This window comes from Podarcis liolepis (assembly GCF_965112155.1).
Source record: "Podarcis liolepis genome assembly, chromosome: 13".
In the NCBI taxonomy this organism is placed as follows: Eukaryota; Metazoa; Chordata; class Lepidosauria; order Squamata; family Lacertidae; genus Podarcis; species Podarcis liolepis.
Genome location: NC_139573.1, coordinates 30,776,731 through 30,848,129, shown reverse-complemented (window position 1 = coordinate 30,848,129; position 71,399 = coordinate 30,776,731). Strand labels below are relative to the sequence as shown.

General features: G+C 44.6%; 3 protein-coding genes and 1 long non-coding RNA gene across 4 annotated transcripts in view; 3 read left to right on the top strand and 1 right to left on the bottom strand.

Moving 5' to 3' along the window:
- Window positions 1-64, top strand: part of LOC310690725 (keratin, type I cytoskeletal 19-like) — an 11,730-nt gene extending 11,666 nt beyond the window's left edge. The window contains exon 8 of the mRNA XM_083470244.1: window positions 1-64. This exon is cut by the window's left edge and continues 183 nt beyond it. The gene's annotated coding sequence lies outside the window, so the exon portion shown is untranslated.
- Window positions 65-12,083: 12,019 nt separating this feature from the next.
- Window positions 12,084-22,277, top strand: LOC310690624 (keratin, type I cytoskeletal 19-like). The gene is made up of 8 exons (XM_083469975.1): window positions 12,084-12,871; window positions 16,172-16,254; window positions 16,528-16,684; window positions 17,409-17,570; window positions 18,041-18,166; window positions 18,504-18,724; window positions 20,204-20,226; window positions 21,888-22,277. Exons 1-8 carry the CDS (start codon window positions 12,311-12,313, stop codon window positions 22,022-22,024), a joined length of 1,470 nt encoding a protein of 489 aa, XP_083326101.1. The 5' UTR covers window positions 12,084-12,310; the 3' UTR covers window positions 22,025-22,277.
- Window positions 21,996-23,476, bottom strand: LOC310690920. Its single transcript, XR_014518286.1, has 2 exons — window positions 23,332-23,476; window positions 21,996-23,211 (listed from the first exon to the last, which is right to left on the bottom strand). It is a non-coding gene; the product is annotated as an uncharacterized lncRNA (long non-coding RNA).
- A 471-nt stretch (window positions 23,477-23,947) lies between these two features.
- On the top strand, window positions 23,948-53,903 carry LOC310692556 (uncharacterized protein). The gene is made up of 15 exons (XM_083473504.1): window positions 23,948-25,595; window positions 28,273-29,068; window positions 30,117-30,199; window positions 30,731-30,887; window positions 32,075-32,236; window positions 32,347-32,472; window positions 34,235-34,455; window positions 36,289-36,436; window positions 46,573-47,100; window positions 49,244-49,326; window positions 50,647-50,803; window positions 51,481-51,642; window positions 51,759-51,884; window positions 52,387-52,607; window positions 53,342-53,903. The coding sequence occupies exons 2-15, from the start codon at window positions 28,652-28,654 to the stop codon at window positions 53,652-53,654; spliced, it is 2,904 nt and encodes a 967-aa protein (XP_083329630.1). The 5' UTR covers window positions 23,948-25,595; window positions 28,273-28,651; the 3' UTR covers window positions 53,655-53,903.
- Window positions 53,904-71,399: the final 17,496 nt, after the last annotated feature.

The window sequence follows — 71,399 nt, the reverse complement described above, 5'->3', positions numbered from 1 at the left end:
TAACCTTTCTGTATGGTGTTTCTTCTGCCTAATAAAGTTCCTTTTGGGCTTCTGCAAACTGAAACCGATTCTCATTGCTAAGAGAGAAATTGACTGCCTGTTAATCACTGCAAGTTCTGATGAGTATATGACAAAGGGTTGTATTGCATATAGCATTAAGGTGAACGTTCCGTCAGTATAACAATTTCAGCATTTACAACTAAACATTCTCCTCTCTCATCTCCCTGTGCCCTGCCAAGTTTATTCTGGGTTTCTCCCGACCCTTCAGAGCAGATTTGGGGGTGGTACAGGGCATGAGTGTGGGGGGAAATCCTATAGTGCTAGTGCAAGAATTTAGACAAATAGTTGAATATATTTTATCAAAGCTGGTGAGGAGGTAATTTCCCTCACCAAAATCTAACCCCTTTTCCTGCCATATGGAAAAAATTTGATGCCACAAAAAAAAAGATACCACAATTAATTGATTTGGAATAATCCTCCACCACTCCAATTCCATTATCACAATCATCAAATACATTAGAATCCCCATGTAGCACATAAACACACACTGGAAAGATCAAACCCCCTTTTTAATGCTTCCATGGCTGTCCCAACCATTAGACGGAGTGAGACAGCTGCCTCAGGTGGCAGGTGCCAGTGGATGGCAGCAGTTTTCCTCTTCAACTTTTTCCCTCAATCCCCCAAACTAGCTTGACTTTGCACAATCTAAGCTAGCCTGCTAGACTTCAGGCACGGGAGGATGTTGTCCCCTTGCCAGGGTTGTCAAAATTGAGTACACTTCCATTTGGATTCTGTACATGGAATGGGGACATGCTCTGGTTCTTTGCCTCAGGCAACAAAATTACTTGCACTGGCCCTGAACTCTCTTCAGCCACCCTGACTGTAGAACCATAGGAGGAATGCAGATTATGAATAACCAGCTAGTAACCATGGTGTATATGTAACTGCTTGGAGGATGACTGGTCTGTGTTATTGTCCCATTTATAGAGGCAACTTTTGCTAGATGTCCATAATCCATTCTGAAATCTGGGGAGTCAGGGCTGCACTAGAATCATCTTCATCAACTGACATGACAATAAACATGCCTGGCTTCCCAAGTGGTTACATGCATGTTGTGTTTCCACCCAAACTACATGTTATATGTAGCTGTGTGATTCTTCTTCCACAATGGGGATTCTCCCCACCCATTCCTGCTTCAAGAAAAGGAAGCTACAGGGATGTAGAATCTCCTCTGAAGGACTAGCTTGACCTTTTTTTCCTTCCTGCCATTTGTCCCTCAAACTGGCCCACTTCCTTTCTAGCTCATGTCTGTACAGGTGGCGACCATTTTGTGCGGGACTTCTGTTCCTGGTTCCCAAACATGTCGGCAGAATGTGCATAAGCCTGCCCCATTACCACCACCACCCATTGCACTCCACCACCATTACATCCCATAATGCCTTATGCTGCCCTGTTCTGCCACCATTCTGCCCTCTTCCAGATCCAAAAGAACCCACACGTTGGTGGTCACACATCAGTTGAACACATGCAAAATGGCCACCACCTGTATATGTGAGTGTGAGATACAGATTTACCCTGCAGGAAGAAAAACAGTGTGGAGACCAGAGGTGGAGCAAGATGGGTGTGGGCCGCCCTGGGTGTTATCCCTGAGAGGGGTGACATTGCCACCCCACCCACCGGGATGTTCACGGCGGGCGGCACACCCCCTGGGACGCTCACCACGCCCCCCCCTGGGATGCTAGCCCTGCCTCCTGGGACACTAGCCCCACCCCTGTGGGCAGCTAGCCCCGCCTTTGGTGGGGACTTTTTAAAAAATGCAAAGAACTGGTTGAGAAAGAGTAAAACCGCTTCTCCCTCTTCACCCACTGGTCCTGCATTCAAGAGTCCACATTCCAACAACTTGGATGGTTTCAAAAGAGTTGGGACGTCTTGTTCATGCAGTGCTTCATGCAACGTCACACACCTTCAATCGGCCTCACAAGCTGGCGCCTCTGTTGTTTCCTTATCCATAGCTGAGTACTGTGAACACAAAAAGGAGGGTTATGCGACTATGGGCCTGTGCCCAAGCCTGGCATTTCTTGTTCTCCTCTCGAGTGGTCATATCTGCTTTCCTGAGCAATTAATGGTTTGGGACTGTTGGAAGTGACTTGCTGTACCAGCAGTTGGACTGGAGCGTTCTTCTGATACACCAGTTACAGACTGGAGCGTTCTTCTGATACACCCTACAGGCAAAGGAATGTTAACACTTATTAACTGCTGGAACACAATGGTCCATGTGATTTGGGCTGGGCTTTGTTTAGGGAGCATCCCTGACATGCGCAGCGTACAGACTGCAGCCCTTTTGCAGCTGCAGCGCTGGGAAGCTGCCTTCTTCAAACGTGGGTCCCCAGATGTTGTTGGACTACAACGCCCTTGATCCTTGACCACTGGCTGAACTGGCTGGGGATCATGGGGACTGTAGTACAGCAACATCGGGGGACTCAGGGTTGGAGCACAGGGTGTGTGGGAGATCGGGACGTAATCTTACATGAAGGTTTTAGGATGAAACAACGAATATGCAAGCTACGTGCTATATTTTCCAAGACTTTCCCTCTCACACTTGAACAAGATAAAATATTAAATCCTGTCTCCACAGACAGGAATTGGATCTTCCACTGGGATTTGAGAATTACCAGTCTCCCCTGACTTCAGCATACTTGAAGACTAAGGACCTTCAGGATAGCCATGATTCACATGCAGCTGTGAGGTTTCCTGTTGGCTGTCCTTGAATTCCACAGCTGAGTTTAGGGATGAGCAAATCAGTCCATTTTGGTTTCTTTATGTTCCTAATTTTTCTAACCAAGTTCAGTTCTCCAAATTTCCATGTCACTTTGTGATTTTGTTTATAGTTTTATTGGGAAAGTGTCCGCATTTTAGTGCAAATTTCTCCTAATAGGCACTGCTTTGAATGCAATTTTACTTAATTCATACATTTTTGCAAGCCATTTCCCCTAATATAATGTGTCTTGTATGTTACTTTCAAAAATGTATGGAGTTCGTTCAATGCAGTTTTATTCAGAATAGACCCACTGAAATGAATGAACTTGACTAAGTTAGGTCCAATAATTTGAACAGGTCTGTTCTGAGTAAAATGTAATTTAATACTATCCATGCATTTTGTGCACACGGTATATACATTTTTGTAGACACTACTTGGCTGGAGAAGCGCATTGCAGAATTCAGAGAAGTGCAAATGTGAGAGAATGACTGCCTTTTGGTTTACTTGCTGAATTAGGCAGATTCACCTTCAAATGTGAACCTAATCATATCACTGCCCCAACAATCCCTAGCTAAGTTCTTTTCTCTTAATTGAAAACAAGCCTCTTCAAATCCCAATGTGAAATTCGTTGTAATACACAAGCGCTAGCAGTATATGTTGTAATGCAGCTATGATAATAGAGTGTGTCAGAAAGTTTAGCAAGCACAGACAATTCCCATTGGGGCCTGGCCATAGAACCGCTGGTTGAATTCACAAAGCCTATTCTGTGAGTTTTAATCCTCCCTTGTACCAAGTGGGGAATCCTCAAGGGAAACAGCTAGATGCTTTGGAAGGCAAAGAAATGATGGTTCACTGTTCCATATCTTGACATTTGTGGGGGGACCTTTCTGTGAGGAACTGAAATCTGTGTGCGTATGAAGCAATCAGGTGTCTGGTTCTCACGGTCTGAGAACTCAATATAAATTATCACAAATCCTAATATTTGCTAGGATCAAAAGATTAGGCACCGACTTCCTGGCGACTTTGCTCCACAGACAGACACACAAACAGTAACTAAGGCAGTGAACTTACCTGTGCATCTATTAATGGTGAACCGTTGCTCCTTGTTTTTCACTAATTGTGGCATCCGTGCTATAAAATGAGCCAACGTCTAAGTATTTCCATCCCCATAATAGCTTAATTCACTGGAGGTAGGCATGGAGATCTCCCAGAGTGATTCAACACAGTGGCGTAGCGTGGGGGGTGCAGGGGGGGGCGGCCGGACTAGGCGCCACATCTGGGGGTTAGGGTTAGGGGGCGCAAATCCACGGGTTAGGGGGCGCAAATCCATGGGTTAGGGGGCGCAAATCCATGGGTTAGGGGGCGCAAATTACTTGCCTTGCCCCGGGTGCTGACAACCCACCCTATGCCACTGATTTAACAGTCAATCCCTCTTCCCATGGAACTCTGGGAATTGTATTTGGGAGAGGAATAGGGGTCTCTCAGCACCCTTAACAAACTAAAGCTCCCAGAATTCTTTGGGGGGAAGCAATGACTGCATAAAGTGGTATGATCCTGCTTTCAATGTATAGTGCAGGTGGAGCCTTGGCCTAAGAATTCAACATGGGGCTAGATCTCGGTTCCTCATTTCCTTGGAAGAAGTTTCTTTTCCACAGGGCAAATTAATCCACAGTCTGAAGATATTCTGAGCCATTTGTAAGACCAGTTCAGCCTGCCTACATCTGCTTTAAAAATCTACGCGTGTTAAGCATTGTCCCGTGAATAATGGTTTCATGTCCAGATAGAAAAAAAGAGACTGTCTAGATCGCAAAGAACAGTTTGAGTGTTTTTCTTTCTTTCTCCCAGGACCCGGTGAATCACAAGCTAGTCATAGGCAGAACTATTATTCACAGGAACGGTTTCCTCGGTGCACAAATTCATTTAATGGGGCGAAGGGCGGGGGTACACACACCTGAATCAATCACATTTGTAATGACTTTTCCAACATGTAAAAACGGTCCTGAGGTTCAGCCCATTGTTTAAGGGATTATTGAAAAATGCAATGACTGAACGTGATTCAACAAAAGCTTGGATAAGTTCGTGAAAGCAGTTGGGGTTTCCGCGGTGGAATTCCAAACGGGAGGTGGTGTCTGAGCCGGGGATTGCAACCTAAGCCTAGAAGGATATTTGAACGCGTTGCCCAGACACAGCCAAGGAGCACTCAGGATCAAGAGGGATGGGTGTACTGCCGATGAGGAATGCAGAAGGAAAGACCAAGCTTTTCTCTTGAACAATGCTCCTTTGTTTGGAGTTGGCTGTGTTGCCAGGGACACGTATATATACACACACACACAGAGAGAGAGTATCAAGCTCAAAGAGGTTCTTCACTTATTAAAAGTTTCTGATTTTCTTTCCAACAGGCAGTTATCAACTTGATCCAGCTCCTCATTGAGCCGAGTATTTATCTGAACATTCCTTTCAGGGAGATTAAAATAAATGGAAGCAGCACACCTAGCAGAGGTCTTGCCAATTGTGTCTGTTCCAGAAGGATGTGTTTTCCCCCCTGTCAGTATAGAATCCAAAGGGGATTCTCACAAGTTTTGTAGATGACATGGTGGTAGTGGGAGAGAGAACTGAGTACAAGGTCTGAAGTTCTGCATTTCTTTTTTGAAAAAAAGTACTGCCCGCACAACTTTGTATCTGGCGCTGGGGTGGGCATCAGCAAGATAGGAAGGTTTGAGACGAAATGGAGACAGAGTAACATGTATTCCTTGAGAACATAAAAAAATATTTGTCGAATGGCCCATGCCCCCATGAGTACTGAAATGCCAACAGATAAACTTCTCTGGAAAACTTACTGATTGAGATGGCGCCATCACACTCCAAACGAAGAAATGAGACCCAGGATTGGGTGTGTGTGTTAAAAATAAACAGCTATTTTGTTGAACTTTTTGGGGCTTCTGCAATGGTCTGTCTTTTAATGCAACACAAAGATACCCTCTCCTGTATATTGCTATTATTACAGGACGTGGGTGGTGCTGTGGGTTAAACCACAGAGCCTAGGACTTGCCGATCAGAAGGTCGGCGGTTTGAATCCCTGTGACGGGGTGAGCTCCTGTTGTTCGGTCCCAGCTCCTGCCAACCTAGCAGTTCGAAAGCACATCAAAGTGCATGTAGATAAATAGGTACCGCTCTGGCGGGAAGGTAAACGGCGTTTCCATGCGCTGCTCTGGCTCGCCAGAAGCAGCTTAGTCATGCTGGCCACATGACCCAGAAGCTGTATGCCGGCTCCCTCGGCCAGTAAAGCGAGATGAGCGCCACAACCCCAGAGTCGGTCACGACTGGACCTAATGGTCAGGGGTCCCTTTACCTTTTTACCCTGCATTTCTCTCCAAGGAGCTCACACTTCTCCCCCTCTCCATTTTACCCCCCACAACAACCTTGTAAGTTAGATTAGGCTGAGAGGCAGTGGCTAGCCCAGGGTCACCCACGGAGTGCTTCGTGGCCGAGTGGGGATTTGAACCCTGGTCTTCCAGGTGCCAGTGCAGCACTCTGACCACTGCACCACACTGGCAAGCTAACATCAGTGCTACAGAGGGCTGAGGGTGGAAGGGGACAGAAACCCTGGAGGGAGGGAGAATGGAGTGGGTGGTTGCAATCCTGAACAGGGAGCGCTGCACCCTGCAACATTTTGTTGCAATCCCCTAGTTTGCAATAGACATCTGGCCAAGTTGTGATGCTCCTTATTCCATCTGAGTCCCATTTCCCACCCATAGCTCTTCTCAGGCTTAGCATGATGAGATCCTGGACGTGGGTAGTCTGGACATAGGGTTGTTAGAGCGTTGGACTAATGCCTCTGGGAGAGCTGGGTTCGAATTTCCGCTGAAAAGCACGCTGGGTGACCTTGGGCCCAGCCACCTACTGCCAGGCTGATCCAGGCTTTTTCTTTTTCAGCTGGAACTCACTGGAACTCAGTTCCAGCACCTCTCAGGCCATTGTAAGAGAACAAGGGAAGCGTTCACGGTGAATTCCGGCACCTCTTTTTCTAGAAAAACAGCATTGAGCTGATCTACTTCACAGGGTTGTCATGAAGATAAAATGGAGGAGGGGTGGGAACCTTGAGACCACCTTGAGATCTTTGCAGGAAAAGCTGGATATAAATGTAATAGATTAATTAAATGAACCAGAAAAGAACTGGAGGCGTGGAAAGAGAAGAGTTTTCTCTGAGAGAGATCAAAATGTCCAAATCCATTATGGAGGCGATTGGGTGGAAGCTTTCCTTTCCTTTCTCTTTGACCTGAACCCTGGCAGTGAAAAAAGATTCCAGGCAAGATTTCTTAGTTAATGTTGGACTCTGGGCTTAATGACCTTACTGACGGCAGGAGGGGAGGAAGAGGTCTTTAGATGGAGATATATATATATATAAACTTCACTTCCTTGCTGCATTTGAAGTCCCTCCTGCTCATTGTGTTGAGTGAGGACTCTCGGCATCTGCCATGAAATCCAGCCCTGAAGGCACTTCTGGTTGTGAGGGTGAAACTAGACACAGATGCCTGCCCCCAAAGTCCTGTCCTGAGCGCACCACCAGTTCCAGGGCTCAACCGCGGTACTAGCCAATCCCTCCTGAGCCTCACCGCTTCGGCCTTTGCAAAACTCTGCCTGTCAAAGCTGCGGTTTCGATACAACTCTGCTGAACAGAAGGCTGGGTGGGCAACCGCGCAAAGAACCCACCCTGAACGAAATCATGAACGATGCTTTATGGCTTCGTGAGAGACGTCAAGACCAGCTTAGTAGGTGCCGTCCTTTTGAGGAAACCATGACAATGGCACTGTTTCCAGAGCAAATCTATGGGAACATGCCACGGCACACCCTGTCTGCCAAATGAATGACAAGCCGGAAAGCATCGACCTGAGACACATCCCGGTCCTCTGTGATTTGAACAAAGATGTGATTGTACAGCGTTCAGGGCTAAATGGAGCATGACCTGAAGACACTCAGAAAACCATCACAGGAGAGGGATGGTTAAACTGCTTAGGGATCATGCTTAGGTTGCCAACTTTGCTGATGCTTTCCGGGAATGCCTCTTGAAGACATCTCAGGGCTATGCCCACTAGGCAGGCTTGTCTGTGGGTTTCCCAGGGGGCTCCCCTCCAGACTGGTGGTTTTTTGCAAGGATATTCTGCATCATGTTATTGCCTAAGATGCCATTGCAAGGGCTTAGCTAATCAAGATGTCGAGTGCACCTTTGCAATTAATGCTCAGACCTTTTCAAAGTGCAAATTGCACCAGCTAGGGAAGGGGAACCAATCATTAACGTGGTAATAGCAGGCACAGATGGGGGTCCTGACTGTTTCCTCTTGTGCTGGGGCTCTGAGGAAAAGTTTCCCCCTGAAACTAGTTTTGGCGTTGGGAGGAAATCCCCCACTGACATCAGTGGGGGAATTTCCCACAAAGCAAGCAGCAGTTTCAGAGGAAAGACTTTATTCAAGATCACAGCAAGCAAGGAAAGGCCTAAACCCACCCACTAACCTACTGAAATCCCAATCACAATCAGCTCCCTACCAGCCATGCTATTTTCATTTTTTAAAAATTCCCATATATTAAATGCAAAAATTGCACTTAGCTTCATTTTTAGTTTGGCTCTAAATAACTGCACTGATGAAGCTTTCTTGGTGCTCCATCAAAGACATACCTATCTCCACCCCCATAGTTCAGCCCGGACATTGAGATCCAGCGCCGAGGGCCTTCTGGCGGTTCCCTCACTGCGAGATGTGAGCTTACAGGGAACCGGGCAGAGGGCCTTCTCAGTAGTGGCAACTGCCTGTGGAATGTCCTCCCATCAGATGTCAAGGAAATAAGCATCTATCCTGCTTTTAAAAGACATCTGAAGGCAGCCCTGTTTAGGGAAGCTTTTTAATATTTAATGCTGTATTGAGTTTTTAATATTCGATTGGGAGCTGCCCAAAGGGGCTGGGGAATCCCAGCCAGATGGGTGTGGTATAAATAAATTCTGATTCTGATTCTGATTCTGATTCTGATGATGATTCTGATGATGATGATGATGATGATGATCTACAGGAGCACAGGAAGCAGCCTTATACCAAATTAGACAACTGCTCCATCTAGCTCAGTGTTGCTGACTCTGGCTGACAGCAGCTTTACGGGACTTCAAGTTGGAGTCCTTTCCAGGCTTACTTGGAGACATTAGGGATTGAACTTGGGGAAGAGGGGGTTGCAAGCAAACCAGGTGATCTACCACTGATCTATGACCCTTCCCTAAATCTGGAGCACAGGGCTCTTAATCTCAAGCTTGCCCTAAGCTAGGCAAAAAGATTCCTGAATTGCAGGGGGTTGGACTAGATGATTCTTGGGGTCCCTTCCAACTCTACAGTTCTACGATTCTATGAAATCTGAGCCTCTGGAAGCAGAGTGTTTTCATTTGCCCACCAATCAATTTGCCCACCACCTACAACCCCTCCCTCCCCTTGCTCTGATGTGTGTCTCATTTCAAGGTGGGCTGGCAAAAAAAACCACCTAACCACCATTTCCCATGCACTGGATAACAATCAGCTTGAGTTTAGTTTTTAATCCCAGTCACATTACATGAGCTTGCTGGAAAAAAATGTTTTCCACGATTAGCAAGGGTTTGTCGAAACTTGCTTGTTAAAATACCGAATCCTTCGTGATATATAGATCTGGCAAGATGCTAGCGACTATCAATCATTTCCCTGGCATGTCTGCTGATAAATCATGGCCAGAAGCCAAGTGCCTTCTGAGACATGTTTTCCAAACCTGGAGGTTCAGCATCTTGTTCCAGAGACATTCGGAGCCGCTTTTTCTTCGGCACCGAGAAAGCAGTGCCAGCCTGTGCAGATTCTTAAGGTGTGGGTCAACAGGAGCGGCTCTGCAGAAGTTTCGACTCCCAGGATGCAAACAGACGTTCCATCTTTTCTTATTGGGCTGGGACAGCAGCTGCCCATGAAAGGGTTCAGACTAAGCAACCGTTTGTGGCAAGAGATTTCTCCCCGTCAGCAAGAACAACCTTTGACTAATATGAAAAATCCCTCATTTTTGTCACCCACTCTTTCAAATACAATAGTATTTTTTTAAAATTGCTATTACTCAGGATACAATCCTTTTGCAACAAGAGAACACTTGAATTTTTTTTTTAAAAAAAAAACACACACCAAGGCTCAAGGCACATCTGCACACCCAAATTTGAAGAATCCTAAAAGTGGGCAACTGGTTGTGAGAACCAGAGTAATGTAGTGGTTAGACTGAAAAGGCCTGGGTTCAAATCCTCCCCTGGCCATGGAGTCCACTGGGTGACCTTGGGTCAGTCAGACCTTGCGTCACTCTCAGCCTTACAGGGTTCCCGTGAGGTGAAATTGTGGGGTTGGGAGAGATGATGTATGCTTGCCTCAGGAGCCTTGGAGGAACGGTGGGATACAAATGTTGTAAAATAAATGGGCAAATAAATCATTCGGATATGAAGCGAGAATACTCTGCACATGCTTTAAGTTGCTTTTTAATTGCACTTTGAAAGGTTATGTTTCAACTCTATCACATGCATGTTTACTCTGGGATAGGGATGGGCTAAACAGTTAATTTCAACTTCTTGCAGTTTCTCATTTTTTTTAGTCTTTATTTCACCACATTCCCACATCAGTTTGCAGGGGGCAGGAATTCAAAGTCCCATGAAAATCCACCAGCATTTTAGTGTTTATTTCTTCTACTGTGCACATTTTTTGTACGCAATTTTGTCTGGTTCAAAGCAGTTTACCCTAATAAAATGCACATGCGTATGTTATTTTCACAAATATATGCATTTTTAAGGACAATGTATATTGCAAGTGCATTTTTGCAAAAGGCTAAGGAACACTGGGGGCATATACAGGGTGATTCCAACCGGTTGCTGTTTTGGGGTGGGATCTAATCACATTCCAGAAAATTCAAGTTCCACAATTAAAGTTGGTGCTCTTGAACAACCCCACTCACTTCCCAAAAGAGCAGACTTTGCAATAAGGAAAGTGATGGGAAAACACAGTGGAAAGTGTGACAATCACATGATGCAATGCGGAATAACTTCCCTGCGAGGAAAGCAGAATGATTTTTCAATAAACATCCAAATAACCACACAACAAGCTTTTCATAAACAAATCAGGATGAACAGGTCGTCTGGAAGTGACCTTTGTGGCACTTCTCTTTCTCTGTCTCTTAAAAAACCTCTGTCCCTTCAAGTATTCAGTGCCTTTTAAAATGTGCCCTCTATCATTTCCCATTTGCAATTTTCATCTATCTCAGGCAAAACATTTGAATTTGTTTGTCAAACCCTGAAGAAGGAAGAGGCAAGCAAACTAATTCATTGCAAACTATCTTCTTGGAGCTTCTCAGACACAAGATTACCTAGAAGAGAAATGATGGGCTCTTGCACCACCTCCAGTCATTACCATGGGGCATTCCTGGAAGACTATGTTTTGCATTTCCAGAGCAGAGGGTGTTATCTCCAAAGTCCTGTGTCCAGATCTCAGCACCACAGTTTAAGAAGGTGGTTGACAAGCTGGAATGTGTGCAGAGGAGGGCAACCAAGATAACGAAGGGTCTGGAAACCAAGGCTTATGGGGAAAGGTTGAAGCTTAGCCTTGAACAGAGGAGACTGAGAGGAGATATGAGGGCCATCTTCAAATATCTCAAGGGCTGTCACGTGGAAGAGGGAACAAGCTTGTTTTCTCCTGCTCTGGAGGGTAGGACATGAACCAATGGCTTAATGTTGCAAGAAAGGAGATTCTGACTAAACATCAGGAAGAACTTTCTGATGGTAGGAGCTGTTTGACAGTGGAAAGGTCTCCTTGGGGAGGTCTCTCCTTGCTTGGAGGTTTTTAAGCAGAGCTTGGATGATCATCTGTCATGGATGCTTTAGCTGAGATTCCTGCATTGCAAGGGGTTGGGGTCCCTTGGGATCCCTTCCAACTCTATTATTCCACAATCCTGACAGCAATTAAGATGGGAAGGGGCGAGGAAGCAAAGTAAATGAATCGTGAATTGCTTGTTAAACGTTCTGGGGAGGGGAAAGTGTTTTAAGTGAAAGGCATTCCTGAAAGAAGCTGTGTGTGTCTGTGGCTATTATGCTTGATTATAATAAATTAATCCCGATATGAGATGAGGCCAGGCGTGGCTGCAGACAGTGTTGCCCCCCCCCCCGGTTAAATGTATAAAAAAAGAAGGGAAATGTGATCTGCACACTTGGCACTGCCTAAAAATAACAGTGAGGCGCCCTGAATGAAACTTCCATTGTTTAACTGGGTTTTTAAGAAGCCGCCACACACACACACACACACAGAGGGGGCAGCCCACCAAGGGACAAGTGGCTGCATTTCAAAGACAGCACATCATCTTCACGGAGCCTCACCTTTGAGGGTGTGGTTTCAGCAGGGTGTATTCTGCTGTGGGACAGAACACGCCCCGTGAGGAGTATAAAAGGGAGCCGGCTGACACTGCCAAGGCCAGCTTTTTCCATGTTCAGCCAAGCCGAGTAACAGTCTCACAGCTGAACTTCCATTCATTGCTGCCACGATGTCTTTCTATCAGAGCTCCTCTTCCTCCTACGGTGGTGGTCTGGGTGGTGGGATCTCCTCTGGCCGCTTTGGATCATCCAGCATCCATGGTGGAGGTGGCGGCCGTATGTCTTCCTCCTCCGTTAGGCATGTCTCTTCTGGAGTAGGAGGTGGTTATGGAGGTGGGATAGGAGGTGGGATAGGAGGAGGTTTAGGAGGCGGCTATGGCACTTCCTTGGTTTCTGGTGGTGGTCTTGGCTACGGCGGTGGCTTTGGTGCTGGAGGAGGCTATGGAAGTTGCTTTGGTGCTGGAGGTGGAGGCGGCTATGGCTTTGGGGACTTTTTGGGCGGGGGTGGCGGCGGCGGCGGCGATGGAGGCCTCCTGAGTGGGAACGAGAAGATTACCATGCAGAACCTGAATGACCGCCTGGCCAACTACCTGGACAAGGTGCGTGCTCTGGAGGAAGCCAACACTGAGCTGGAGGTGAAGATCCGAGAATGGCACATGAAGCAGGCTCCCACCAGCCCATCCAGGGACTACAGCCACTATTTCAAGATCATTGAGGACCTCCGTGACAAGGTAAGATCATTCATAGAATTGTAGAGTTGGAAGGGACACTGAGGGTCCTCTAGTTTAACCCGGTGCAGTGCAGGAATCTCAGCTAAAGCATCCATGACAGAGCCCCGCCCAACCTCTGCTTAAAAACCTCCAAGGAAGGAGAGTCCACAGCCTCACGAGGAGGATATGCCAGGGATGAGAGATGGCTTTCTGAAGCTTCCAATACTTTGTTGCTGTAGAAAATGGCAAATTTAATCATGATGTATCAGATATCATCATCATTCCTATGATGCTTACAACCCATCTTTTGGCAGGAATCTATGGTACAATTCCTGATTTGGATTGTGGAAGTAATTGTTTTTATTATGCTAAATCAATAACAACAACAACAACAACAACAACAACAACAACAACAACAACTGATAAACGCAACTGATTCGGGAAAAAATGAAGTTAAGGGACATCACAAAAATAGCGAGACATGATTAAAAGTGTTTAGGACCAAGCCCAGACTAATTTAATTAGGCTGTTTGTGAGACAGAAAAGCAAACAGCGACTAGTCGTTCACTCTGATGTGCATAGCTTTGCTGCAATAAACTACTGAAGTTTCTAACTTTAGTACTGAACCAGAAGATAAGTCATGGAGAAAACTTCACTTCTGTGTTAGGAAAAGCTTCACCACCTTAATTTCTGACTATGAGACTAATGTTAAAAGTACAGGAGTAGAGACTGTTATGGTACTGGCCAATCTATTCAATGAATTTACTGTTGTAACCTGGGATTTACCCATCACCCTATCTGCAGCCTAGGCTCTGGGTGTGTTTCATGCCATGCCTTGGGTTGGCTTAAGCCCTCAGACCTGCAAATCTTTTATATTTTATTCTGAATAGTGCAGAGGGTGGTTGTGGTTACATAGCAATGAAGGAAAGGAACTGTGTACAAGTCCCAAGGCACTCAGCTACTGCCCCATAAAATCCGAGGGACTGGGTTATAGAAATGTATGGCTGTTTGGCACTTGTTTGAGTGCAGCCTGATGCCTTATTGCTAAGTGACAAACCAATCACTTAATGAATGAATCCCACTGAGAAGCATTGTGTTTAAGGGGAAATGAAGACTCTGACACATTTGCTCTGTGATGCCTCACTACACATGCAAGTAAACATGGGATGTTGCAGTCATCAGTGGGTGAGCATGCAGAAGCAGCAACTGACCCTAAATTTCTAGTCTGTGCCCACCATTGCTCCTTGGAGCTAATAAACTGATAACTTGCTTGCATTATTCACTTCACTAGGTCTTTATTAGTAATAAACTAAAGGAATGGTCCATGATGGGAAAACCAGGGGGCTCTATTTAGTCCTGGGGTGGGGAACTTGTGGCGGTTGAGATGTTGCTGGGCTCCAGCTTCCATCGACCCCAGTCAGCATGGTCAGGGATGGTGGAAGCTGTAATTCAAGAGCAGGAGGTGAGCTATCCCTGCTTTAGGTGAGCTATTCCTGCTTTAGGATGTCATTGGAAGGAAGGTCTCCCTTCTGTCATTCACTTTTGTCCAAATGTTGAGGGACTCCATTCTCCATTACTCCCAGCCAGCATGGCCCAATGGAAACAGCAACCGAAGGACCACAGAATCCTCACCCCCAATTCAGGCCACTGATATTTGCTTTTGTGGTGTCTATTCAAACATGCCCCAAACTGGAAACCTTCCCACGTGTATATAAAATACTGATGCTCTTGACTGTGTCATCTGCCACTTCTTATCACTGAGAAATGGTGTCTCTGCTGTTCTCCATCATTTTCCTATGAAACTCTGTTAAGACCAATACAACCCTCTCCAATATTAGAAGAGGGCAGGCACACTGCTGTTTAGAGCTTCACTGTGAACTCATTTCTTATTCCTCCCTCATTCATCCTCACCAACAATCCTGTGGAGCAGATCATTTTGTTTCCCTTTAGACTTGGATGAGCTAAGATTAATATACCAAGGGCATCAAGTCCAGCAAAACAGAAGTCAGTGGAACTTAATTGCACAATAAATGCCCAGCCTGGGAGCAGCTAATGTGGTGCCCTCCAAATGTTGTGGTCTGCTTCTATCAGCTACAGCCACTATGGCCAATGGTCATGGATAGTGAAAGTTACAATCTACAACATCTGGAGTTCCTATTGATTTCAAGGGGCATGGAATACTTTTGTTAGATCTTGAAGTCCAGACTGGCTTGAGCAGAGTCTGAACTCAGTTCTTACAGGTCCAGATCCAATGGACCAGATCCACTGGATCACAGCCATAATTAATTTTGCATTTATGAAAGATGTAGCAGTGTGCCTTTTAAAGCAATATATAAACCCATTTTTTGAAAAAAGTTTGCATTTCATACGACTACATTTCAGGAGGAACAGCTTCTAAACGCTGCTCTTGCATCATTTAAGGTAGAATTCCATGTCATCCTAGACTATTTCAAAGAGTCCTTGGGGAGTCATTACCCCCCATACCAGAAGCTACAATCCCATTCTAAGGGCTGCATATTCTCCATACCCTTAGATATATGGCTGGAAGTCATAATAATTTTATTTTAATGAAATATTAAGAAGTCTGCCAGTCAATTATACTGCATTATAGATTAACTGCACCTAAACTTATTCAGTCAAGGGCTCACCTGTACAGGAATGGGTCTGCTACTTTAATTCGGATGGCTCATCTTCTACTGAAATACATAAAACTGCCCTTGGATGTTTGCCAAGAAAAAGATGGCAGACAACTGTTTGGGTGGAACATCCTTTATTGCAAAGGTTGGAACAGAGCCTCAGTTGGGTCCCAGACTATAATTCTCTGAGGGGGAAAAACATAATGTAAAAAAAAAGAAGGAACAGATCACACTATGCCAGATGGGAGGATGCTTAGACAAGCCAGGAAAGAAATTAGGTTAAGTAGTTTTTCCTCAGAAAAATCCTAGGCAGCTGAAGAAGTTTGTATGAATTAATTTCAAATTTAGTCATCCAGAACAGCCTTCCCCAAGCTGGTGATCTCCAGATGTGGTTGGACTACAACTCCCATCATGCTTGACCATTGGCCAAGCTGACCGGGGCTGTTGGAAGTTGGAGTCCAACAACATCTGAAGGGCACCATGTTGACTAATGTCAGTCTAGAATATCTACTGCCCTCTAGATGCAAATTCACAATCACTAATGTTGATGTCATGACCTGTACAGATCACCCACAAATTAAGTCCCTGACAATTCTCCACTTGAACAACCATTGCATCCTCAGATGATGAAAAATGTTTGCTAACATTCATGGGCCCTCCTCTCTTCTCTGTCCCTTTGGTATAGATCCATCATGCCACAGTTGACAATTCAAGGATTGTCTTGGAGATTGACAATGCCAGGCTGGCTGCTGATGACTTCAGGCTGAAGTAAGTTTCTTCACTATTCTGTTTTTCCGCTATTCAAGGTCTCTCACTGGGGGAATGGAAGTGAGAGAGGAATGAAGGAAAAAGGAAAGGAAGTGAGGGACAGAAAGTTTGGTGGAGGGTGTATTTAAAATATCAGCTGAAAGAAAACCAGAAGGGGAGGGAGGGAGGAAGACCTCAAGAAATACATCTCAAGCAATACAGGTGGCAGACTTTGTTGGAGAATGTTTATCACCCATTGCTGACTTTTTCCTTTTTCTTTTTTGAAACCGGCAGATATGAGAATGAGCTGCACCTCCGCCAGAGCGTTGAGGCTGACATCAATGGTCTGCGCAGAGTCCTGGATGAGCTGACTCTGTCCAAATCTGATCTGGAGATGCAGATCGAAGGGTTGAAGGAAGATCTGGCTTACCTCAACAAGAACCACGAGGAGGTGAGTGAAGGAAAAAGAAAGGGGCAGGGAAACTGCAGCCAACTTTACAATTCAGTTTGGGGGCATCCATTAAGAGGTGTTGGGTCTGCCTTTCAATGTGAGCATCGTACACAAAAGTTGCATGAATTACATAAGACAATAATCCCTACAGAAGTTCATAAACAGGGGCCCACAAGTGGCAAAGCAGGGGCTCACCAACGGCACCCCCCCAAAAAAAATTATGAAACTTACCATATGAGCTGACCATTCCTGACAAAGCTACTGGCAAGAGAGCACAGAGTGCCTCTTTCAAAATGGCACCAGAATGCATCTTGGGGTGCAGCATCAATGTCGTGGATCAGAGGGAGGGGTTGCAACAAGCTTACAATCCCTCGCCCACCTTCTCTCTTGCACACATGGCAGGTTACTCCTTCCCTAGAAACCTCCTTCCCTGAGCGGCAAATACAAAGGGCCACAATTATTTTCCCCCTTCAGGAAGCAAGAAAGCCAGGCCTTCTTGACCAATAGAAACAATGGTTGGGTACCAACCATTTTTCTGCACATTTTTAGCAGAAATGTGCGCAGCCCTGTTGCATGTTGCCATTTGCTGTTGATCTCATGAAGGCCATTCTACACAGCAAGGCTTCCAAGTACATCACGACTTATTGCAGAATGCTGAAAGGTGCAACCCGTTGCCTACTGGGGGAATCCTCACCTATGTCCTCTCCCTTCTTTCCCTACCAAGCTAATGAAAGAGTACAACACTCAACTGACGGGAACCGTCAACGTCGAGATGGACGCCGCGCCCGGAATTGACCTCACCAAAGCTTTAACTGAGATGAGAGAGCAGTACGAACAACTGGCGGACAAGAATCGCAGAGATGCAGAAGCCTGGTTCTTCTCGAAGGTAGGGTCTTCTCTCCTAGGGACTGGGGTCGCTTTACCGAAAGCATATTGCCTAGTTCAACAGATCACTTTCAGGTTCTTGAGCCCCTCCAAAGAATCTCAGGAACTGTAGTTTAATGAGGACTCTGCTAAAAACCCTTCTGAGAGTTGGTTTTCAGGGCCCCCTCTAAAAAAAGGAAAATGTGTATTAACACAGTTCCACTCTGCAGACCCAGGTGTTGCTCCCATCATCTCTGACCATTGGCCATGTTGGCTGGGGGTGATGGGAGTTGGATTCCATCAATATTTAGAGGGCCCCTGGTTCCTCATCCCTACTATACCTCCTTAACTGGGATGAAGTCCCATTCAACACAGTGTGGCATTCATAGGTTTGCACTGTCAGTCTGGCGTATGTATTACTTATAGCATATTTTTTTTCCTTTTCATTGTAAAGATTCCCAGCATTAAACTTTTTCACCCTCCTTCTTTCAGACTGATGAACTGAACCGCGAAGTGGCCACCCACACGGAGCAGATACAGAGCGGCAAGAGCGAGGTTTCGGAACTGAGGCGCACGATACAGAGCCTGGAGATTGAGTTGCAGTCACAGCTTAGCATGGTATGTGGCAACTTCCTTGAATGAAGTTGACCGACAGATAAAGGGCCTACGAATTGCCACGCTGGGGTCACTCCAATGGCATAGCTAGTTGGCATATTTTGTCTATCCAACATGGCCAACCAGAGGTCTTAACGGCACAGACATTCCCAACGGAAGTAGGTAGTGAGAGCTACCCTCACCGTTACTTCCTGCAAGTATCAGTAATCGGCGATACTCAAACTTTCATGAGATCTAGAAACACCGACAGATAGAGCGTTGGTCATCAGCATTTTGACAGAGGTTTGCGGTTTGCAGTGTTTGTAGATTTCTGGATCTTCTGCTTTTTCTCCCTCATTAGAAAGCTGGCTTGGAAACCAGCTTGGCAGAGACAGAAGGACGGTATTGCGCTCAGCTGGCCCAAATCCAGAACCAGATCTCTGGTGTGGAAGAGCACTTGGCCGAGTTGAGGAGCGACATGGAGCGCCAGAACCAAGAATACAAGATGCTCATGGACATCAAGACACGGTTGGAACAGGAGATCGCCACCTACCGCAACCTGTTGGAGGGCCAGGACTCCAAGTACGTAACTGGGCAATCAGAATAAGCCACCAAAGGGGAGAGATCTCCCAAAGGCTTCATCATATGTGATGTTTTTAGGTGTGCATCTAAAACAGTGTTTAAGGTCCTCCCCCATACAAATGTAAAGCATGATTATGAGAAAGAAATGCTTGAAATCAAGTGTATCTTATAGATGTTCTCTTAGAGAGCCAGTGGCAACTTTTGGAGTATCCAGTTAGTGACAAATCAGATTTCTTTTTAATAATCATAATAATAATAATAATTTTTATTTAGACCCCGCCCTCCCCAGCCAAGGCTGGGCTCAGGGCAGCTAACAAGCAATAATAAAAACAAGTTGAATGAATACAACTTAAAAACAAAATTAAAATACAACATTAAAATATTGAAACATTAAAATATTGAAATGTAGCCTCATTGCAGGAGGAGAAAGGAAAAGAAAAAAAGAAAGAGGGGGAGGGAATCAAATTGGCTCCAAGCCAAAGGCCAGGTGATGCATCAAAATGGCCCTGATTTTATTGGCCCCCCTCTTAGAAACATCAGTGCTGAGATTGATGTCAATTTCATTTTTAGAATGGGAAGAGGTGTGCAAATTCTAGGTCATCCCTAAGACATTGAAAAATGGTGCGCCTGCTTTTCTGACCTGTTTTCTGTTTCTGCTGCTTACTCCATGGACAGTGGGGCCTGCCCCCATGTCTGTTATTCTAAAGGTGTAGGTTGCCTATTTCTATCAATAGCGATACTAGAAGTGACACCCATTGCATCATAAGAACTCAAGCCCTGGTGGAGCAGACAAATGGCCCATCTAATCCAGCAACTTGTTTGCACTGTGGCCAATCAGATGCCTGTGGGAAGCCTGCGAGCAAGAGTCAAGCATAAGAACCCTCTTCTCTCCTGTGGCTTCCAGAAAGTGGTGCTCAGAAGCATGACAGTCTCCAACCATGGAGGCACACCATGGATAGCAGCTGTCAATCACCCTCTCCTCTGCAAATTTGTCTATTGCTCCATCACTTCTCTGTCCAGTGGGAGGGTTAAGGAGAAACCTTATTTTACCTCACTGAAAACAATGACCATAAAAAGTTTTCAGCTTTGTCTGACTTTAGATTTACTTTGGGGATGTGATGTCCTGTGATATCTCAACACTGAGAGTGGGTATTTTCAGCTCTTCCTGTCCTGATGTCTCTGCTGTGACCTTGCTGATGTCTTCTTTCCCAGGGAATAGTTTCATAATTTGGGAAAGGGCAATATTGTGCATTACAATTCATTTTGCATTCTCTGTTAACTACCCACATTATAATAAATCCATTATTCCATGCGGTCAGCAATCCCAATGGACAGCCATATCAGAAGGTGCCCTCCTATATCTCAAAGCATCTTTTGTCCTGCTGTTTCTGACACATCTGGGGACACAGATTCCCCAGGGCAACTACTATTGCTCCTAATCGTCTACTAATTGCCCTTTCTTTTCCTCCTTCTTTACAGGATGACAGGATGGTCAAAGGAAGGTAAGGATTCCCACTGCCATATAAAATATATTTGTGAAGTGAGTCCTGGTGGGTTCTTTTGCTGCAGAAGATGACTTGCAATGCTGGTCTTTGTTTCTGGAAGGCTAATGATACTACACGCCCCAAGAGGGAGCTGCAGAACCATAGTCAGATATATGCATTGTATATAGAAGATCACAGGTTCAAATGTTCAGCCTTCAGTTAAAGCAGGAGCAGCCAAAATAGTGCCCTCAAGATGTTGTTGGACTACAACTCCCATCAGTCCCAGCCTATGGTCAAGGATGGTGGGAGTTGTGGTCCAGCAACATCTGAAGGGTGTCTACCCTTGAGTGAAAGGATCTCAAGGTTTGGGATGGGAAATATCTCTGGCTGAGATAGTGGAGGATTTCTTATCAGTCCATGTGAGCAGCATTGGTTTGGTCTAAGGCAGAGGTGAGGAACCAGTGACCCTCCAAATGTTGCTGGACTACAACTCCCATCATCCTTTGCCATTGACCCTCCGGGTTGAGGCTGATGTGTGCTGAAGTCCACAGCCTTTGGAGAGCCACAGTTTCCCCACCCCAGTCCTGGAGCAAAACTGCACAATATGTTAAGCATGGGTGCTGCTATCGAATATGTATGTCAGGACACTGACATGCACGGGGAATGGGGACTGAATTTTCCACCCCAGTTCTGCAGTCACAGCAAAAATTGCCTTCCACCCAAGTTGCATTTTGCCTTAGAAGGAAATCTTGCATTGGCATGATATGCAGTTTGTCTCAAAGTTGTACTGCTTCTTCTAGCTTGTTTCTCCAAGAAGCTTCTCTATACAGTACCTAGAGACCTTTCAAGCACACAGATGCACATCACTTCCCCTTAAAACTTTGTTAGGCACTTGCAACTGGGTAAAACCCTCGTTTCTTGAGACTGAGAGTTCTAGGTTACACAAGCAAAAAAACAGCAGTCTGTACTCCTTCACCCACCCATTTTCTCAGCCCCTAACTACACTGTCAGAGTCATTTGAGTTATTCTAACAGGGATGGGGAATCTGTGTCCCTCTGGGTATGACTGGACTCCGGCTCCCATCATTCCCGATCATTGGTCATGCTGGCTTGGACTGGTGGGAGTTGGAGTCCAACAACATCTGGAAGGCACAAGGTTGAGGAATGCTGGTATACACAATCTTGGAAGCAAAAAACTGAAGAAGATCTGGGAGGTCATCTAAACCACATTCACACTATACATTTAAAGCACTATGACACCACTTTAACACACCATGGCTCCCGATCCCAAGAATTCTGGGAGTTGTAGTTTGTTCAGGGTCCCGAGAATCGTTAGGAGACGCCCTATTCCCCATTTGCAGAGTAGTTTCACAGCCAGTCCCTCCTCACGGGGATCCAGACATTTCCTCCTGGTTTGAAGATTTTGGGGGTGTGGGGGGTATAAGAAAAACCTGCAATCCTGTACATACTTACCTGGGAGTTAGTCCTATTGAATGTAGTGGGCTTTACTTCCAAGTAGACATGCATAGGGTAGACAATCAGAGAAGGAAGATTACTGTCTGACTTAAAATGGTCACCCTGGCACGCTGTTTATGGAATTAGAAACCAGTGAGGATTTGAGGTTGTATGCAACATCTCACGGTGTCCTTCATTAATACGTTCTTCCACTCTTTCTCTCAGGATCCCATGGTGGAGGTAGCATCAGCTACCACAGTAGCAGCAGCGGTGGCGGCAGCGGCAGCGGCGGTGGCAGCGGCAGCTATGGCAGCAGCACCACCATCACAACCAGCAAAAAGCACTCCACCAGCAACTTCTGAATCTCCTGAGGAACGACGCTCCGGTTCCGAAAGCTGTGCTCGCCTATGGGGAGAAACCTGCCCGCAAGACGCCCACAGCTCACTGCGAGAAACGCATGCACCCCTCCTTGCTTTACTCAAGTGTGCCTCGGCTTGGCCACTTTCTTAACGGCATCCCCTCACCAGCTTTGCCTTCCTCGTCATCATCATGACAGATGCACGTTTTTGTAACGCTCTCAATAAAGAGGTTGCCTCAAGCTCTTTTTGCAAATAATCACGTGCCGGGGTGTTTATTGGTAGCTCCATGAAGCAACTGGGTTTTGCAATTTGGGCCAGCCGCCTCTGTTGACATCAACCACACACACCACAAAAAAAGGGATGGAGAGGAAGTTACTTATTATTTTATTGCATTTATATCCCACCTTTTCCTCCAAGGAGATCATGGGGGTGTACATGGTTCTCCCCTTCCTCAATTAATCCTCACAACAACCCTGTGAGGCGGGTTAGGCTAAGAGGCAGTGACATTGACCCAAGATTGCCCAGTGAGCGTCAAGGGCCAGTGGGGATTTGAACTCTCAGCCTCCTAGGTCCAAGTCCAGCGCTCTAGCTACTACAGCACACTGGGTCCCACCCAACTCCCCCTTTCATACTGAAATTTGAACCCCAAGAAATTCAACATCTTGCATTCATGGAACACAAACTGCGTATTTCCTACAGCTGAACTGACTTTGATGCCCCCTTCATTGACCTAGGATCTCTTGTAATAACCATTTGAGGTTTTTTAATATAGTGATTATAACCCCCTGATTAAATCAGATTTAATAGATGGTTTATTGAAGCAGGGGGGTGTTTTGTACTGTAATGGACACATTCCCTCAAGGGAAATCTTTCTGGAGATGGGTGGAGCCAAAAGTGAGTGGCCTGCCATCTCTTCTCTTCCTCTTTCCGCCAATCCCTTCTCTCTTCCCTCTGCCATTTCCTCCTCGCCCCATGAGATGCTGGGGGAAGGGATAGATTAATCTTGCCCCAGAGGCATGAACTGATTGTTTCCAGAGGGTCCTTCCCATCCATTGCTCCAACCACTCCATGTTTTCACCATTGCCAATGGTCTGAAATTAAAATTTTAAGTGCCTCACCGCCTTTCAATTGTTCTATCCAGGTTGGGTCCCCTGCCCAACTCTCCTCCTGTCTCTATGGGGCTCCCATCACTGTATGAAATGTGGCTTAGGGCTGCACATTCCCCACCCCTGTCTCAAAGAGGGGGCGGGGGAAGTAAGCCAACTCTACTTCTTGGCCATGATCCTAGAATCCAGTTTATAAAAGACAACTCCCGCTGTAAAGCAGGTGAGGGGTGCTCTTATTTGTTTTATGAAAAGCAAAGAAAACAGCACATAAAAATCTTGGAGGAAAACAAGGTCTATAAAATGGGAAAGTCAGTTTGAACAATGGGGTACGTCAGAGAACCTTGCACAGGTCAGCAGCATTTTCATTGTCATGCCTCTGTGTAATTCTGAATCACAGCAATGGTTGTGCCACATGGCTGATATATTATTATTATTATTATTATTATTATTATTATTATTATTATTATTATTATTATTATTATTATCCAGGCTAGCTGAAAAGCCAGAGCAACATAAAGGCTGTCTACCAAATACAGTCATTCCTTGGAAGCCAAACGCCTTGGCACTTGAATGTTTAAGCTCCTAAATGCTGCAAACCCGGAAGTGAGTGTTCTGGTTTGTGAACGTTCTTTTGGAACCCGAACGTCCGGCGCAGCTTCTGCGGCTTCTGATTGGCTGCAGGAATTTCCTGCAGCCAATCGGAAGCTGCGCCTTGGTTTCTGAACATTCCATTCGGCTTCCAAGGTACCACTGTACCTGCTCCTTATTATAATAAACAATTGGTGCAATTCTACAGCAGCCCTTAGGTGGCAGTGCTGGACGCTGAAGCTGAAGGACAACATCATTTCAAACCCTGATCCTAGTCTGACGCTAACCACTACACCGTACTGTCTCTCAAATGTGGGCATGCATAATATTTGTTTTCTTGGCTGATTTATGCTGCCTTGGAATCGTTGCTGATGGAAGAGTCACCAAGAAACCAACAGTATAAGAAATAAGCAAAAGATAACAGATATGCAAAACTAGGTTTTGAGTGTGGCAATGCTTCAATTTTAGACACAACCCAGGTAAGGCCCAATTCAAGGAGTTAATAGCAGCTGACTGCTCAGATAAAACAAATGAAAATGACAAGCTCCAGATATGAACTGAAATAAGGGATTGCATCCTTCGATCTTTTATAAGGACATTATTACAAAATCTTAATGATTCAGCGCCTGTTCATGGAAGCTCGGCACATTCTCAGGTATTAAGTATGAGTGTTGGCAAGCTAATAAAAAATAATAGTATGTTATCCAATCTGCATTCCAGCAGCCAGGTAAGACAAAACAAGGGGCTTTCAGAGGCTCATCATTATCACTTGTAAAAATTACCCGCATCAGCTCAGCTGCTACTCCTGAGTCAGCACACACGACCCAATGCATATCGCCCTTTATGGGGAATGTCATAAAAAATCACATCTAAATTATACAGCCACCAATTCAAATGACACTTAATAGCAGGAGGGACAACAAATGAAAGTCGAGGACAAGAGAGTTGAGGGGGAAAGGAGCATATTCTCTCAAGGTGTTTTAAGAGGAAGACGACTGACAATGAAAACACAGAGCTGATGTCGGTAGAGGAAAATTGAGACCTTTTTGGGGGAACGACAACAATGGAGTTGAAGAGCAAAGTGTGCTGGCAGAACCTAAAGACAATGGATGGCAAATTATGGGTGAATTCCTCTTGCTTCTCTGAACCAGGATATAGTTGCCTTTCTTTCTATGAAAATGTGGTACCCTATTTCTCAAGTAAACTGGTGGGTTGTCACTCGAAGATGTTGTGAATGGCTGCAATAATCAAGGCGGCAACAAAATTATTGCTGGATGATGTTGTTCTTACAGATGCGGATGACGTGGATATTTGGAATACAGCCAAACTGGTGATAAACCATTCTATGGATGCAATTAGAGGACAACATGGGTTTCTATTATTTAAGACTGCTGTTTGACGTTTTTGTAATCAACCCATAGAAATGCTCAGTGGGTCCCTAGTTTGGGGACTAAGTGATGTGTCCGGACTCTTCACTAAGAACAGATCTTTTTTCCCTTTTTTTGTTTAAAAAAACAACTCCACAAATTTGGGCTTTAATTTGGATCGAATGTTGATTAAAATGCTCCCAGCTGCTCAATATGATGCAGTCACAAAAAGCAGCCAAACTGCTGAGCAACAAAGGTGCATTAAAAAGATCTCATGTTGAATATGGTGTTGAGCTCTCCTGGTTTGTAAAGGAAAGTGCATCAATACGTTTATACAGTCCAGAAGATAAATTACAGCTTGAGGCACAGAAGGGAATAAAGCCAATGGACAAGGTGAGAACTGTGAACATGAAGGAGACAAAGAACAAGAGCTGCTTGAGGAATTATCTCTTTGTGGATTCAGATTCAAAGTGACCTTATCTGTAGGCCATGGACCAATGTGCAGGTTGGAAGGTAGTTATCCTTTGATTTTTTGCAATTCTCCATATTTTCCGTTGCTGTTTTCAGCTCAAAAAGGCATAAAATTCCACTTAAAATTGTGTATCATTGAATGAAATACACATAAATGTATTTCGGGGGGTGCAAATAAGTATATAAGCAAAATTTAAGTACAATTTTAAAGCATTTTCTTTAAAAAAATTAATGTGGAAATGGGACTGAACAGATTTATGGTGGCTGATAAATAGACTGATCTGTTTGTAAGGAACATAATCTGACAGCTGGCTGGGAGACAGGAATCTAAACATGCTCATTTGCTAAAGCATTAATTTCTGTTCTTCCATTAATTTCTGTACATCCCTCTTTTTAAATGTAAAATTTGTGGGTTGTATCCAATGCTAGCCTACTCAGAAAAGACCCACTGAAGTTAATTATCATTACTAACTCAGAGTCACTAATTTCAATTAGTTTACTCTGAATAGAAGTTAGGTGAATACAGACCAGCACCCCTTCATTCTCTTAAATAAAGATTGCCTGCTTGGCTAATGTAAATTTTTGATGAGTAATATTGTGAAATAAAGTGATATATTATGCTTTGGAAGAACACCATTCTAAGCTCACTTATCTGGGAGTAAGCCCCACACGGAAACCAATGGGACTTACTCCCGAGTAGACAGTGCTAGGCTTATACTGTTAAGCTATTAAAAGGTATATAAACACCCCACCTGTCAAACAGGTGCACCTCTGCAGTTCAAGAGAGAAGCTTATAAAGATTTAAGACACTTCTGAAATCTTTAACAGGAGAAGCATATAAAACATTTCTACAAAGGCCAGTTTTGCCAGCATCAATTGTCTGCCTTTTCCCACACCCTTTTTGTATTTATTAGACTTGCAAGTAGGGATGGGCAAAGATGTCCAGTTTGGTTTCTCTTCATTGCTGATTTTTCCAATCTTAAGCTCATTTCCTCATCACTTTGAAATTTTATGAAAAGAATGCTAATGAAAATTCATCCATGTTATAGTGTGAATTTTTCATAATATACACATTTTTGTACGCAACTTTCCTCAACATACACCTTGTTGCAAAGCAGTTTCCTCTAAAATAATGTATCTTTGCATATTTGTATGTGCACAATTATGCAGTAGTGTGTACATTTTTTTACACATTATGTGGTATTGCAAAATTCGGTGAAGTGCAGATATCAAAGGATGCTTGCATTTTGGTTTGCATCTTGTTCTGGAATGCATGGATTAGGCCAGGGGTAGGCAACCTAAGGCCCATGGGCCAGACACAGCCCAATCACCTTCTAAATCTGGCCCGTGGACGGTCCGGGAATCAGCATGTTTTTACATGAGTAGAATGAGCCCTTTTATTTAAAATGCATCTCTGGGTTATTTGTGGGCCCTGCCTGGTGTTTTTACATGAGTAGAATGTGTGATTTTATTTAAAATGTATCTCTGGTTAATTTGTGGGCATAAGAATTCGTTCATTCCCCCCCCCCTTCAAAATATAGTCCAGACCACCACATGGTCTGAGGGACGGTGGATCGGCCCATGGCTGGAAAAGGTTGCTGACCCCTGGATTAGGCAGATTCGCCCTTAAATGTGAGACAAATTGAATGAAAGATTACAAGATTCAGGGCTTTTTTAGTGTAGATAAAGTCAAGTAGTGTATAAGATTGTGTGTAGTATGGAGAAATTGGATAGACAGACTTTTTTTCTCCCAGAACTTGGAGACATACAGTGAAGCTGAATGTTGGAAGACTCAGGGTAGACTCAAAGAAAATGCTTCTCCACCCAGCGCAGTTAAACTGTGGGATTTGCTCCTGCAAAACAGAATGATGGCCACCATCTTGGATTAGACAAAACCATGGAGGACAAAGTTAGCAATGGCTACTAGTCATGACGGCTATGTTCTCCCTTCACTGTTGGAGGGTGTATGCCTCTGAATGCTGGTTGCTGTGAATCACAGGTGGGGAGAATGTTGTTGCACCTAGGTCTTGCATAAGCATCTGGTTGACCATTATGAGAACAGGATGTGGACAAGATGGTCCTTTGGCTGATCCAATGGGGTTCTTCTTATTTTCTCATGGTCTTAAACAGGCATAGGCAAACTTCAGCCCTCCAGATGTTTGGAACTACAATTCCCATCATCCCTAGCTAACAGGACCAGTGGTCAGGGATGATGAGAATTGTAGTCCCAAACAACTGGAAGGCTGGAGTTTGCCTATGCCTGGTCTTAAAGAAGGCAACTGTTCAAGTGCACAAGTCTTCAGTATCAGTTTATTTCATTTATTTTTAAACGTTGTACACCGTTGAATTGTTGAATCTCTGAATGTCTTATATCAGAAGTAGATGTTCCTGTTGTGATCCATTGTGGATCATTGTGATGGCCCATTGTGGATCACTTCTCAACGATGAGTGTTTCCATGTTGCCATACCTCCACAATACCAGTCCACATCATTCTATGAACAGGGGAGGGCGGGGTTGATAGAAAGGTACCCGTTGTGGTCTTATTGCAGGGAGAAGCTGTTGGGAGAATCTCTAATTCTTCAGGCCGCATTCATTAGGAAGTAAGTCACTGAGTTGAATGGGGCATTTTATTATTATTTTTAGTAGACATGCTTACAACTGAACTGTCGTTGTAAGAATCCAGAAAGACACCCAAAAGTGTAACTTCTCTCACACCAGTTGCTACCTGGGATCCCCACGCTCCATTAACGACGACTGCTGCTTAATGGTGATGAAAGATCTCTTTGATGATGCTATAAAATGAACATTGTAAATGGTGAGGAATTGCTAATGATGAGTCCTGACTTATCTAAGCTGTTTGGGGTTTTTTTTATAGGGAAGATGCCTCCTGATGGGCAGTTAAACCACAGGCTGTGAGATGCAGAGAGGAAAGCTGGCACAAACTTTCCCAAGAGAAACCGGCTTGGCAACACCCAAGATGTGGAGTATAAAAACCCACTAGTGGGGAATGACAGCTTCACTTCCTTGCAAATTTGAGGCTATCTAAGCTGCGCAGATCTGTTCAAGTGACCCAGGTTTTGGCTTCCCAGCTGGTGCCATGGCTTCCAAGTACTATGCTCAGACCATCTCTTCTGGGTCCATCAAGGGCGGGGGTCTCACTCGGATGTCTTCTGTCCATTCCACCGGCTCATGCAGAGCACCAAGCCTGGCCTTTGGCAGCAGGAGCATCTCCACCTCTTCCATGAAGCTGGGAGCTGGGAGCATTTGCTCACCTGGGCCTGGGTTTCTTGGAAGCTACGGCTGGCACGATGAAGGGATCCTGAGTTGCAATGAAAAGGAGCTGATGCAGTGCTTGAACGACCGCCTGGCCAGTTACCTGGAGAGAGTGCGCTGCCTGGAGCAGGAAAACGCCAACCTGGAATGCAAGATCCGGGAGTGGTATGAATGTCAAGTCCCCTACGTCTGCATCGACTTTCAATCTTATTACAAGATCATCGAGGAACTCCAGCACCAGGTAATGGCCGTCGTGAATATTTTGCATGCAGTGCAGGAATCCTGCCCACAGCCATCCCTGGGTGGGCTCGAACCACTAACATTTTGGTTAGAAGCCAGATGCACTGACCCTTTGCACCACCTGTATTAACTATGGACAGCCTTATTCTTCACAATGTTGTCTAATCTCCTTTTAGGTAAAGGGACCCCTGACCATTAGGTCCAGTCGTGACTGACTCTGGGGTTGCAGCGCTCATCTCACTTTACTGGCCGAGGGAGCCGGCGTTTGTCCTCAGACAGTTTTTGCGGGTCATGTAGTCAGTAGGACTAAGCCGCTTCTGGCGAACCAGAGCAGCACATGGAAACGCCGTTTACCTTCCGGCCTTACCTTACCTTACCTATTTATCTACTTGCACTTTGACGTGCTTTTGAACTGCTAGGTGGGCACGAGCAGGGACCGAGCAACGGGAGCTTACCCCGTCGTGGGGATTTGAACCGCCAACCTTCTGATTGGCAAGTCCCAGGCTCTGTGGCCTAACCCACAGCGCCACCCGCGTCCCTAATCCTCTTTTAAAGCCATCCAAATTGGCAACCCCATTCTTACATCTTACGGTAGCATGTTGCTTGGTTCAGCTATGTCATGTCTGTGCAGGAAAAGGTCCTTTGTTTCGTCTGTTCTATTTCTTACACCATCCATTGAATGGCCTGGAGCTCTAGGATTATAAAATGCTGAGGAAAGTATCATCCTATCCATGTCCTTTATGCCATGTTACACACCTCTCTCATGCTCCCACCTTACTGTTTATCTAAGCTAAAAAGCCTCAAACATTATAACCTGCCCCAGCCACCTGTTCATTTTGGTTGGCCAAATCTGGGGTGTGGGGAGAGGTTGGTAGTTTTTTTAAAAAACAGCATTCGTAAGAACTCCACTTGTCTATTGCTAGTTTTAATAATGTTCCAGCCCCAGCCCTTCTGGAGAAGTCACTCTGATTTTCTCTCCCTAACTTTGTAGCCCCCTGCTTTCTTTGCAACTTTAAAAGCAATTCACAGCTCCGCAATTTGTTCTCCAGATCTTGTGCGCCAAGACGGACAATGCCAGGCTGGTCTTGGAAATTGACAATGCTCGCCTAGCTGCTGACGACTTCAGGACCAAGTAAGTCCATCTTATTCAGAGCAAGAACTTGCGGCAGAGAGGTGACTTCAAATTTACTTGGGCCTCTGGTGTTTTAATACCAGCCTTACTGCATTGTGGGTGTTACAGTTTAATGAAATATCTCCCTATTATACTGCTTCCTAATAGGAATATAACTTATGCATTTACAAAGTTATTATAAAAGCTTAAAAGCTGTAGAAAAAAATCCCAATAAAGTAAAAGCATACTAAGTAATCATAACTCATTTGCAGCAATTCCACCAAAATATAAATAGGTAAATGTATAAATATTAAATATTGGAACTATAGAAGACTCTTATGATTGAAAATAATAGAAAGCCCACATCTTCTCCTGCAATTTCATTTTTTAAAAATGTATTCTATGCTAGAGTCAAATAAAATAAATAAATTATAAACCTGGGAAAGGCCCCTCATACCTTCCCCACAAATGACGACTCCTTGCTTATTCTTTTCCATGCTGAAATAGAAAATAACCTTGTGCTTGTTGTTTTTAACATTTACTGTTCCAAAGGTACGAGACAGAGCTGGCTCTTCGCCAGAGTGTTGAGGCTGACATCAATGGGCTGCGCCGAATCCTGGATGAATTGACTTTATGCCGGTCTGACCTGGAAGCTCAGCTTGAATCCCTTAAGGAGGAACTCATTTGTCTCAGGAAGAACCATGAGGAGGTAGTAGCAAACTTTCGCTGGGGAAAAGGTGACAAAATACCACCTTGTGTTGTTGTAGACACAGTCGCATTCCACATGCAAAAGAGGGTCTCCTTTCATAGGTGTGCCATCATGGTATTGAGAAGGGTGGCCAACATGGCACTGTCTGGGTCAGGGATAATGGGAACAACAACCCAAAATATCTGGAAGGCAACAAATTGGCTACCCCTGTTGCTGAGGATCAACTGATAATATCTCTATAATAGCAGCAGATGACCAGAAATGAAGCATTGAGGGCACATTGAGAGATTAAGCTGCCCTCACCTGCTCCACATTTATAAAACTCTCCCTGAGCTTTTCCTCTTCTGATTTTCCAGAGTCCAACAAGCTACACCTGCTGAAATTCCCTCTTCTACCCCATCATTAATGGGGCAGGAGATCCTCTTTTTCACCAGGCCACCCTACTTGTGGCAAACATGGGTTTGGGTACTCTGAGGGATGCGTGTGGCGCTGTGGGTTAAACCACACAGCCTAGGACTTGCCGATCAGAAGGTCGACGGTTTGAATCCCTGTGACGGGGTGAGCTCCCGTTGCTCGGTCCCTGCTCCTGCCCATCTAGCAGTTTGAAAGCACGTCAAAGTGCAAGTAGATAAATAGGTACCACTCCAGTAGGAAGGTAAACGGTGTTCCCGTGTGCTGCTCTGGTTCACCAGAAGCTGCTTAGTCATGCTGGCCACATGACCCGGAAGCTGTACACCAGCTCCCTCAGCAATAAAGCGAGATGAGCGCCACAACCCCAGAGTCGGTCACGACTGGACCTAATGGTCAGGGGTCCCTTTACCTTTACCTATACCTATACTCTGATCACAATTCCTCTAGTAGGCAATGGGAGGAGGAGGAGAGGTAGTTGGCAGGGGATACTGAACACTTCCAGGTGTCTACAGCTTCTCCTTCCACCCGACACAAATCAGAATTCTCAGGTGCATGTTAGTTAGAATGGATAGAGAAAAGCAGTGTGGCAGGTGCTGTAGCAGGAGAAAAACAGCATGCATAAAGAGGAGTTGGCCTCTCTCATGTGCTGCTTTAAATCAAACCCTCTGTGGAGGTACAGTGTCCCTTACTCACTCCTTGCTATAGAGGTTCACATCAAACAAACAATGACCACCCAGAAATGTGCATTATGCAACATAGGCCTTCTCATCCTCCAGGAAGCAAACGGACTGCGCTCAAAGCTCGGGGCCAGAGTTAACGTGGAGGTGGATGCTGCCCCGTCGTGCGACCTGAACAAAATCCTGGATGAGATACGGAGTCAGTATGAGAGCCTGGCTGAAAAAAACCGCAGAGACGTTGAGACTTGGTTCACCTCTAAGGTGGGTATCCTGAAAAGTCTCTAAGTGGTAATGTAGGACCAGTGGTTGACCTTAAAATGGAGGCGCATGCCCTCTCTGTCTTCTTCTTTTTACCTTCCTGCTTGTTTTAGATGGAGGAGCTGAACCAGCAGGTGATCTCCAGTGGTGAAGAGCTGCAGACCTGCCAGTCAGAGATCATTGAGCTGAGGCACACTGTCCAAGCCCTTGAGATTGACCTGGATGCCCAACAAAACATGGTGAGTCAAGAGGATAATATTTGGGGGTGGGGGTGAGAGGCTCTTGCCTTGTGCAGTCCAGATGACCGTCTGCTACCTCCAGGTACAACATTCCATGCCTTGTCTACATAAATAGTTTTGTTGAAAAATAACCTGACATGAATTTTGTGGGAATGTTGAGGAAGGTAGGGGAGGATATATTGATTAAATATTATCCCTCCTCTCTCATGCTAGTGAGCAAGCAGCAGAGCACATTCCCTTGCAGATTGCTGGAAGCAAGTTGATAGATTCATTAGAATCATTTAAATTAAGCAATCCAGTCTGGCTTATCCAGTCTGGATTGTTCCTGGTAAATTTCCCCTTTATCTCCCTCTTAAAATAATAATAACACGGCAGTCTTCTTTCAAAGTAAGAGTAAAGCTTGCTTACATTCAGTTCACAGCAGTAATCTGAAGGCAGGCTTTATCTTGTGGTTACAGTTACATTTGTAGAGAAAAGAAGTCTGAGCTAGGCCTCAGACTTTCTGCTTTGTGGCTTCCATCCTCTGTAACAATGAGCCATGTGCTGCTGGCTAAGAGCCAGAAGAGGAGTCCGAAAGGAAAAAATGGGAAAAGGGAGGGTCACGGCCATCTACCTGTTCACACACAAGGGGAAGAGGCTCCAGAACAGGTATGACAGGAAGTCCTCCCTGCCTGGGGCCACATTCCCATGTGTTTCCACTCTAGGCAACAGGAAATTGTTGTACTTGACTGCTTCAGTGATGATACACCCCACAACTTTTACTATAGATCCAAACACATCTCATTAACTTTCTTCTTAACTCTGTCCAGCTCCAGATCTCTTTCTCACTACCTGCACTGGAGTGCTTCTCAGTTTTTATTGTTATAGTGAAATACATAAGGACTTCCAACCTGTTTTGAGAACATCTAAACCAATTCAGCACTTTTGTCTGCTGACAAAACAACATAAGAATATAATAGGTGCATAGGGATGGAGAAGGACTCTGCCCTTCTCAGATTCCTTTGTGGACTAACTCAATGGCAGACCATGACCTACGTGGGATCAATGGTCCACTTCAGAATCCACAATCCAGTGGATTCTATTTGGAGGTGGCCTTGGGGGAAACCCTGTACTATTCCCCCTGGGAGCAAATGGAACATCATCAAGTCCTATCACTCCCAGGGGGGCTTGCTTGGTGTGTATGAAAAGTTTGCAATATGAGCTTCTTGGGTTGTGGACCACTTGATCCACCATATAAAAGGTCAAATCTGAAGAGAGGGGGAAACAGTGGCAGCTGCAAACTCTGACCACCTTGTGAGTTGCTTTAATATTTATTTTAAATGTGTGTTTCTGGGCAGAATTTTGCTTTAAAAATCCACCTGGAAATGGGATGGTACCATCTTAGTTCTCACTGAGAACTGGGATGGAGTGGGCTTTAATGAGTCTGTCCATTCCTTATCTAGTCCCTTAAAAAAAGATTCCTGAGTTAGTGAACATCACTATCTATGTCCACATTGAATAGTCTGAAATGGTAATAAAGACGCTCAAAGATTTTGTTATGTCCACATTTTAAAGCAAACCAACCAGAACAAACATGTGGATTATAACACAGTTATCCTTCATGTTGTGTATTTCTTCCATCACTGGATCGTAGCCTCTTCAAAGCCTATGGTTCTTTGAAACTTGTTACCTGGGGAGGCCTAGAAACATGAGTTGACTGTGCATAAAGAAGAGAAATCCTCCTGCTCTCCATTCAAAATTATCTCTCTTATTCCCCTCTCAGAAAAATGCTCTGGAGTGCACCCTGCAAGAAACGGAGGCCCGCTATAGCACCCAGCTGGCCCAGCTCCAGTGCCTGATCAGCAACATAGAAGGTCAGCTAGGAGACCTCCGGTGCGACATGGAGCGCCAAAGCCACGAGTACAAGATTCTCCTGGATGTCAAGACACGCCTAGAATCAGAGATCACAACATACCGACGTCTGCTGGAAGGAGAAGATTGCAAGTATGTATAATTCAAACGGGCATTGCATTTGTACAACTCCATTTTAGGGTTGTTGTTCTTTTTACTGTTTACTATCAGATTCTAATGAATTATCGAGTATTGCTTTATTTTGATATGGGTAGTTTATTTTAAAGTTATTGTGCCTTTTTTGCATTGGATCAGATTGTTATTATTAATGTTTGATGTTTTATTATGTTTTTTATGTGTGTTGGAAGCTGCCCAGAGCGGCTGGGGCAACCCAGCCAGATGGGTGATGTATGTATGTATGTATGTATGTATGTATGTATGTATGTATGTATAAATAAATAAATTAGTTAGCTAGTTAGTTAGTTATTACCAAGCATTAGACAAAGTGAGGTCTAAAAGTTATAAAGTTCCCACTGAGGTGTTAAATCTGTGTGTGGACTGTACAATTTCAGGTGGGAGGATGGACTGTTCCAACAAACAAATAACAAGTTTCCTACAAATAGAAAACTACCAGTAGTAGTAATCATCATCATCATCATCATCATCATTTGTACCCAGCCCAACTGGGTTGCCCCAGCCACTCTGGGCAGCTGTGTGTTTTGTATTGAGAAGCATTCCATTCAGTTCTGTAGGGCCGTGCCTGCAGTCTGAAATGGTACAGCCCAGCCACAGGGTTACAATACTGGGCCTTTGTGTTTAATTATTATTATTATTATTATTATTATTATTATTATTATTATTATTTATACCCCGCCCATCTGGCTGGGCTTCCCCAGTCACTCTGGGCGGCTTCCAACAAAATATTAAAATACAGTAATGCATCAAACATTAAATGTTTCCCCAAACAGGGCTGCCTTCGGATGCCTTCTAAAAGTCCGGTAGTTGTTGTTCTCTTTGACATCTGGTGGGAGTGCATTCCACAGGGCAGGTGCCACTACCGAGAAGGCCCTCTGCCTGGTTCCCGATAACTTGGCTTCTCGCAGTGAGGGAACCACCAGAAGGCCCTCAGCACTGGACCATCAATCAAAATTGCCACCTGAAGATGTCAACTATAGTGTCATTTCAAAGTGAATGTGGGGTTCCCACTTAGGAAAAAGATCTGAGGCATTCTAATTTCTCAGGACTTCTTGAGTTGTTGGTTTTTTTCTTAGAACCTCAGAAAAAGAAGACCACTTTCCAGAATTTTCTCCATCCATTGTCCACCATTTTCATGGTGGCCACCTTCCACACACTTACCCACCCAGTGCCCCAGAATGCCACAAGGCTAATGCATTGTGGAAGATACAAAATGCTGACCAGGTTGAGAATCTGCTGCAGAACTTCTCCTCCTGGAGAAATTTGGCAACTTTTTTTTTTTAAGGTGGGGGTGGCCATTACCTGCAGCAGTAGCACAGCCTCTTTTCTTTGTTGTTATTGCCATTGTTGCAAGTGGCAGTGACTGCAATGGTGCTGGCACCCTGGCTGCCATGTTGCCTTCATCAATGCCTGGGACTTAAAGCATTATGTGAGCCCTAGAAACTTAGTTGGATTCCAAGACCCAGGCAAGATGGTCAGGGACCAGGGTTCATGGGAGTTGTAGTCCAAGAAAACCAGGAATACAAATTATAGTCTGACAGAATTGCATGCAGATCTCCTCTACTCAATAAAGTTGTGACTTTAGTTAACTCAGCAGCAACAGGAAACAGTGTTTTCCTGTTTATTCTGTGTGTGGATTCAGAAATTAAGGGGCACCACCATTGCTCCTATTTGGAAAAAGATGGGGGAAATTTTCAGGGGTGGGAGGACAAGGGGCAGCTTTATGGGATTAATCATGTTGTGCCAAATTTCACCTTCCCATTTTCACCCCTAATCTCTTGGCAACCTCAGGCTCCCTAGGGCTCCGTGTGTGCCAGAATGTCCCCCTCCAGTCTGTGCTCCGGCCCCCCAGATCACCAAAAAGATTCGCACCATCACAGAGGAGATTAAAGATGGGAAGATCATATCGTCTCGGGAACAAGTCCAGCACCTCACCCTCTAAGGCAACAATACATCAAAAATGAAGCCAATCTGTCCAGGCAGAAGGGAGAAATCTTCATTCAGTTATGCCACTGCACATATTTTCAGGGCTAATATTCTGCTTTCTTGATCGTGCCTCAGTACTTTGGTGCCTATGTTAACTTTTCAAATCAAAGAGTCGCTTCACTTCAACAGTGATTCAGCCACTGGGATGAAATATCAGCATTTTCAATAAACCTTTGTTTGTCTTCCTCCTATCGCATGGAGAAATGTTGGCTTATGTTGTCTTTCATTTGTGCTAGCCTCTATCATTTCTTGCTTAGAAGCTATTGGTTCTGGTTATTTGACTTTATCTGACAAAAGGATGTGTGCCAGTTATAGTATCAAGGACAACGACTTAATAGTGCGATCTTGACCATGGCTATCTATCATCTGAACCAGAGTCTTCCCCAGGCCAATACTAGGCCCCTGAGGCAAGGGGTATGACATTCTCTTTCTGGCCTTGTAGGTACAGTGGTACCTTGGGTTAAGAACTTAATTAGTTCTGGAGATCTGTTCTTAACCTGAAACTGTACTTAACCTGAGGTACCACTTTAGCTAATGGGGCCTCCCACTGCTGACGCGCTGCCGCCACACGATTTCTGTTCTCCTCCTGAAGCAAAGTTCTTAACCCGAGGTACTATTTCTGGGTTAGCGAGGTCTGTAACCTGAAGCGTCTGTAACCCGAGGTACCACTGTATAGGCTAGAAGAAGAAGAAGAAGAGTTTGGATTTGATATCCCGCCTTTCACTCCCCTTCAGGAGTCTCAAAGCGGCTAACATTCTCCTTTCCCTTCCTCCCCCACAACAAACACTCTGTGAGGTGAGTGGGGCTGAGAGACTTCACAGAAGTGTGACTGGCCCAAGGTCACCCAGCAGCTGCATGTGGAGGAGCGGAGACACGAACCCGGTTTCCCAGATTACGTGACTACCGCTCTTAACCACAACACCACACTGGTGTACCTATCTGAGACTATCATAGTACCATGGCTGGAAATTCTCAGGTGGATGCCTGATGACTTGTTACTTTTAATTTGCCAAGAAGCCCCAGTACTTCACCTCTTGCCACCTCTATCTGAAGCAGTTCTTCAGGCTCTTCCCCTAAAAGAAAAACTTGCTCAGGCATAGTCCTACATCTTCCACAACACTAAAATAAATGAATTTAACAATCCTGAGTTGCTCTCATCCATTGGAATGTGATGCTCACTGATACACTTCCACTAACTAGGGACATTCAAGCTCCAAACAAAATAACAATAATAATATTTGTACCACGCCCATCTGTCTGGGTTTCCCCAGCCACTCTGGGAGGTTTCCAACAAAAGGTTAAAAATACATTAAAATGTCAGACATTAAAAACTTCCCTAAACAGGGCTGCCTTCAGATGTCTTCTAAATGTCAGATAGTTGTTTATTTCTTTGACATCTGATGGGAGGGTGTTCCACAGGGCAGGGGCCACTACCGAGATGGCCCTCTGCCTGGTTCCCTGTAGCCCCCAAACGATGAACTACTTCTGTTAACATTGGTATCCATGAAATTCCAAGTACTAATGCAAGAACACATTGTCTATATGCAAAATGCTGTCCAGCAATTTCCCAGTCTATAAATGTACAGATGAAACCAAAGGGAAGGCTGTGAAAGACATTCCTTTCCCCGATAGATATAAAAATATACTAGAGCCAAAAGTCCCACATTGGCTATCTCCGTTAGAAATAATGTGTTTTAAGTCAATCAACACGAGAGGAAAGTGGGGAACATATGGAGAAATGGTCACTAATGAAGGAGGGAAGTGGAAAATGAAACCATACGACCAAGTTAAAGTATTAACATATGATTGGTTAAGCTATTTTCAGATAAATGAAATGTTTAAAAAAGAGCTGAGGGAAAGGGGGTATTCAGAAAAGGAATCAACCTTTCAAAGGGAGATAATAAATAATGAACTTAAAAATCTATCAAAGATGTATAAAATAATGTTAGAGTGGCACACGAAGGACGAGGAGGTGAAATCAGTGATGGTACAGTGGGCAAGGGACTTAGGATACAATATTCAATTGGAGGATTGGGAAAAGTTGTGGAAAGAGAGCATAAAATTTACGGCCTGCACGTTATTGAAGGAAAATATGATGAAAATGCTCTACAGATGGTACCTGTCACCTGTAAAACTGGGAAAGATGTATAAGGTAGACAATAAATGCTGGAAATGTAAACACAAAGAAGGGACATTCTTCCACCAGTGGTGGGAATGTAAGAAAGTCAAAAGCTTCTGGGATGAAATCTATAATGAGATGAAAAAGATGTTAAGGTATACCTTTGTGAAAAGACCTGAGGCTTTTTTATTAGGTGTTATAGGGAAGGACATTAGAAGAAAAGATTGTAAACTTTTCCAGTATGCGGTGACAGCTGCCAGAATGGTATTGGCTCAGAGGTGGAAGCAGGAGGAAATCCCAAGGGTAGAAGAGTGGAGAGCAAAATTAATAGAATATGCGGAACTGGACAAATTAACAGGGAAAATCAGATATACCAAAGACCAAAAATTTATAAAGGACTGGGAGAAATTTGTGTGTTATCTGGAAAATAACTATGATGTAAATACAACGCTGGCGGGGTTTAAAGAGGCTCTGTAAAGAATTTATGAATATTGTTTAATAGAAATAATGAGGAAAGGAGGTGTAAATGGCAATATGAAAGAATGGAATGTGTATTAAAGGGAGAACTATGAAAGAATGTCAGTGACGTTGAAGGAAGTCTAAAACGGATATGATTTGTTGCATAATGGACAAAATGTATAATGAGTTGGAATTCAATAAAATTATAAAAGCAAAAAAAAAAAAAAGACATTCCTTTCCCAAATTATTTTTTATAAATTTTCCAAATTATTACAAACCAAACCAAATTAATTTAATTTAATGCAATTCCTTAAAATCAAGTTTCCCACTCCTCTTCCGAACATATGATCATCTTCATTTCCTCACATTGCCACATCATTTCTTATTTAGAGTTCAGCTGACAACCTTCACTAGCAGTTAAACATTCTTCCAACTGGCCATTTTTTTCAGCTTACAAACAGCACCTCCGTTACATCTTAAAAATAAGTAATCTGTTTCACGTGTGTAGTCCTTCATATACATTGTTGTTCCAGACCTGGTGTGCTGTTAGAGTTAATTACTATCTTCCATTGTTCAGTTATTTGCAGTGTTTATCTGGATGGTACAAGGTCGTATTCCATTCCTTCCACTGTTTACTGACTAGTGTATGAGCTGCGGCCATAAATAACTCACAGAGTGCATCTCCAGTCTCCGCCATTAAAATTCTGCTCTGAAGTTCTTCCTTGGCACACAGTTAAAAACAAGATCTTGTCTCAATTTCAACCTCTTTACCAGATCTGCCTGGCAGCCATTCATTCTTTTTTCACTGCACCAACAGCACTCCTGGTCCAGTCCAGGAATAATTTTAAATAAAGTCCATTCAGCCTCGGTCAAGGGGCAAGGGCATAGTAAAAACTTGTTAAATTCCTTGTTGAGCATAAATCAAAAGCCTCCCCCCTCTTTTCCGAGGTAACAAACAGAATAGCATAACAGCAGCTACACACGTCTTTTTCATTTTGCAGGGGACAACAAGAAGGAGACCATTTGAAAACCATATGAAACCACAAAGCACCTTGTCCTCCCCCTTCCTTTTCCAACTGTTGTAAGGATTCTCAAGTTCCAAAAAACCCACATTCAGATACCTTCAAAGCTCCAATCCCAGTCCTTTCAGCAGCTGATTGATTGCAGCCCATGGATATGCCCAGGGGCGCCTCTTGATTGATACCAGTTGTCCAAATTATGAAGAATCAAGCACAAATCAAGCCAGGGACAGAGGCTCATCCATGACAGGGACATATTCCCAGGTCGCACCTGCTCTGCCATGTGAAAGCTATTTCTAGTTAGTCAACAATTGATTGCAGACAGTCTTGTCTGGATCTGGCAGTGGGGTGTATTGAGATGTAGCAAGACCGAGGACAGATATTTGGGTGGCTTGGGTGTACCAAGCCTTGCTAAGAAAGCCACCTAGTACAGAAGACTGCGGAATGGTTCATCTGAGACCAAATGAGCAGAGATCCTTTCCTAAGAATCTGCCCACAAAAGATAATTCAGGGTTTGAGAATGAGAAGGGCTGAGCAAAACAGTGACGATGAGACATGTTGTTGTTGTTGTTGTTGTTTAGTCGTTTAGTCGTGTCCGACTCTTCGTGACCCCATGGACCAGAGCACGCCAGGCACTTCTGTCCTCCACTGCCTCCCGCAGTTTGATCAAACTCATGCTAGTAGCTTCAAGAACACCATCCAACCATCTCATTCTCTGTCGTCCCCTTCTCCTTGTGCCCTCCATCTTTCCCAACATCAGGGTCTTTTCCAGGGAGTCTTCTCTTCTCATGAGGTGGCCAAAGTATTGGAGCCTCAGCTTCACGATCTGTCCTTCCAGTGAGCGCTCAGGGCTGATTTCCTTCAGAATGGAGAGGTTTGATCTTCTTGCAGTCCATGGGACTCTCAAGAGTCTCCTCCAGCACCATAATTCAAAAGCATCAATTCTTCGGCGATCAGCCTTCTTTATGGTCCAGCTCTCACTTCCATACATCACTACTGGGAAAACCATGGCTTTTACTATACGGACCTTTGTTGGCAAGGTGATGTCTCTGCTTTTTAAGATGTTGTCTAGGTTTGCCATCGCCTTTCTCCCAAGGAGCAGGCGTCTTTTAATTTCGTGACTGCTGTCACCATCTGCACTGATCATGGAGCCCAAGAAAGTAAAATCTCTCACTGCCTCCATTTCTTCCCCATCTATTTGCCAGGAGGTGATGGGCCCAGTGGCCATGATCTTCGTTTTTTTGATGTTGAGCTTCAGACCATATTTTGCGCTCTCCTCTTTCACCCTCATTAAAAGGTTCTTTAATTCCTCTTCACTTTCTGCCATCAAGGTTGTGTCATCTGCATATCTGAGGTTGTTGATATTTCTTCCGGCAATCTTAATTCCGGCTTGGGATTCATCCAACCCAGCCTTTCGCATGATGAATTCTGCATATAAGTTAAATAAGCAGGGAGACAATATACAGCCTTGCCGTACTCCTTTCCCAATTTGGAACCAATCAGTTGTTCCATATCCAGTTCTAACTGTAGCTTCTTGTCCCACATAGAGATTTCGCAGGAGACAGATGAGGTGATCAGGCACTCCCATTTCTTTAAGAACTTGCCATAGTTTGCTGTGGTCAACACAGTCAAAGGCTTTTGCATAGTCAATGAAGCAGAAGTAGATGTCTTTCTGGAACTCTCTAGCTTTCTCCATAATCCATCGCATGTTTGCAATTTGGTCTCTGGTTCCTCTGCCTCTTCTAAATCCAGCTTGCACTTCTGGGAGTTCTCGGTCCACATACTGCTTGAGCCTTCCTTGTAGAATTTTAAGCATAACCTTGCTAGCATGTGAAATGAGTGAAATTGTGCGGTAGTTGGAGCATTCTTTGGCACTGCCTTTCTTTGGGATTGGGATGTAGACTGATCTTCTCCAATCCTCCGGCCACTGCTGAGTTTTCCAAACTTGCTGGCATATTGAGTGTAGCACCTTAACAGCATCATCTTTTAAAATTTTAAAACTTTTTAAAATTTTAAAATTTTAAAAACGATGAGACATAATAATAATTTATTATGTATACCTCTCCTATCTGGCTGGGTTTCCCCAGCCACTCTGGGCGGCTTCTAACAAAAGATTAAAAATACATTAAAACATCAGTCATTAAAAACTTCCCTAAGCAGGGCTGCCTTCAGATGTCTTCTAAATGTCATATAGTTGTTTATTTCTTTGACATCTGATGGGAAGGCATTCCACAGGGTGGGCACCACTACCAAGAAGGCCCTCTGCCTGGTTCCCTGTAACTTCGCTTCTCACAGTGAGGGAACCGCTAGAAGGCCCTTGGCACTGGACCTCAGTGTCCAGGTTGAACGATGGGGGTGGAGACGCTCCTTCAGGTATACTGGGCCGAGGCCGTTTAGGGCTTTAATAGTCAGCACCAACACTTTGAATTGTGTTCGGAAATGTACTGGGAGCCAATGTAGGTCTTTCAAGACCGGTGTTATGTGGTCTTGGCAGCCAGTTCCAGTCACCAGAAAGAAAGAGAGGCTCTGGGGGGAGCTGTAACACAGAGAAATTAGCGTGAGCTTCAAGCGGCCTCTTGCTCTTTTGTAGACCAAGGGGGTGGAGCCAAGCACAACATGTGAAGAAGACAGCCTCCTCATAATGGGCTGTGTCCAAACTAATGCTGCAGCCCTAACTTATCAGGGAGGAAGCCTCATTGACATTACAGGTAGGGGAGATATTTAATTTGATTCTCATTTAAAGACAACTGACCTGATTTGTGCTTTCTGAAACAGTACAAGGACCAAAAACACAGCCACCCTTCAAATTCACCCTTCTGAATTTTGCAATGCAGTTTTTCAGTCAGGTAGCATATACAGAAAATGCATATATACTGGGGTAGTGTCCATAAACATGCACATATTGTTGAAAATGGCATGCAAAATGTGTTATTTTAAGGGAAATCACTTTGCAGAAATTTGTACAGACGCATCCATTCTGAGAAAATGTGTTGTGGAGCTTTTGTTTTGCTTTTAAATTGCAAACTGAGGTAGAAATTTAAGACTGGGGAAACCTTGGAAACTGAGATAAACCAAAATTTACAGATTGGTACTATCTCAATTTAAATGTAAAGGGATTTACTTTTAAGTAGACCTGAACAGACTTGCACTGTAAATCAATGGGACCAGATAGTCACAACTTCACTCCTGCTGATTCATAAATGCAACTAAGGCCACGTTAACACCGTACTTTTAAAACATCATTATACCACTTTGAACAGTCATGGCTTGCCCCAAAGAATTCTGGGATCTGTAGTTTGTTAAGGGTGCTAAGAGTGGTTAGGAGGAGCTACAGTTCCAAGAGTGGTTTAACAATCAGTCCCTCATCCCAGGAAACTCTGCAAATTGTAAAGGTTCTGTGAGAGGAATGGGGGCCTCCTAACGACTCTGAATGCCCTTAACAAACTAGAGCTCCCAGAATTCTTTGAGGAAAGCCATGGCTCTTTAAAGTGGTATCGCCGTGTTTTAAATGTATGGTGTGAATGTGGTCTAACTTAGCCTGGATCAAGTCTTAACACACCAAGGCAGTTTTCTGCAGCAGCTGGTGGTAGAGATGCCAGGAAGGATCCCTGTTTGAGAAGAGCCCGTCTTCCTGACTCACAGATGGCAACCGATACAGGAAGCCAGTGCACACACCAACCTCAGTCCCCTGCTGTTTTCACCAGTGCTATACTGAATAATTGCTATTTGTAACGTTTCCATGTATCATCCCCGCTCTGGCTTATGTCTTCTGCACCCCCTACTTCCAGATCTGTGGTATGTGAAGCATTAATGAATGGGGGAATGCATTGCAACATGTGCTCGCATTTCTTTTCCTTACCATTAAATAAATTTAACTAGCCTGTACAGATGTGTGGGGTAGGCATGGGGAATATCAGTTCAGTGCATATGGCTTTTGATGCATTTAAAAATTATGTGCTGCAATTTCTGGGCACAAAGGACTCAGCTACAATCAGTCAGTTATATTGTTGTAACTCCATTGTAAAGATGCGGCACCAGATGATGCTGTAGAGCAAAAAAAAACTTTGTCTATGCAATTTTACATAGTGGGGTTTTTTGTTATAATGATTTAATTTATGACTTATTTATAGTGTGTGTTTTTTCCTGTGTGTAGATCCAGCCAAATTTCTTCTCCAGCAGAACGTCTGTCATTCTGAGTCATACAATGACTATTCTAGCAGGAAATGGGAGTGAAAATACATAGAATGCATAGAAAATGCATAGAATTTCTCTTTAGTTATACAGTGGTACCTCAGGTTAAGTACTTATTTGTTCCGGAGGTCCGTTCTTAACCTCAAACTGTTCTTAAGCTGAAGCACCACTTTAGCTAATGGGGCCTCCTGCTGCTGCCGCGCCGCCAGAGCCCAATTTCTGTTCTCATCCTGAAGCAAAGTTCTTAACCTGAAGCACTATTTCTGGGTTAGCGGAGTCTGTAACCTGAAGCGTATGTAACCCGAGGTACCACTGTAGTTGGATAGAATTATATCTGCAAACTGGAGCACTAAGAGCTGCTATCATACAGAGCTCTTGGTCTCCATACTGCTAATACTCCATCTTGCTTGATCTCTTGGAATCTTGAGTCAATAGTAAAAAAAAAAAAAAGTTCAGCAAGATTTTACTTTGATGTTTCTCACCCCACGTTTTACTTTACTGTCATACTGTAATTGCCCCTTTCCACACTTCTGATTGCAAACTACCTAGAGATCTTTAATTAGAGACTTGGGTCACTTCCAGACGCTGAGCATTCACCCTGATTCGTTGGCACAAAGTTTGCAGGGAGATTATACAATATCAATTGTTTACTAAGTGTTTGTTCTGAAGTTGTATGATGCTGCAACATGCAATTGTTATCCCACATAAATCCATCACTTTCCTTACTGTAAAAAGTTTGATTTCTTTTACAAGAATGCCCATTCCACTTCAATCAAGCAATATGGATTTGCCCCTAGGCTGCTGAATCCCACCCACCAAATAGTGACAGTCTGGAAGCACCTTCACTGAGTTTGCACTAAAACGTTTTGAGGGGGACGTTGGCAGGGTCAATAAATACATTGTGAGCAAGACTAGTGTCCCCTTAAAGTAGGAAAGAGCAAGTGAAAAAAGGCCAAAGCTCGACTTTTACGAGCAGAGAATAATTCCCCTGAAGCAAAACTGGAGGAAACAGTCTACCTGGTCCACAGCCTGTTGCTGTTTTCCTTCTTCCTGAATACTGCAACAGTGTAGAGAAATTAATAAGCAAAATAATATTTATTTAAATATTCATTTGATTCCATTGATGAATTGCTCCCCATAAAATATCTAAAAGCAATTTTACAGCAAAAACATCAAGAATAACAAACAATGCCATATGTAAAAGCACACAAAAGATGCTATTATGCATACACACACACACACACACACACACACACACACACATTGGAGAAAAACCTAAAAACCTAACTTTCAAATCCAGTACATATACAGACTGGGATAGCAATCTGCACTTAAAAGGCTTTTTTAATTTCATTAGTTCATTCATTTGCATTATGTACTTAATGGAATGCAAATTACTTCCAATATTCAGGGGAAAGTGGTCAGAATTGCATGTAAAATGTTGGCTTCAATTTCAGTCTTCTCACCGCAACAGATTGCCCTGCCGTTGTCTACACACCATGCATTCTGACCCAGAGAAAAGTCATATCACAGATACAGAGAGCCAAAAGAGACATTGGAGGTCCTCCATGTCAATCCCTTGCTGAATGCACGATCCGCAGTATGGGATGCAATAACTGCATTCCCGGCAGATCTGTTCCATGGCTGAACATCCTGTTCAATAAGGCAGGAAGCAGACTAGGAGAGCAGATAAGGCTGGCGGACTCAGTATAGGATCTGCAAGTCTCTTCTGCTGTAAAGACTGTGCACATCTGGCAGAAGAAGCTACCTGGGTGTCCTTTCACCAGTTATGAGGGCAGAGCAGGAGATATCTGGAGTAGAATTTCCAGAAGGCCTCAGGTTCATGACTGCTGTCTACCAGAGATCCTGACTTGGCTTTTCAGTTGGTCAAAGTAGGGCAGAAGGAGGGAAAGGGGCAATCCCACTGCGAAACACCAAGCCCATAATTCTGCTCAAATGACCAACGCCCAGGGACTGACGGCTGGTGTTTGATGCTGACAGACCGCTTTGGTGGCATCCCATAAAAACTGTCATTCCAGGGACTCAGCCATCAAGCAGAGTCCTGACTCTGCAAGTGAAGTATGAGGCGGAAGGGCAAATTTATAAGCCAAGAAATGCCTTTCAAGCAAGTAACGAGCAGGCTAATGAGAAGCCAGGCAGGAATCGCCACAAATATTAACGAGGAGAAAGCCTCGTAAAGGAGCTAACACCCCAGTGCTCATGGTATAAAAAAGCTCTAGGAAGGAGATCATCTGTCAGACTTGGGTTTCGTGGGTCTCTTCACTCATTTCCTCCATCTAGCTGCTCCTTTCAACCATGGCTGCCACCACTGCCACTCGCACTTGCGGGTCTCTCAGGGGCCCTTGCCGGGTCACAACAAACTGCCACCCAAACAGCGCTGCCTCAGTCAACTGCCGGCCCGGGCCTTGCCTTCCTCCTCGCCGATCCAGCGTCTGCCTGCCCCCTCCAGGCCATACGGCCTCGTCTCTCCACAACAGCTGCCGAAGTGGGGGCCACATGACATCTACTCGCCTTCCACCTCCTAGCATGGGCTCCTCTTGTGTCCCTCCACCCTGCATCCCTCCTCCTGCTCGCCCTCTGAACTGCTACCCTGTCGGCCACAATGAAGGGATCCTCAACTGCAATGAGAAGGAAACCATGGAGTTCCTGAACAGCCGCCTGGGGAACTATCTGGAAAGGGTGCGCTGCCTGGAACAGGAGAACGCTGACCTGGAGTGCAAGATCCGAGACTGGTACGAGTGCGAAAATGCTTACGTGTGCACCGACTTCAAACCTTTTTACTGCAACATTGACGAGCTCCAGCAACAGGTAAGGAATGGCTCATGGGGGGCAGGGGGGTCTTCCACGATTATCCAGTTCCATGGAAACTTTGGTTATTTATGGAGTGTTCTGGATTTATTTGGTTTTAGAGTGCGGCAGTAAGACTGGTGACTGGGAGCAGCTGCCGAGACCACATAACACCAGTCCTGAAAGACCTCCATTGGCTCCCAGCACAATTCAAAGTGTTGGTGCTGGCCTTTAAAGCCCTAAGTAACCTCAGCCCAGTATACCTGAAGGAGTGTCTCCACCCCATCGTTTAGCTCAAACACTGAGGTCCAGCTCTGAGGGCCTTCTGGTGGTTCCCTCACTGCAAAAAGTGAAGCTACAGGGAACCAGGCAGAGGGCCTTCTCAGTAGTGGCACCCGCCCTGTAGAACACCCTCCCATTAGATGTCAAGGCAATAAGCAACCATCTGACTTTTACAAGACATCTGAAGGCAGTCCTGTTTAGGGAAGTTTTTAATGTTTGATGCTTTATTGTATTTTTAATATTCTGTTGGGAGCCGCCCAGAGTGGCTGGGGAAACCCAGCCAGATGGAATTATCATTACAAGGAAAGGGTGAGAGTCATTCTGTCCTTGCTTCAGATCTGCCCTTTGGTGCAAGCTTTAAAGGGATAGCTGAAGACTCCTTTTTAAACATTTTATTTATACTTTTCAGGTTTATACATTTCACTAATTTTACAATCATTTTCACATTTCAAAACTTGACTTCCTCCCCCCCCCCCACTTTCTGCAGTTCCTTAATTTTTTTCCAATATCTTCTGCATATCCAAATTAACTTAATTTGCTCATTTACTCATCTACTTTAAATATATACAGTAGTGCCTCGCAAGACGAAAAGAATCCGTTCTGTGATTCTCTTTGTCTAGCGGTTTTTTCGTCTTGCGAAGCAAGCCCATTGACGGATTAGCGGATTAGCGCTATTAGCGGATCAGCTGATAAGCAGCTTAGCGGCTTAGAAAAAGGGGGGGAGGGAAAAAAACCAGCAGGAACTCGCAAGACATTGTTGTCTTGCGAAGCAAGCCCATAGGAAATTCGTTTTGCGAAGCACCTCCAAAACGGAAAACTCTTTCGTCTAGCGAGTTTTCCGTCTTGCGAGGCATTCGTCTTGCGGGGCACCACTGTACTCTCATAAAACTGCAGGTTATTACCATAATCCTGCCAATGTTCTTATCTGTTTACAATTTGGCTGTAAATATTCAATAAACAAATTTCCATTCTTTTATATATACTTTGTTATCTTGATTTCTTATTCTTCTGGTAAATTTTGCCATTTCTGCATATTCCATAAGTTTTTGTATCCATTCTTCCTTTGCTGGGACTTCTGCTTCTTTCCATTTTGGGGCAAGTAATATTCTTGCCACTGTAGTTGCATACATAAATAAGTTTCCATACAGTTTAGGTAGTTCTGTCCCTATAATTCCCCAAAGAAAAGCTTCTGGGTTGTTTTTCACAAACGTTATTTTGAACATCCTTTTCAATTCATTATATATCATTTCCCAGGAAAGGAAAGGAAGGAAATGATGGGAAATAAAGACTCATTTCTTGCCCCCTTCAGGTGTCTGCTCCCATGCCCCTAAGGCAAACATAGGCAAACTCTGCCCTCCAGATGTTTTGGGAATACAATTCCCATCATCCCTAACTAACAGGACCAGTGGTCAGGGATGATGGGAACTGTAGTCTCAAAACATCTGGAGGGCCGAGTTTGCCTATGCCTGCCTTAAGGCAAAAGAAAGTCACACATTGCAATATGGAATTTGTTCTCATGGTGTCGTGATGCCCATCAACCTGGGTGTCTTTAAAACGGGATTGCACAAATTCATGGAGAAGGCGGCTCACAGTGCCTAACTAGCCATGATGATGACTATGTTCTCTCTCTGTTGCTGGAGGCAGCAGACCTCTGAATGCTGGTGGCTGGGAACCACAAGTGGAGAGGGCATTGTTGCATTCAGGTTCTGCTTGTGAGCTTTCTATAGATATCTGGTTGGTCACTTCAGGTACAGGATGCTGGGCTCAATGAGCCTTTGGCCTGATCCAGCAGGAGCTATCCTTTGGTGATGCTCTCCATCTGCTCCCACCTAATCCATCTGGCTGGATTAAAATGAAATATCTCTGGGGGGTTTCTTTCCAGATTTGCTGTACTAAGGCTGACAATGCAAGACTCTGCCTGGATATTGACAATCTCAAAATGGCTTCTGATGACTATTGCACCAAGTAAGATATTTTTTTGGCGGAGGGGTGGATCAAAGCTAGCCAACTACTCTCATCCTGTATGTTGTCATACTCCCCCCCCCACCCATGGTATCATTCAAACCAGCCTGTGTTACTATGATTCCCAGGAAGAGAACAGGGGCTCACCGATAGCAGTTTTGTAGGGAAACCAGGCTGAAAACAGTGGCTGCTGATAGTACTAAGGGTTGCCAGATCACCACTTTCAAGCTAAATTATTATTGGGAAGTGTTGATGTCTCTTCTACAAAGACCCAGGCAGTTCTAAAATGAGGACTGTTTTGCTAAGAGATAGCCAGCAGCGCTAAGAAGGCAAGCTTCCACATTAAAGGGGGAAGTTCAGTGGAACTCAGATTAAAATTCCGTTTGGAAGTCCTCTGACAACTGGTTGTACATTTTTGTACCAGGAACATATCAACGTAAGCCTGAAATCCTTCATTGGTTTACAACAGGTTTAAGGCCCTAAGAATAATTGTCCAACTGTCCTGTCCCCCACAAAAACACAGAGAATGCACACATAGTATCACACTCCTTGATTTCAGAAAAGACACATACAAAATCACTCACATTTTAGCAGCCCTATAACATAGCTGTTAACGCTTCCCTTTTTTTAAGGGAAATTCCTTTATTCCGAATAGGATTCTTTGCAAGAAAAGGGAAAAGTTGACAGCTATGCCCCATAAACATGCACCAGAAAAGGCATGGACACACAGACACACATTTGTTGATCACCCTGCCACCTAGAATACAAAAGCTTAGGGCAGTTATCCATGTCTGCTTAGAGGTAAGTCTCCTTGAGGTGTGTGGCACCTACTCAAAGCAGAGATGGATCCAGATCTGGCCCACCCTCCAAGGGCCATCTTTGTCAGCTGGATAGGACAGCCAACCCATCAATCACCAGGTGTCAAACTTCAGAGGAGGAATCGAGAGCACATTTGTGTGCTCATTATTCTTCTTTTTCTCCTTTACAGATTGACTTTAATTTAAATTTGGGACTGGAAAGGAAGAATCATTGAAGCTAGGGCTTGGTCCCAAGCTGGGGCTGCAAAGATTCCTGCTGAAAATAGGACTTGCTTTTGGTGTTTACTGCAAGTCCCACTCCCAGTGGGGATTGTCTCCACCCAGGCACTGCTGAGCAGAAGCAATCCGAGTGGCTTGCTGTGCTCTGGATGAGCTTAGAGTCGCAGCAGAAAGCGAGAACTGCTGCCCACTGGAGCTTGGATTGGTACTCATCAGTCCTTGGTCCAGGTTTAACATTCTGCCCTCTCAGCTATGCTGCAATAATCTGTCTTTCCTCCCCCTGAAGGTATGATTATGAGCTGAGTCTGCGTCAGAGGGATGAGGCTGACATCAATGGCCTTCGGAGAGTGCTGGATGACCTCACCCTATGCAGGGCTGACCTGGAAGCTCAGCTCGAGTCCTTGACTGAGGAGATGATGTGCCTGAAGAAAAACCACGAGGAGGTATGCCCCAAACATCTCTTCTACCAAGCCCAGAACAGGTGCTGAACCACGGGTGAAGGAGCATAGATCTTTGGAGCTGGAAGTGCACTGGGATCATCTTCTAGTCCATGGGTAGTCAACATGAGGTCCTCTGGATGTTGTTGGACTACAACTCCCATCAGACCCAGTAAACATGGCCAGTGGGCAGGGATGATGAGAGTTGTAGTCCAGCAACATCCAGAAGGTACCACATTGGCTACCCCTGGTCTAGTCCAGTTCACATAAAAAACCAGGGACATCTACCCACCCAGTCCACCTTGAGATCGGTCTTCACAATCTAGACCACCAACAGAGATAAGGGCATTTCAGGATAAATACATGCAGAGTTTTGGACAACTTATGCAACCAACCAATACACAATGGGTAAAGGGCAAAATCCCTAAGGGTCACCAACCACTAGAGTAAATTTCCATCCAGTCCAAACTATGGCCATCTGTGTTCCCCTTCCACTGAATCTCCCCAAATTAAAATTCCATAAGGATCCAAGTTCTAAGCAGGAAACCAGTTTGCAATACCAGTCTACCATCAAAGAGCCAACCAAATTATATTCAGCAGTCCCTTTGAATAAGTGATATGCAAATGATGAAAAATGGCTCCAGATATACTCCCCTTGCCTTCCTCTTTGTCCCCTCCTGCAGGAGTCCTGTGCCCTTCGCTCCCAGCTCGGTGACCGCATCAATGTGGAGGTGGATGCTGCCCCATCTTGCAACCTCAACAAGGTCCTGGACGAGATGCGTTGCCAGTATGAGGCTGATCTTGAAAAGAATCGCCGGGAAGTTGAGGACTGGTACTGTACACAGGTAGGTCCCCCTCCTCAGTGGCCAATTCCATCCCAATCAGGTGTCTCACTGACCATCTTTCATGGCAGAACTCCCGTGACCTTCTAATTTCTGGGCTTTTTTAAAACATTCACCAGATGGAAGAGCTCAACAGGGAGGTGCTCTCCAGTGGAGAACAGCTGCAGTGCTGCCAGACAGAAATCATTGAGACAAGACGTTGTGTTCAAGCACTGGAGATTGACCTACAGGCTCAGCAGAGCATGGTGAGTAAGAATCCAGAATGCTCAGTGTCGGGTACGTTGTTCAACAGTACTATTTGCATGTTCACACTATCTTGTGAATCGTACTCCTGTCATGCCTTTCCCCTCTCTCCTTCCAACCCATTCTCTGCTCTACCCTCTAACTCTGAAGCTTCCCCTTCCTCTGACACTTGCATCCAGGCTGGTAGAGGTCCCCACAAATCACTGCCCCCGTCTCCCAAGTCAGACTCCAGACTCCCTTCCCCCCGTGCACACGCATCAGCATTTTGCCAGTCCCTGCCAGTGCCCTCCAGATGTTATTGGACTCCAACTCCCATCTACCCCAGACAGCAAGGCCAAGGGCCAGGGATGATGGGAGTTGTAGTCCAACAATATTTGGAGGATATCAGGTTGGCTACCCTTGCATTATGGCACCATTGTGTTCGTTTAGCTGTGTGAGCAGAACATGCCCTGATGAATTTCTCTCTCTCTCTCTCTCTCCCTTGCCTTCTTCTCCGTCTCTCAGAAAGGGGCTCTGGAGGGCACTTTGCAAGAAACAGAATCCCGCTACTGCACCCAGCTCTCCCAGCTCCAGTGCCTGATCAGCAACGTGGAGGCCCAGCTGGCCGAAATCCGCTGTGACATTGAGCGCCAGAACTGCGAGTACAAGACCCTCCTGGACGAAAAAGCCCGCCTGGACTGTGAGATCGCCACCTACCGCAACATGTTGGAAGGAGAAGACTGCAAGTAAGTAAGAGGAGGGCAGTAGTCGATGCCAGAATGGCCTCTTCTGGATTGATTTGGCTTTAGGCAAGTTAACCTCAACTCAGCTGTGATCCAATAAAGTGGGGTGGGGGGAGACAGAGAGAGCCTTCTGATCCCAAGGTGGACCTTCCCTTCGGGTCCACCTTCCAAGGGCCACATGCCAGAGACAAAAGTGGATGGAACAATGAATGCAGTCCCAGCTGCAACAGCTGGCATTTCTAGGTAGGCATCAGAGAGACCCAAATCTGAAATCCTAGAGGACTTCTGTTAGTCAGTGTAGACACCACTGAGCTATTCCCCCCAGCAGAGGATAGACAAGTTGAGTGGATCCACAAGCACCATACATCCTGGAACTTGTACCTGAAACTTCTTCCTCTTTGGCGATCACTCATAGCCGAGTAAGATTGTCTTCCATAAACACGGTTTTAACAACTTACCTTTGCTGTGGTCTTAAGAGCAGCTATTTGGAAACACCCAGTTCAAATCAACGGATGGGCATTTTTGCATCTTGAGGTTACAGCTCACTTCCTGGCCCTTTTGAGGAATAACACTAACTCACACCAAGCTGTCGCTGTGAAAGCATCCACAGCTCCAAGAACACAAGACCCTTTGCTTTAGCTCATTAACATTTGCTCTCTCCATCTCACGTTGGGAAGCTAGCCTTCTCCAGAGACACACTCTTCTTGTCTAACCATGGATGTGTTCTTCTTTTCCAGGCTGCCCAATCGCCCCTGTGATCCAGAGTGCACGACCGCCATTCGATCATCTGTCTGCCGGCCAGTTTGTGTGCCGGAGCCAGTCTGTGCCCCCGTCTGCCCACCAACCTGCAAGCCATGTGTGCCCGTGGTGGAGCCTAACCTGGCTCCCTCATGTGTCAACCCCTGTGGGCCAAAGTTTGTCTCATGTGGCCCTCCACCCTGTGGCCCTCCTCCCTGTGGCCCACATGGTCCAATGTGCCCGCCCCCTTGCGGCCCATGCCCACCAGGACCACCAGGCCCACGGATCAACACTAAGATCTGCCGCATGTGAAATCTCAGCGCCTGGGCACCAAATCCATAGGCAACATGGAACAGACGAGGACCTGAACCTAGAGGGGAGGGGGAATTTATGTACTCCTATCCTATGCTTAGAAAACTCCTCTAGGAACCTTGCTTAAAAAGTTAGGCACGTTCTGCCTACAAGGTGGCTCTGGTAGCATGGTTCCTCCCTTCCCTGCTGCTTTCACGCTTTCCGGGATGCACGGAAGATCCTCGGGTGACTTCTTAATAAACGTTTGTTTTCTGGCATACAAAAAATGTGGCGTCTGCTGTATGTTTTTCTAAGCAGATGATTGCTTATGACACAGGACCAAGAGTTTCCAGAAGGAGATTAGGTTCTCCAGGGGCAGAAGTGGTGACACTTTTCAGGGATGGAAGGGACCAGAGGCAAAAGCCGGTGGAACAACAAAGGTATATTTTACCTTTGTTCAGTAGGATAGTTAGTACACACATTCAAACACCCCTCCAGACAAACACGAGGCATTGTCAGAGTTCAATGACACATTTCAGCAAAGCGAAAACTCTTGGATATGAAGGAGGACCAATGAAGGGTGTACCCTGTGGTGGGTGGGTGGCCTGGGGAGAGTTCTGGGGGCCAGATAAAAGGCCTAACAGGACCACTCTGAAGTAGGATGAGGTGGCTGTCGTGGGCCATTAATTGTAGAAGTCATGAAAGGCAGCACACTGATCGTGAAATAATTATTGCAATTCTTTTATTTGCTGGGAGGAAGGAAGGTGCTTGTGGGATTTTCTGCCTCTAGGGAAGCACCATTTCCTGTTCCAGGCAGCAAAATGTCTTGGGTCAGTCCTGGGTTGGCTGAACAAGAGATGCTTCCAGAGTTCATTGTCGCCTCAGTGCTGTTCATTAACGCATGTTTCATGCAGAATCCACACAAAGTTGTCCTTATCAAAATGCCGTCCCATCTCATCTTCCCATTTAATTTGGATTTACCATTTCTACATAATATCCCATTATATTCACACACACATACACAAATGTGGACTTCTTAATTAAGATTAAATGAGGGGGTATATAATAGCATTTTGATGAGGACTGTGAACAAAGGTGTTTCCAGGACCTGGAACATATGAATTGCCTCTCGCAAGAAATAGATAGCTATTTGAGGGTATTTCCAACCTTAATGAAAATCCTAGTGGGTCTCTGGGTAGGTAGGAGATTGATCATGGCTTCTTTGGATCATTCAAGGCAAAGTAGTTATTACACTCATCCGTTTTAACCTCTTGCAATGAAGAGTATTTAACCTTAGGTGTTGCTGCCACCTGGGGGTGTCAGAAGAGATTTTCCTGAAGCACACTGGGTTCTTCAACCGAAGCAATCAGGTGCGCTGCTCCAGTTACAAACTAGGAGAAACATGGATGGCTTTTTAGCCTTCCAAATCCCCAGCAAACTAATTCATTTTTTTTAAAAAAAGAAATCTAGAGTTAGGTTGTCTTTTAGTTGGGCCCTTTCACTCCAGGATTTCTGCAGAATTCACATCCTGAAGAAGATAATTGATCTCTTTCCCATCCACTCACAGAAACAACCCCTCTTTGAGAAGGCATTGGGAAGAGGAATAGCAGCCCAGGGGTGTGGAGAAAGGGCTGGGTGACTACCACCACCTCAATCATTGTTTGCAATGTTGGTGGGGTAGCAGACACTACAGCTTTATCGCAGCATCATAATTCCTCCCCGGTGTTAAAAGTGAAAAGTCAACAACACCTACGGTTTCTACAACAGAGAGCCTTGTTAAAGGCCAGGCAGCCCAATCCTGACCTAATTAGAAGCAAGTCCTGCTGAATCCAGTGGGGCTCACTCCTAGCATGTACATTTGCGGACTAGAGTACACATAATCAGATCCATGAAACTACCGTTCCTGTCACAATGCAGACACAGCAGCACTCATCTGTGTTGTGGTCTTACTAAACTTTAAAGAAAAATTCAGGGTCCCTAGAGTTCTACTGGAATCAGTGGACTCAGCCACATTAGTTTTAAAAAAACGTGCTTTGAATGTGTTATAAACATGCAACACCAGACGGCGCTGGAGAGCAAAAAAAATTCTTTGCAGTTTTACATAGCATTGGGTCCCCTTTTGTTATAACAATTTAATTTCTGACTTATTTATAGCAGCGCCGCGGAGCCTCGGTTGGCCTCGGATAGCCGGTTTGCTGCCGCGCGCCCGCGCGGCCTCCCGCCGGTGCGGAGAGCCGTCCGCCCGGGGAGCGGAGCGCGGCCGGAAGGGATGGTGTTTCCTGCTTGGCAGGGGGTTGGACTCGATGGCCCTTGTGGTCTCTTCCAACTCTATGATTCTATGATTCTATGATTCTAATTATTTCCCTGTGTGTAGATCCACCCAGTGTCCTGAAGTCTCATTAAAAGTCATACTACTTTTGGCTACAGGATAATAGGTACACTTACAACTGCAGGAGGGTCTGATTCAATACTTGAACTTGAACCAAGACCTCTGCCTGGAACACACAAAATAATGATATATAACTGAGTGCCTTGGAATAGATGGATCGTTGATACAACCAGGCAAGATCATTCTTAGGAATCTTAAATGTGCCTTACAAGACTTCATATGCCCTATAACCTAAAAACCTCAGTGGTGTTTACTTTAATTCATCATCATCATCAATCTTTATTACGGTCCAGAGACCCAACAAATCACTACAAAACAATACACACTTCATACAGCCTACCTCCAGGTTAACATATACTTTAGAATATATACTTTAATTCATATCTCATCAGCGCACTGCGGTTTTCACAATATTATGGCTAATCTACGCCTTAAAATATACCGAGTAGGTTGTCATAAAACCAAAATGTTGAAACACACAACTAACCGCGCAATCCAATTCCCATCTGCTCTGCAGTAAGCCTATGCATGCCTTCAATGCATTTGCTCCAAGGGAAGTATGGAGTGAGCCTCGCTGAATATAGGCAGCTGATTTCTGAGTAGGCATGCATAGGATTGCGTTGCAAAACCTCTCCATCTATCCCTGAAAATCAGGGGTGTGGAACTTGTGGCCCTGTAGAAATTGCAGGATTCTCAATGCCCAGCAGCCCTGGCTGGCATGGCCAATGGTCAGGGATGAGGGGTGCTGAAGATCAGCAACACCTGAAGGACTACAAATTCCCCATCCCTGCTATAGATCACTTCTCCTTTCTGTCTGTTTTGCTGGGGTATAAATTTTATTATAAATAAATATGATATATAATCTTTCTTCCTAACCAGACTTTCCTCCCTCTCTCTCTCTCTCATTATTTCTTATGCTGTTTCACACACACACACACACACACACAGAGAGAGAGAGAGAGAGAGAGAGAGAGAGAGAGAGAGAGAGAGCTCAGTCAGTTGAACACGAGACTCAGGACCATGGGTTCAAGCCCCATGTTGGGCAAAAAGATCCCTGCATTGCAGGGGGTTGGACTAGATGACCCTTGTTGTCCCTTCCAACTCTACACTTCTATGACTCTGTGAATGCAGTTCCCATTTCCTTTGCCTCCAAAAGGTCCCCAAACCAATGCTTTCCATGGCTGCATCAGTAAAATGACGGGCACGATTGCAGCCAAATCACCTCCCACCCACGTTTGACTTGTAGGTTGCTTTGTAATCTGATGCACACGGCCACGGAAAGAAACAATATCTTGGAATGAGGGAGTAGCAAAGGAAAATAAGGATTCCATGAATAAATTCCCCCAGTCAGCATCCAGTACTGACATGTAACCACAAGGGGGAGCAAAAGGACTATGGAGCTTGTGCTAGGTGGTAGGAGAACCATGTAGTTTGTTCCATCACCTGGAAGACACGGCTGTCAGGTCCATGAATGGGTAGCTGGGGGGGGGAGACAGGATACCCCACTGCTAATTGTGACAACTGAATGAGAAATCCAACCTAGGGATTCTCTTGCCCAAGGCTGGAATTCAAGGTTTTTAAAGCAGCTTTGATTTAACAAGCAGTCATGGGTTCCTTGACGAAACCACCACAGGCTTCCCCCCTTTTCCATCTGGTCACTAGGGATGGGGGGAATTTGATTTGGCTCCTATTTATAGGTGAATCTATCAACTCTGCACTTTCCAGAATAAGATGAGAACCAGAAGACAGATGTCCTTCAAAATGTGCAGTTCTCTGAATTTTGCAATGCAGTTTGCTAAGCAAACAGTATTTTTTAAAAATGCATTTATTAGGGGGGGAATATGCAGGGGGGGGATGGAATAATAGTGAACACAGTGTACAAACTGTATTGTGTTTGGGGAAATTGCATGCAAAAGGGTGTGCATGAGTAAAAACAACCACCTTCTATAAAAACACTACTTGAAAAAATAGACTAAACAGTACAACCAAAAGAGAAGTCATCCTCTAAGAATTCACAAAGGATTTCTCTAGGTTTTTCCATGTCCAGAGTAAACTGCGTGCCTATAAATATGCAGGAGTCGCACTTGCAATGTGTCATGTGATGAAAGCCAATCTTTGGACTGTTATCCTTTTTGTGGGTGATTCTATCTGCTGCAGGCAAATTCAGCTTGTCATTCTTTCATAATAAAATTTTTATTGGTTTTTCACAATTTATATAAACACAAACAATACACTATACAAACATACAAACACATAAACAAACATGTATAATTTCAAATCCTTTTTTCTTAAACCTTACTTCGCCGACTTCCCCATACCTCCCCTTTCTGCATCCCAATTCCCAAATTCATTTCAGCAAATCCTCCCCCTTAATTTTATCTAATTTTCCCTTGTTCTTTTCTTTTACTTAATCTTTCACAGCTGTAATCCCCTGCTTTCTATAACATCAACATTTTAGCACTCATTAATTTTACAGTATTTCTTATGATAAAATTTAAATTTCTTCCAATCTTCTTCCGCCGTCTCTTTCCCCTGGTCTCGGATTCTGCCAGTCATTTCAGCCAGTCCCATATAGTCTATCACCTTCATCTGCCATTCTTCCAGAGTGGGTAGATCCTGTGTCTTCCAATACTTTGCGATGAGAATTCTTGCTGCTGTGGTAGCATACATAAAAAAAGTCCTGTCTTTCTTTGGCACCAATTGGCCGACAATGCCCAAGAGAAAGGCTTCTGGTTTCTTAGGAAAAGTACATTTAAGTACCTTTTTCATTTCATTATATATCATTTCCCAGAAAGCCTTGATCTTCGGGCACGTCCACCAAAGGTGAAAAAAAGTACCTTCAGTTTCTTTACATTTCCAACTTGTCGTTGCTATAGTTGATTTGGTGTTCTTACGTGACAAGAACGTCCCCAGAACTTGCCTTTTTGCTGTTAGGAAAGTGGAAGGGAAATTCCTGGGAACAGGCAGAGTAAAATTGGATGGGCACAACATTATGCAATGTCTCCCCAACGAATCAGAACGAATCATAACCCAGCCAACATCGCCTAACTTCAGTCCCAAGCTTTGTGCAAACGAAACAGAATGAATTATAAATAAACAGGAAGTCTGGACATGATCTAAGGGAGAGCAGCATCAGTCGCTCATGGCTGCTGTGCTCACGGCAGCATGGAGGAAAGTCGGCACAGAATAACTCGGAGATGGGCAGGGCCGGATTTAGGTTTGATGAGGCCCTAAGCTACTGAAGGTAATGGGGCCCTTTATAGGTCCAGCTGTCCTTTGTCAACAACAAATTGTCACTGTTTTTTGTGTTGAATTTATGCTATATGGTAATTTATGGACCTAATAGGTATCTAAAGCCATTTGCACATGTTGACACGCAACCAGTCCATGCAGAATGTAGGCACCCTATATATTGAAATGAGCAAACCAGTGGTATTTTAGGGAGCAGGCTAGCAGGTGGGGCCCATTATTTACATCATAGGAGCTTACACAACACAAAACACTGTTGCTGTATGTAGGTTTTATTTTATTTGTTTTTTATCTTATGTTTTGGAAATGTACATCCAGGTTTTTTCCTTTAATTTTTTTTGGGGCCCCCAAGAGAGTGGGGCCCTAAGCTATAGCTTGTTTCACTTATAGGTAAATCTGGCACTGGAGATGGGGAACCTCAGCCTCTTCCACATGCAGAACTGGCACTGCACAGGTGCCACACCAGCCGTGTCACAATAAAGCCATCTTTTAATATGGTGGCACTTACACTTGGGAACTGTTCACATCAGTCGGTCATCTTTGCCGCAGTCTTTTCCAGCACCTGCTTAAAACATTTTTGTTTAGGCAAACCTATCCAGTCACATAGATGTCAAAGTGCTAAAATCTCCTTTATACTGTTAATTTTAATTATTTCTGAATGTTTCAGTTGTTCTTTACTGTGTACTGATCTTCTTAAAATTTCTTGTAAATTGCTTAGGGGGTTTAAATGCAATCCTGTGGGATATAAACATTGTGAAATGTTGTCCACTTGCTCTGAACTTCGCAACACTGCCTAAAGAGCAGAGGGACAAAGTTATTCTTGTGGGAGGAAAGTTCATGTTTAAGTGTCTGAGCCAAGCTGGACAGAACAGCAACAATTCTAGCAGATACCAGTGGTAACTAGGGACTAACAGAACCAGTAAAGGAAGCCTGAACAACTTAAATATCTCTCAAAAGCCAGTTCAGAGAACCCCTGGATGTTTCATGCACACAGGGAAAAGCTTTGCTGGACCAGCAACTACAAAGCGTCAGAACAGCTTCCAGCTGGTGTAGATAAACAGGATAGAGTAGGTGTCTGATTTGGATTCTGAGACATTCCAGGAAATTGAGAAACTGGACCACACCAGCAAGGATGACTGGTTCCACAAAGTTGAGAAGAATCTGGAAAGGAACAGGTCTCTAGCAGGAAGTAGAGCAAACCTGAATGAGGCCACATCCTGATACAGAAGTCAAAGCCGTGCCTAGTGATGAAAGAAACCAAATTGCTGCATTGCAGACAATGTTCCCTTAAGCCTTTTCCCCTTAATTTCATTGCAGTTGGGGGGAAATGTGCCTCTTTTTTTGGCAATGTGTAATTGGCAACCCAGGAAATTCACCAGACATTCTAATAAGCGCACGCACACACACATTTATGTGTATTTTAATGAACTGAGTGGGAGACTATGAGTGCTTACTTTGCTTTTGGTTGTTAGTTTGTTAATGATGTTAATATATCTGGGGGATCAGGAGTGCTGCAATGCTTTGTGAATTTTTAGAATATGACTTTTCTTGTGGTTGTACTGTTTAGCCTGTTTTTAAAGCTGTTTTGTTAACAGTGTTTTATAGAGGTGGTTGTTTTTATGGATGATTTGTTAATTATTTTATACGGTTTGTGCTGTAATTGCAATGTTCTACTATGTTGTTATTCACTGTATGTGACTCATGCAAGTGAAAAGCAGCATAGAAATATAATAAATGAAAATGAAATTAAAATATATATCTCTAGCTAGAATTCCTGGATTTGCACCAGTCCAGACACTGTGAGAATTAACTGTGGGCTGCAATCAATCAATCAATCAATCAATCAATCAATCAATCAATCAATCACTTTAATGACCAGCATAGCTTGCAATCTAATCCAGAGCTTGGCATCAATAGGATGCCCTTTTGTCTTCAATGCCAGGGGATGGGCCACACTTTGTGCTAAGAGGTCTCTCTTGTGTGGAATTGCTGCTGGATGAGACCATAACAAAGAGCTCTGCTGGACCAGCCTGGTGGCCCATCTAGTCCAAAATCATTTTCTCATGTTGGCCAAGCAGATGCCTGTGGGGAACCAACATGCAAGACCCAAGTACAACAGCCTACTTGTGATTCCAAACAATCAGTATTCAAATCATTCATACTCCTCTTCAGCTGAGAAGTGAGAACACAGCCTTTGTGGCTAATTCTTTGGCGATCACTCATAGCCGAGTAAGATTGTCTTCCATAAACATGGTTTTAAAAGTGAGTCCGTAAGTGACTGTGGAGGCCAATTCTGGATCCACATGTCCTTCCACAGTGGGGACATAGGTTTCTAGGTGGAAAATGATCATGGTGAGGGTTTGCCAGGCGTGCCTTCCTCTTAGCACATTTCTCCCTTTCGTCCTGAGTTCGAGAGTCTTTGAAACCCATGGCACCTTTGGTAAAGGCTGTTCTCCAACTGGAGCCCTCGCAGGCCAATGTTTCCCAGTTGTCAGCGTTTATACTACATTTCTTTAAAGATTTACACTGAAAGAGCTTTTGAACCTCTTTTGTTGACCACCAGCATTACGCTTTCCATTTTTAAGTTCGGAATAGAGTAGTTGCTTTGGAAGACGATAATCAGGCATCCGCACAACATGACCAGTCCAATGAAGTTGAAGTTGAAGAATTATTGCTTCAACACTGGTGATCTTTGCTTCTTCCAGTACACTAACATTAGTTCGCTGGTCTTCCCAGGTGATGTGTAAAATTTTTCAGAGACACTGTTGATGGAATCTTTCAAGGAGTTGGAGGTGGCATTTATAAGTGGTCCATGTTTCACAAACGTACAGTAAGGTTGGTAGAAGGGAGAACATAGCGTTTGTGGCTAATAACCATTCATAGACACCGCCTCCGTGAGGTGCCACTGCCTTTATCAGCAACATGCATTTGTCTGATGGCCAAGGCGGACCTGAGATGTTGACAGCCACCCTTCAAACTGTTTGTGTTTAGCTGGCTTCTCCTTTTGCCGAAGGGCGGAGGTGGAGGAGAAGCCATTAAGACAAAACAGTTCCACAGTTCGCTGGGTGCTTTTCAAACCCGTGGCAGGTAGGACAATGGAATCACTCACTGGCTCTTCGGTGTTCCTGAACAATTCTGTATACAGTTAAGCCCTTTACATATTTGGACGAGAGCTGGAAACGTTAGCAGCGATGCTTACCTTTAGCTGCATGAATAGAAATTGCACAACGGCACGGCCCATTTGTGTAACACCAGCAGCCAGGAGAAGCAACCAACCTTCTTACACAATGGTGGTTGTTGGTGGTGGTTGTTTTGTGCAGGCAACTTTCAGGGTGGTTTGTTTTCATTTGACACACAATGTGTGGTTTCACCTCTTTTCACCGGAGGCCTTCAGCTACTGGAATGGAGGGGTGGGTCACATTCCCTTAACATAACATAAGTGGAGCCTGCAGGATCTGGCCAATGGCCTGTCTAGTCCAGCATCCTGTTCTCATGGAGGCCAATCACATGCCCATGAGAAGCCCCAAAGTAGGTCTCCAGCACTCTCCCCTCACTGTAGTTTCCAGCAAGTGGTATTCAGAAGCATTGCTGCCTCTGACCATAGAGGCAGAGCAGGCCAACACGGCTAGCAGCTGTAGAGGAATGGCAGCCAGAGAGTGGAGGAGAGTAGTCATGGGAGAGGGGTCAGAGGCTGCAAATACGTACACGAATGTTACACAAAAGGTCTTGGGCAATAAAATAAAAGTCTCTAAAAGTTCCAAAAAATACATTTTTGAAAAAAAGAAGGCAGAGGGTTGTATCTCACGAAGTCATTGCACAAGTAGGATGACTTTCACTCACACAATAACATTGCTCCTCCCCTTCTGCTCCCTGCATAATCCCAGCCATCACCCCCCAAAAAAAAAACTTCTCTGGGGTTTCTCTCAACCCTCTGGGGCAAATTTGGGAGGGCAGAGGCATAGGAAGGGGGTACGGTGGGGGCAGACCGCCCTGGGTGTCATCGCTGAGGGGGGCGACATTCACTGAGGGGGGCAACATGCCCGCCCGCGACTTCCAAGCCTACCCCGAGCCGTTGGCCTTTCCCCCTTCCCTCTTCGTTTTGACGGCTCGGGGGAGGCTTGGGAGTCGTGGACAGGCGGCGCGCCATTGCTCCACGTTCCTGGGCTGCTGGAGGAGGCAGGCAGGGAGAGGGCAGGAAGGAGGATGGGAAGGAGGCAGGCAAGCAAACAAGGGGAGGGGGGAGGGGAGGGGAGGGGAGAAGCAAAAGCTCCCTCAACTCAGGACCCAAACTTTGGAACGCACAGGGGGAGAGGTGGGGTGTGAGAACAAAGTTGGGGGGAGTTTTAAGTGCTTATGCTCACAATGTTAAGTAAATAAACCAGAAAATAACACTTGCAACTGTAATTATCTAATTTCACCCTCTTTTAATAATTTCAATGGGGGGGGGAGGGTGACAAAAAAAATCCGCACAGGTGTGCATCACAGTTCAAAATTAGCAGTGTACAAACATAAAAACTGAGGTTCACTGTCCAGGAACTCTTAGGTAAACACAAAAGTCTTAAATAGGTGTTTTAAGGACATTGGTGCTGCCACCTCATGAATTACCTGAGGGAGAGCATTCCAAAAGGTGGGTACTACTCTATTGCTGAGAGGACCTTTTTCCACATGGTCACCAAGGGGCAATCTTCTGGTCATGAAATGACTACAAGGATCCCTGCAGAAAACCTCAAAGATTGGCTTAGTCTGTACCAGGGGAGGCTAACCTAGCAGTGCTATTTATCTAGAAAAAGAGGTGCCAGTACTCACCACGAACGCCTCCCTTGTTCTCTTATAATGGCAATGGCGCCCACCTGTGAGGTGCCAGAACTTGGTTCCGGTGAGTTCCGTCTGGAAAAACAAAACAACCCTGTAACCTAGCATTTGCTGCAGTGTTTCTACTAATTAATCATTAAACCTGAATGGAAAAGAAGTCTAAGGCTCCCTGTCATTTAATTGTGTCTGACAGGATTGTGCAAGCTAAATATCGTAAACGCTCTCAAATTCCAAGGCAGAGGTATAAGCAAAGCAGTTACAGGAGCTATGCAGGGTGTGGTGTGTGGATAACATTGAGAGAGGCTGGAAACACATCAAACTGTATTGGAGTCAAAGGCAGAGAATAATTCTTGGTAAGCCTTTTCCTTGATTGCAAATAAGTGTGGAAACACCTGGTGTGCTGAAGTGAAAGAGAATATGTGTTGATGATTTTCTAATTTTGATACAGAACATCCTCTTCTGGCTATCCTATTTATTATAGGTGTTATGTACTGAAGTTCTCACCCTGGGCCAGCAGGGGGATACTGTAGATAGTTATGCAAATGAAGGATCGAAAGTGAAGTTCAGTGATTGGATAGTTTGTATGCAAATGAAGGATCGAAAGTGACGTTCAGTGATTGGCTAGTTACAGAAAATGGTTACTGTTGCATTCTAGTGGAGCTCTATGTAAGCAGGCTGACTGAGCTCCTCAGTTCAGTTCTGGCCTCAGAATAAAGAAGAGCCATTTGAAGAATCGCTGTGTCATCTGATATGTTCGCCCGCAACTTAACAATATGGTTGTTATTTTATTTATTGCAAGGATTTCTACAAGGGACAGGGAATCTGTACCACCACCCACCACCCCACCCCAAAATGTTGCTGGACTCTACTTTTCACCATCCCAGATTATGGGCCCTACTGGCTGGGACTTATGGGAGTCCCACAACATTTGGGGGGAGGGGCACAGCAGGCTTCTATATCCCTGATTTTTATAACTTGCCCTTTGATCAGAAAATTCCCAGGGCAGGTTACAAAACATCAAACGCACAATAAACCGAGATGAATGTACACTAAAATACACTCAAAGCAGCAAAATGTAAATGAACATCATAATAAAAAAAATACACATTAAAAGGGCAAAACAGATCAAATGAAATTGAAAGACTGAACAATAAAAGGGTCTTCATTCTATACAGTTCTCAGGACGTTCCGCAATCAAAGGTGCCACCACAAAGAAGGCCATTTCCCACCTACTCTCAAGGTAAACAGAAGCTCGGGTGGGTGCTGTGCTCAGCTGCTGTTTGTGAGCTTCCCATGGGTATCTGTTTGGCCACTATGAGGACAGGATTCTAGATTGAATGGACCTTTGGCTTGATCCTGTTAGGCTCTTCTCACTCCCTAAATAAGTCCCTGATCTAAGCCATGGATCTGTGTTAGTGCAAACCAGGCCTTTGTTTTTTTGTTTTTATTTTACTAATTGCTTCATATCCGTGCCTACTGGCAAGCACATTAACAGCCTCTCCCCCACCCCCCCTGCCTTGGCTGTCACCTGCCCATAAGATGTTCTCATGACTTCATTCTTTTTCTAGGGTAATTATGGAATTATCTCCATTCATATACTGTGCAGGTTGTTTGGACTTGCTGGGAAGGATTCAAAGCCTCCCTTAAGCTTATCTGTGTTTATCTTGTACAGAGACAACACCTTATCATGAAACACATGCCTCTTCCCTCTTCAAGAGTTATCAAGTTGTTCTCTTGGGGTACGAAGGGCAACTAATTCAGATTAACACCATCAGCTTCTGTCTCCCTACCTTTATAGAAGGAGTAAAAATGCTTTATTCTTAACCATATTGGATATATTTTTTTTTTTAAAAAGGAAGGGGGAAATCAAGTTCCCATTTGGGAAATCTTAACGCACTTCTTGTCAAACAAACTCATCATGACATTTCTGAAAGCTCTAATGGAAACGGGATGTCCCTATTTTTGGAGCAGGGCAGAACTGAAGCAATGAACAGCTTCATTTTAGGAAGAAAGTGAAGAAAACTGGATATGTTTTTTTTAAAAAAAAAAAGTTATTTCTTGACCGTTGAATATTTATATGCAGAATGATAAAAAGTACAAAAATGCAGATACTATAGACATTAATGGTTAAAGGAATAAATTCACAATAAACAAACAAACAAAAAAAGAATCTGCTCTGAACCTTACAAATTCTTGCCAAATGTTACGAATTAGATATGAATTGTGGCCCCGCCACCAACCGTAAATTGAGAAAGTTCCTTGGCTAATGATCTAAAAATCTATGAACTTTTACAAGTAGTATGCATTCCACAAACACTGTACCTGCCTCTAGCTTTATAAAACTCATATAAGTCTTCAAGGTCAGTAAATGATTATGTAAGACTGGAGATTAAAACAGCATTTCACACGTGGTCCAGAAATGTGTCGTAAATCATCTTTCCTGAGCAAGCTCAGAGTGACAAATGCTTTATCTTCACAACAATCCTGCGAGGTTGGTTAGGATAGGAGTTAGTGTCATGACCAAGGTCACCAAGAATTCCCTTGTGGCTAAACAAGGTTTGGAACCTGGGTCTGTCTGTTCTAAGCCCAGTCCTCTAACCACTTCACCACACTGACTCACCTTGCTCTCAAGTTCATTAAAAGAAACTGGAAAAGCAACCCATTAAAATTCTTTTGTTTGTTTCTTCCTTTTTGATAACCACCCATGAAAGCAGTTGCTACAACTGCCCAAGGGATAGTGTGAGACTATAAACAGGAAGGGAGGCTTCCGAAAGGCAAGTGCCTTATTAAGTGTCAATTGTCACAGTCCTTGTGATTGGAAAGGTCAAGAAGGCCTCTTAAGAAACATTTCCTACTCAGCTGTTCCAACGCTAAGGGTGAGGGCGGTGAGTAGGTATGCTTCAGAATTCCTTTGGAAACGGTAATGGGAGCAGAAGTTGCCACAATCTGTGTGTTTGCTCGAGGCCAAGAACAAGAACCACACAAGCAAGTACGATTGGTAGACTATGAGCAATATTTGCTATTGTTGTTTTAGCCTGCAAATGATATACTGTATAAACAATTACGTCATTTTATGCATTGTTTTTGGCATTTCCCTCCCACTGAAATGCACTGAAATTAATTATGTAGAGGCAATGACCACTTTGTGCAAGGGGTGAGTTCCCAACATGTCAAGAGAGTGCACATAAGACTTCTCCACCCTCATCCCACCCCCATTATGCCCCTTTCTCCGGCCACTTCTGGGGCTAACGCAGTGCGCGTGTGCACGGACACATGATAATTGGATGCCTAAAACGGTCGTTGCTTGTAATTAATGACATTAGTTTCAGCAGAATGGAAACAGAGCAAATGTCACCATATAAACTCCTTCTGATGCAGTATAATAATTGTGCTTCGAGGCCCCAAGACCTCCCCCTGAAAGAACTTCACACACATATTTTAGTTTAAGTTATTGGGTAAATTTTGGCCACAACTTTATTAATTACAAAAGGATGGGCGGTATTGGCTTAGGCATTGGCAGCAGACTATAACTGACTCTACCTCTCTGGCTGGTAGTCTGAAAGGGTAAACACCAAACAAGGGAGCAACATCGATGAAGACCGACTGATGCTCACCCCGGGGTTCCTGTGGTCCTGGCATGGCCCTAGCCCCTCAAGCGGACTTCGGATGAGAACCAGGACCCCCAGATTCCTTTACCGGAATACCCTATTCCTGGAGGGGCATGTGATGGCCGCACCTCCCCTGCATTCCAAAAGCCAATGCCTAACGCCAAATCGCTACAAGTTGTGATGATTGCTGAGGGGGTAGGCAAAAACCAAGTGGCCAAAGCCAATCTGCCAAATGGAAAAATTCCTACCCAGCCCCTGTTCCAAAAACAGGCGACCCAATCCAAAGCAAGGCCAACGCAATACTGCCTAACATAAGAGGGAGGGAGGGCAGGTGTCTGGCAGCATGAAGCAAGTGCCCCCAATTGCATCGCACTGCTGCCTATATTGAGCCCAGGGATCACGCCACCTCGTGCAATTGGCCAAAACAGCCTGGCGCGATCCCTGGACTGAGGGGGCCAGGGCTAGCTACGCCCCTAACAATTTAATCCTGCGGGGTCATTCCCGGGGCCCGTGCGCAACCAGGACCCTCTGTAAGGAGGATCCTATTTCCTTGGAAAAGGCTCTTGGTACCCAAGCAAATTTTGCCCCATATGATCCTCCATCAGTTAGGCCAATTTATCTGTCTGATGGGAACATGGCTCCTAGTTACGGTGGCTTGGTTCTCCCTCCACCATTGGAAGCAGAATGCTTCTGCAGGCCAGTTGCTAGAAGCCACACAGTCCCAAAATAAGCATGGAGCCACATGTTATCACAAACAGTCAATGACATGAGAGGTCATGATGTCAGGAAGACCAGGTACATTTTATTACAAGTAATGAAGATACAGAACTTGACTCAAGGCTGCTAGATTTTGGCATCTGTCCCGAAATTATCATAATGTGCTGTTCCACCCTCAACCTGTTATCTCTCTCTGCATGTCTCAATCACTCCAGATCAGTAATATGTCAAGTGGCCCCAAGGCACCAAGAAAAACCTGTTTGTTTCCTGCAGTTGTTCTCTGGAGCCACGTTCACAAACACTGTACTAGCAGCCAACCCATTCTCTGAGGAGGGATTCTTATGTAGGCAAAATAGTATCACCCAGCCACTCAAAAGCGGGAGGTAGCAGCAGGATTGGGGGGACTCCAGGGTTTGCAGAAGACAAAACAATATTTAGGGAGAATGAAAGCCCAAAGGGAGAGGGACCCAAAGCATTTCAATAAGGACAGAGCACGCTCAGTGAGCACAGAATGATTAATGGCTGTTGGTGGGAGGAGGGGGAATAGAAAAACAGGAGGGATGAAATTGAGTATCATGGAGCTCAGCATGGATGGCTAGAACCTTGAAGAACAGCACTCCACACAGCAACGTGTGTGTGTGTGTGTGTGTGTGTGTGAGAGAGAGAGAGAGAGAGAGAGAGAGAGAGAGAGAGAGAGAGAGAGAGACTGAAACTGACTATTTCTAAATTTTGCTAGTGTGGTTGTAGGTGGCCGTTGTTGTTTTGCCCATAAAACTATGTATAAAACACAAGCATTTTTTATTCTCTCCCCATAGAAATTAAGTATTTGTAATCTGCCCAGAAAACAATGCATTGAAGACAAGGGTGTTGTTGGGGTTTTTGTCTTTGTTTTTACCTTCCCATAGGATTTTTTTTTGTAATCTGTTTGCTTTATTTCCAAGCCCTAATGCTACTCCACCTTGAAAGAGCTGCTGGAAACAAGATTGGGTAGAAATAGCCTCCCTATTTGCAAATGGAAAAATGGTGGAAGAGGTTGCCAAATATTCTTGGGGAAAGAATTTTCCAATAGTGTTTTTTTTTGGGGGGGGGTGGAGGGCGCAAATTAAGTCTCACCAACTATTTCAGAAAATTCCCTTTTGAGAAATTTCAGGTTTGTTCATAATGAATGAATCTACAGTGTTAGTTCATACTGGTGGCGGATGACGGGTGCAAAGAGCTAAGAGAAGACTGAAAAGATCAGAGGCCAAGTCTGTTGCTTCCTTCTGCAAGAAGAAAATCATACTAAAATAGTATTAAATCGCCAATTTTTGTGAAAATTCTGCCATGCATGGGTTGAAATTCTCAAGTAGTTCAGAGGGTGCACGAAAAGAAAATTCTGTGAGCAGTACTGAAAAATTCCTTTCCACAGAAGTTCAGCCAAACTCATGATGGAGACATCTTTTCCTCTTCCTTCCCCCACACCCCACTGTCACCTTTTTTGCAGTTAAAAGGAGATCTGCTATTCCCCTGTCAAAGCACTTATTTTATGCTTGGATGGAGATAAGCCTAGGGCCCCAATCATCAACTCTTCTTTTCTCTTCCACAGCTTAGAAGCAATACTCACTGTTCTGACAAGCCTGGCTTTGCATCTGAATGAGAAGGATTGCATCCCAGGCTGCTGATTGCCGCTCTATACTCAAAACATTTCACATTATCTAGCAGGGTCAGGTGAATCTGCTCTCCGAAGTCGTTACAGTCATGTGACTGGCTCTGCTCAACACTGCTGCATCTTGTAGTAACTTAAACCTGTACTGTTCTGCATGCACAGCTTATTTGTGGCACACAAGTCCTTTCAGTGATGTCCCCGGGGTCTGCTCTGCTTACCCCACAATTCTAGAACTAGAGTGATGCTGTGTGGATCACAACACCACTGCTTTGCAGTTCGATGTGCAATGCCTCTGAAGCAACCACAGTCTATGGATTCCAGCACCAGTTTCCTGGACCAACACAAGAGACCAAAGAGGAAGCGGCGGATTTGGAAGAGCTTTCACTCCAGTCAATCGAAAGCTTTTTCCACCCAAGGTTTGCATTCCCTTCTGGACAACAGGACAGCATGCTGGTGGCAGACAGAGCCAGGTGCAAAAGCAGATGGAGTTTCTACATGTGCTCTCACTTATCTATCCTCCATCCAGGCAAGGAAGAGACATTACCCAGGCTCAAGAACACTTTCCAACCTGACAAAAATAACATGGAGGTACAAAGCAGGATCAGTTGAGGGGGTATGACTGGGGAATAGTCCTGAGGGCCAGATAGGGAGAGTTGGTGGGAGGCATTTGGCCTTGTGGCCAAAGGACCCTCACCCCAGATCCATACACACCTATTCCTCTTCGTGTTTCAGCTCCAGAAAAGCCACTTTCCCAAGGCAGTAGCAGCCACAGCTGGCTGTGCACAGTGCTGATCGGCTGACTCTGTAATGTCACCAAGAAACCCTCCTTCTGGGGACAGTTTTTAACTTTTCTTTATTTAAAAAAAGCCATAAAAACACACAAATTTATGCAACTGATACATTTATAAACACAAGTAACTTCACGTGGCACTTTTAAAAATTAAAAAGGGCAAACAGTTTGCATAGAGGAAGAACAAAGAAGCAGGACTGGTGACTGAGCCTGTGTTCAGATAGCTGGCTTGCATGTCTATCATTTCAGCTGTGAAACTGGACTCACCCTGTGGTAGGAGAAAGCGCAGTGAGCAACCCTTTTCTGCCTTGACCACTAAAACTTTGTCTGAATCAACCTCAGACAAATGCCTGCATAAACTGGGTTGCCCTGTGTCTGTGGCTGGATTCACCACCCCCACCCCCTCTTCCTATTTTGAGTTGGCATTAAATGCATCATGCCTGGAAAACAGAAGATGGTTGGGTTCCTTCTGAGCTGCCAGCATTTTCAAACAAAGGGTCTGTTCATGGAACCAAAGACACGTAAGCATCCCACAATCCTGCTCACCCGGTTTAAA

Bases quoted from the DNA above. Each gene is read 5' to 3' on its own strand.
- LOC310692556 (XM_083473504.1), top strand. From the start codon at position 28,652: ATGGCTTCCAAGTACTATGCTCAGACCATCTCTTCTGGGTCCATCAAG. The intron at 30,888-32,074 runs GTAGTAGCAAAC...CTCATCCTCCAG, and splicing joins TCAGGAAGAACCATGAGGAG to GAAGCAAACGGACTGCGCTC. The intron at 47,101-49,243 runs GTAAGGAATGGC...GTTTCTTTCCAG, and splicing joins TTGACGAGCTCCAGCAACAG to ATTTGCTGTACTAAGGCTGA.
- LOC310690624 (XM_083469975.1), top strand. From the start codon at position 12,311: ATGTCTTTCTATCAGAGCTCCTCTTCCTCCTACGGTGGTGGTCTGGGT. The intron at 17,571-18,040 runs GTAGGGTCTTCT...TCCTTCTTTCAG, and splicing joins AAGCCTGGTTCTTCTCGAAG to ACTGATGAACTGAACCGCGA. The intron at 18,167-18,503 runs GTATGTGGCAAC...CTCCCTCATTAG, and splicing joins TGCAGTCACAGCTTAGCATG to AAAGCTGGCTTGGAAACCAG.